The 71,186-nt window shown below is 37.1% G+C and overlaps 8 protein-coding genes and 1 pseudogene across 16 annotated transcripts; 6 read left to right on the top strand and 3 right to left on the bottom strand.

Annotated features, from left to right (window-relative positions):
* The first annotated feature begins 517 nt into the window (after positions 1-517).
* Positions 518-1,307, top strand: LOC116141236 (germin-like protein subfamily 1 member 13). The gene is given in 2 exon segments (XM_031426753.1): positions 518-661; positions 769-1,307. Coding segments are annotated over 2 exon segments (651 nt in total). The 5' UTR covers positions 518-543; the 3' UTR covers positions 1,302-1,307.
* Positions 1,308-6,437: 5,130 nt separating this feature from the next.
* Positions 6,438-17,108, top strand: LOC116141241 (phosphomethylpyrimidine synthase, chloroplastic). Of its 9 annotated transcripts, XM_031426763.1 has the most exons (14): positions 6,438-7,315; positions 7,509-7,574; positions 7,670-7,801; positions 7,919-7,984; positions 8,433-8,618; positions 8,708-8,794; positions 8,882-8,995; positions 9,093-9,217; positions 9,355-9,463; positions 13,783-14,090; positions 14,237-14,364; positions 14,525-15,351; positions 15,603-16,282; positions 16,657-16,867. In XM_031426763.1, the coding sequence occupies exons 1-14, from the start codon at positions 6,458-6,460 to the stop codon at positions 16,664-16,666; spliced, it is 3,696 nt and encodes a 1,231-aa protein (XP_031282623.1). In that variant the 5' UTR covers positions 6,438-6,457; the 3' UTR covers positions 16,667-16,867. The 9 variants fall into 9 exon arrangements, 5 of the variants coding, with proteins under 5 accessions (XP_031282623.1, XP_031282619.1, XP_031282620.1 ...); XM_031426759.1 differs by lacking the exons at positions 13,783-14,090; positions 14,237-14,364; positions 14,525-15,351; positions 15,603-16,282; positions 16,657-16,867 and adding exons at positions 9,827-9,952; positions 10,147-10,470; positions 10,567-10,690; positions 11,034-11,948; XR_004129760.1 differs by lacking the exons at positions 6,438-7,315; positions 7,509-7,574; positions 7,670-7,801; ... (4 more) ...; positions 9,093-9,217; positions 9,355-9,463 and adding exons at positions 12,776-12,895; positions 16,928-17,108 and having other exon boundaries at positions 13,771-14,090; positions 16,657-16,743.
* A 1,892-nt stretch (positions 17,109-19,000) lies between these two features.
* On the bottom strand, positions 19,001-20,681 carry LOC116141240 (50S ribosomal protein L4, chloroplastic). Its single transcript, XM_031426758.1, has 2 exons — positions 19,797-20,681; positions 19,001-19,350 (listed from the first exon to the last, which is right to left on the bottom strand). The coding sequence occupies exon 1, from the start codon at positions 20,617-20,619 to the stop codon at positions 19,846-19,848; it is 774 nt and encodes a 257-aa protein (XP_031282618.1). The 5' UTR covers positions 20,620-20,681; the 3' UTR covers positions 19,001-19,350; positions 19,797-19,845.
* A 13,751-nt stretch (positions 20,682-34,432) lies between these two features.
* LOC116141237 (arp2/3 complex-activating protein rickA-like) lies at positions 34,433-35,608 on the top strand. The gene has a single exon (XM_031426754.1). It carries the CDS (start codon positions 34,571-34,573, stop codon positions 35,441-35,443), a length of 873 nt encoding a protein of 290 aa, XP_031282614.1. The 5' UTR covers positions 34,433-34,570; the 3' UTR covers positions 35,444-35,608.
* Positions 35,609-38,837: 3,229 nt separating this feature from the next.
* LOC116141239 (arp2/3 complex-activating protein rickA) lies at positions 38,838-40,013 on the top strand. The gene has a single exon (XM_031426757.1). The coding sequence runs from the start codon at positions 38,976-38,978 to the stop codon at positions 39,846-39,848; it is 873 nt and encodes a 290-aa protein (XP_031282617.1). The 5' UTR covers positions 38,838-38,975; the 3' UTR covers positions 39,849-40,013.
* Positions 40,014-43,010: 2,997 nt separating this feature from the next.
* Positions 43,011-47,556, top strand: LOC116141213 (josephin-like protein). The gene is made up of 3 exons (XM_031426732.1): positions 43,011-43,246; positions 43,512-43,973; positions 46,758-47,556. Exons 1-3 carry the CDS (start codon positions 43,148-43,150, stop codon positions 47,373-47,375), a joined length of 1,179 nt encoding a protein of 392 aa, XP_031282592.1. The 5' UTR covers positions 43,011-43,147; the 3' UTR covers positions 47,376-47,556.
* Positions 47,557-48,393: 837 nt separating this feature from the next.
* On the bottom strand, positions 48,394-48,999 carry LOC116141254. Its single transcript, XM_031426780.1, has one exon. The coding sequence runs from the start codon at positions 48,811-48,813 to the stop codon at positions 48,553-48,555; it is 261 nt and encodes an 86-aa protein (XP_031282640.1). The 5' UTR covers positions 48,814-48,999; the 3' UTR covers positions 48,394-48,552.
* A 3,000-nt stretch (positions 49,000-51,999) lies between these two features.
* Positions 52,000-53,894, top strand: LOC116141261 (cytochrome P450 86A1-like). The gene has a single exon (XM_031426788.1). It carries the CDS (start codon positions 52,091-52,093, stop codon positions 53,630-53,632), a length of 1,542 nt encoding a protein of 513 aa, XP_031282648.1. The 5' UTR covers positions 52,000-52,090; the 3' UTR covers positions 53,633-53,894.
* A 2,439-nt stretch (positions 53,895-56,333) lies between these two features.
* Positions 56,334-61,317, bottom strand: LOC116141247 (annotated as a pseudogene).
* Positions 61,318-71,186: the final 9,869 nt, after the last annotated feature.

The following is a 71,186-nucleotide window of genomic DNA, read 5'->3' as shown; positions in this document are numbered from 1 at the left end:
TGATATCTTTTCTTGAAAACTCCATTCACAGAGACTTTTGGTTTTGGAAAATAGTTTTTTTTTTTTTTAATTAATTATTTTTGACAATTTCAGTGAGGATTAATTTCTGAAACCAGCATACTGTTATATCTAACAAGAGCTTATTATAAATCCATCTAATTAAGAGACAAAATGAAGCGTCAGTTTTTGATGAAAGAAAATTGGTACCCTGAACAGCAAATGAAAATTTAAGATTGAGATAATAGCTGCCAAAATATGAAAGAGGACCATTTCTATGTAAACAAAGTGTTGATGTAATCAACGAAGAAATTAAAAATTATACTTAACTAACATGTACAAACTAAGAAAAGAGAAAAAGAAAGCGATAGCCAATGAAGACTTGGGAAATGGAACCACTCTTTGTCATCAACTTCAAGCAGGGGAAAACAATCGAGACTGGTTCAACAAATTTCACCTATAAATACAGTAGCTAGCCTTGCAGTATTTCTCATCCCTCGCTAAGCAATATTAGTACTTGAAGAATAGAGCGAGAGCATAATCAAAATGAAAAGTTTCGTTCAGGCTTTTGTCCTCTTGGCCTTGGCTTCCTCATTTGCCTCCGCTTTTGACCCCAGTCCTCTTCAGGACTTCTGTGTAGCCATTGATGAGCCAAAGAACGCTGGTATTTACTCACTTCTCTTTCTGTATATTCATATAATCTAGCTAACTCTTCTGCTATGTGTAGCTACGCATTAGTATTATTCTTACTGATTTGATTGTTTGATGCAGTGTTTGTGAATGGGAAGTTTTGCAAGGACCCCAAGCTCGCCAAAGCAGAGGATTTCTCCTTTTCAGTTATAAAGCCTGGAGACACAAACAATCCAGTTGGTTCAAATGTCACTACTGTGAATGTAGATCAAATTCCAGGACTTAACACTCTTGGCATTTCAGCAGTCCGTATTGACTATGCACCTTATGGCCAAAACCCACCTCATACTCACCCACGCGGCACTGAGATTCTTGTTGTTCTTGAGGGAACTCTTCTTGTTGGTTTCGTCACTTCCAATCCTAACAACACACTTATCAGCAAAGTTCTTCACAAGGGAGATGTATTCGTGTTCCCCATTGGTCTCATTCACTTCCAATTCAATATCGGATAAACAAATGCGGTTGCCTTTGCTGGTTTGAGCAGCCAGAACCCTGGTGTCATTACAATTGCCAACGCAGTATTTGGATCAAATCCTCCCATTAATCCAGATTTTCTAGCCAGGGCATTCCAGTTGGACGTAAATGTGGTGAAAGATCTCCAGAAAAAGTTCTAGATAGATAACAATTNAGAGGGGTAATTGATTTTTACAGGGTACCCTGGAAAGGAACCGGAACCTGCATTTTAGGTTCCGGTTCCTTGAATTGAAGAACCTGCACTATGCGGTTTCGGTTCCGGTTCCTTTTTTTGGGAACCTGCACTGTGCGGTTCCGGTTCCGGTTCCCCCGAAAAATGCAGGGTACCCGGAACCGCTCACCCCTATAAAAAGGGGTGAGCTGAAATACTCAGTGAGTAGGGGATTGGGGAGAGTTTGCAAAACATTCTTCAAACAATAGTCATGGCATGCAATAGTTCTTATGAAATCCTGAAAACAACATGATTCTATGAACGTATTATGGAAGTAACTAAATCATTCATGTATGCATATATAACTCATTTCTAAGTACTGTAATCTCACCATTTAAGTTGAAAACAAATTTTGAATTATAGCTCATCATTGAATGCATAAAATTCTTTTTCTGAAAACTTAAAACATAACTGTAAATGCTTATGCTTCTGGGAACAATGTTTCCTATAAGTCATGTTGCAACCATCTTTGTCATCACTCAAGAATGCATATGATTCTGAAAATAATAACTCAACTAGTCATGCTGCAAACATCCAAACCATCATTCAATGAACACTCATGATTCACAAAACAAAATCTGGTAACTAAATTTATAACTATTGTGATGATATAAAATTGAAAACTGATTTTTCTGAAACTATGCATTGATAACTGATTTTGGAATACTGTAAACTTTATGCTGATAACTAAAATTTAAACTGAATACTGTAGCTTTTACTGATACTAAAAACTATAAGCTGATATTTTATTCCGAAACTGTGGCTAATACTGAAAGCTCTATTAATATTTTGAAAACTCATATTGAGACTATCGCTCATAGCTGATACTAAAAACTGAATGTGATTTTGAACATTCTAAAACTGATTCTGATATTAATAACAGAAAACTCTCACCACAACTAGCACCCTCGGGGAAATCTGTCTTACCTGGTGGGCGTCCCGCATGCAGGTAGAGCAAGGGATGTACCTATCATACCCGGTAAGATCTATCATCGCGTGGGCAGAGCCACTGAAACTGTCATACCTGGCGGACCACTCAACGCCCAGTCAGAGCCAATAAAATCTGTCATACGCATGCACAAAGCCAAAATCTGAAACTGTCATACCCGGCGGAATCTGACATTGCTCAAGCAGAGCCAAAAATCTGTATCTCTGGGAACGGATACTTTGTAGGGTGGTTTGTAAGCCATTACTATGCTTATTCTTAACCCAATACATTATGTTTCTTCAAAACACAGGCCTTTATAAAATTATGAAAACATTATGAAATAATTTATGGTTGTGTATTCTAGGCTAAAATCTAAGTAAAGACAAGTAATGAAATAAACATGAGGGAGCAAAAGAAACTTTATACAATTATTAAATAAATCTACGGGTGTGCTTGGTTTATTATTTTGGATAAGATTTTGGGAATAATATTGGGTAGTTGAATAGGAGAGTATTACGAGGTAAAATTTAGCCCCTAGGTTTACTAATTTAATTAAACACCCCAATATATAAAATGACAAAAATATCCCCATTACCTGCAATGCCAGATTCCGGCCACCACCGCCAGAATTTGGCCGAAAAATCGTGTTACGACACAGACTGATCAGATCTATGTCGTAACGCGTCGTTATGGCCTTTTTCGGCCAGATCCACCCTGCTGTGGCCGCGACGGCCGGAAAAGGCCAAAGATGGCCGTCGTTTTTGGTCAACGACGGCCATTCTTTGTGACGGCCAGATCGATGAATTATCGGCCAATTCCAATTGGTAATTCCGGCCAATTCTGGTCGGTAATTCACCGTTGTGGCAGATTCTGGCTACCATCGACGGTGGTTATTGGAATCTGGTAAGTATGGGTCATGGGGGTGTTTTTGTTAATTTTTAAACTTTTTTTTCAGGGGGTATTTAATGAAATTAATAGCCTTATGGGTTCTAAAAGTAATTAAAAATATAGGGTAATATTTCTGGAATAATGTGTCAAACATTATTTGAAGAATAGGATTGGGAATATGGGCAGAAATAATAAGCCAAACATGCCCTACAATTCACGTGCCAGGCACTTCCACAAAACTCGATGCATCATAGTTTCAAATACACCCTCAATACTCTTAAGCTTAACACTTAAACCCTAACAAAATTGTAACATGTAATTATTAATTAAGGTTTGCACTCCATGTGAGTCTCATAGACATGAAAAACACTAGCTTGCATTTAATGCTTCAGACTCAATGCAACACACAAAAAGAATATCAATTCTCTATAGCCGTAATATTTGACTACTTGAACTCGTAGAAAATTATCAGATTATTCTGTTTTCTATTAATTGAACCCCATATGTTCTTAACTTTCAAAGCATCCCAACTTTACAAATACTTTCAGATCATGATTCGCAGTCCACTCTCACACGTTCATCCTGCTAAGTAATTATTGTAAGGCAATTTCTTGAAAGCAAATGAAATTTAGAACTTTGTCTCATATGAAGAAAATCTAATAAAAACATCATCTCACTATTTTACATTAACATTCAATCAACTTTTACAAAAAGGGAATAATATGTTAATGGAAATATTCAATGCATTCTATTTCAACTATTTGACCAAATGTCAAACAAAACAATTAATAAATTGTTTATAACTGTTGATGCTTAATTTTGGACGTCAATGACTCGCATGTGTAAAGTGCTAAGAGGGTCTTAGAAATTACACATGATGGATTCATGAGATTTGAATATGGAGCTAAGATTATATATGTTATAGAAAACATAAATAATATGCTAACAAGAGAGGTTTTTATAGCGGTTCGGATGCTTAAACAAGCGACTCCTACATCCACGGTTATTTTATTAATCTCTGACTATTTCTATAATATTGCCCATAAGGCATACAAAGACGAAGAAATACAGTGTTTACAGAGAGAAAGAATTGAGCTCAAATCTATGTCTAGCTCTTATATGCCCCACCTCCCTTTTTGGGAAGAAAAGTGTCAATTTATACACCTCTGAACTCAATGTAATGAGTGTTTTGCAAATTGTCTTGACACATAGAAGGCTCTCGTCCATTGATCTCTTGAAATGAGATAGAGGTGGGATGAATATCTTTAAGGAGATATGGGCTTGACAGCTAATACAAAAAGACATTTATTGAGCTGACATAAGCGTGACTTTTTAGGCATAACAATAACCTTTTATCATTAACACCCAATTGAAAGCATTTAACTAATAAGACATTTTGATAAAACCTTTGAATCAACTTGATCAATATCAGGACACTTCCAACAGCAACATGCAGGTTCCATAAATACTTGAAATAAGGTTTTAAGAGTTCATCACATAAGAACTTATATCACAGTAAAGGCATCCAAAAATCTTTTCAAACAATAACAAACATGTACAACTCATCTTTACCGAATGAACAACATTTTCAATTATTCAACCCATTAAAATGATCATCCCAATCAAAACATGCAAGCTGGAATTTTGAAGAAAGTTTTAGTTTTTGCCATTCACAAGTTTAAGCTCAACTCAAATTGGTGTGATCTCCTCAAAGTTACCTTCTTTTCCCCCTATTGAACCAAAATCAAGGAAATTAGCTTAGGAATCTCAAATTTGGAGAAATGTAACGAAAATTAGAGAGAAGACTACATGCATGTTACCCACGGATGAAAATTTAATTGGAACTAATGTTCTTCAACTCTATCAACCGGCACATACCCACTTTCTCCATCTCACTTCTTTTCCTTCTCGCCTTTCTTCTTCTTTCTTTCTCTCTCTTCGACCAAAACCCTTTTTTTTTTTCTCTTCTTCTTCTCTCGCTTCTTTTCTTTCTTCTTTCTTTTCTCACAGTCTCCTTCTTCCTTTATTCGGGCGAAAATCATCCCTTTTTTTTTTTATATATATATATTTTTAATCTTTCTAGAATTATGCTTCTGCCCCTAGATTATAGATAATCCCGCTAAACCCTTACCACATCAGCTTTTCCTTCAAAAACCCAGATTTTGCACCTTGTTACATGCAAACCCAGCAACTTCCTTTTCTTGCAATTTCACTAGCAATAAAACTTTTAAAAACTAACAGAAATCCCCTTCTATAAAAAAAAATCACTAAGAATATTTATATTAGGATTAAAAAAAAAGGGGGTTTCACATGGGTACTCGAGCTCGAGCTTCGAGTTTATTGTGAGAAGGGGGCTATTTGTCATTTTAAAACTTGAAAATAAAAAAAAAAAAGTTATAAAACTTGCAATTTGGCCCTCTGAGTGCGACGAGGCTCGCGAGTCAAGTTTCGCCCTGATCGAACTCAACTCGACCGCTTAAACGAGCCACTCAAGCTAGAGCGAGTTTGAGCTTTTCATAAGCCGAGCTCGAGTAGCTACCGAACTGCTCGACTCGCTTCTCATCCCTAATTGATAAAAGTAATTGTTAATGTTTTGAGTTGAATAGAATAAGATTAAATTGTGAAGAATATTAAAACAAATGCATTTTTGAGTTTTTAGGATAGGATAGTGGGAAAAAAGTGTGCCAAACAACAAATTTTTATTCAAAATATCTTTTCTACCCGTTATACTAAATTAATTAGTCGAACCTTTGTTTGGGGGTGTCATGTTAGTTTCCAAAATTGAAGGGAGAAAATGTTTTTAACCAAATCTTTGGGTGAAAATTAATTAACTCTTATTATTATTATTATTATTATCTGAAAATGCATTAAAAATCTCTAGTCATTATTCACGAAGCGTGTGGTTCGCAGTCAACGCCAAGTATGTGGTCAGGTGTCTCTAACGCACCAGATCATCTTTCTCATTCTAGACAACACGTGTCTATTAGGCCCGCCACAGGACACAAACTTTAGGTGGACATTCATACACCTGATCCCATCTCACGTATTCCCACTACCTAAAATTGGCTGACAATTACACGCTACTCAGACGAAACAGATAACGAAGGTGCATAATACTAAATTGACGGTTACGATTCACCGTCATTTCTTCAATCCAAGGGCCATGATTCAGCTCTGTTTCGCTCCTTGATACTGCTCCTCAACATATAAATACCAATAAATAAAATTCAATATTTTGTTCCCCAATTTCTAGGGTTTTCAAAAAAAAAATGTCATCGACTGAATTTCTCCGTCCATCAATCCACAACGGATTTCACTACACGAATTCAAATTCAAATCTTCTATATTTACATGGCACAATCTTCTGTCCTAATAGATTTCGGGTTTTTCCCCGAGAAACGAACCAGTTTATCTCCAATTCAATCTCCTTCCCTTCGGTTAACCTTTCAAAAGGTTGCCAAACGTTTAATTTGTGGCCTGGTTTTGGTTTGTTTCAAAATAATAAAAATTTAAGGGAATTTAGAGTTCTAGCGAGTTCTCAAGATGGAGAATCGAGTGAAACGAGCGAGAGTGAGAGTCAGAGTCCAACTCAATCTCCGCAAAGCACGGGCTCTTCTACGAACCAAAATAGAGAGAAGCGGAACAAGAGTGACGGGTTTTGGTGGTCAAAGGGGAAGAAGTTTCGGTGGCAACCGATAATTCAGGCGCAAGAAATCGGTGTTTTGCTTTTGCAATTAGGAATAGTTATGTTTGTTATGCGGTTGCTCCGACCTGGAATACCGTTGCCCGGGTCGGAGCCAAGGACGCCGACGACTTTTATTAGCGTTCCGTACAGTGATTTTTTAAGTAAGATTAACGGTAACCAGGTGCAGAAAGTGGAAGTGGACGGTGTGCATATAATGTTTAAGGTGAAAAATGAGGGGGGCATTCAAGAGAGCGAGGTGATGACGAGTCAGAAATTTCAAGACTCCGAGTCATTGTTGAAAAATATGGCACCTAGTAAGAGGATAGTATACACCACTACGAGGCCGACTGATATCAAGACTCCGTACGAGAAGATGGTTGATAATCAGGTGGAGTTTGGCTCACCAGATAAGAGGTCCGGTGGGTTCTTGAACTCGGCTTTGGTGAGTTCTTGGAGTCTTTTTGTGCTGCCAATGGTCAGATGGTATAAAATGAATTAATTCATTGTTAAATGACATTCATTAATATGCTATAGCTTGTGTTATTAAAATTATGCAGTCTGTTTTGTTCGAAATTTTACTTCATTCAAAAAGCTTTCTGAGTTCTATGTCTTTGATATTGCTTTATTTCTGGCAGATAGCTTTGTTTTATGTTGCAGTGCTTGCAGGGCTTCTCCACCGCTTTCCTGTGAGCTTTTCTCAGGTGCGAATCTGTGTGCTACGTTTTTTTATTTGTGTACCTTGAAACTCATGCTTTCTGGTAAGGTGTCTAAGTGGAATTAAGCATGTGTTGAGCAGACCGCTGGTCAGATTGGTAGCCGCAAGTCTCGGGGTCCTGGTGGTGCTAAAGTTTCCGAGCAAGGGGAAATGATCACCTTTGCTGATGTTGCTGGTGTTGATGAGGCGAAGGAAGAGCTGGAAGAAATCGTGGTATGTAAGCCATTCCTCAGATATGCCTCTTACCGTTAAGAGGCCATCAAAATATTGTAGCAAGTGTTTCTCCCTTATTCAGGATATGGTCTTTATTCGCTGATGTTTACTGCCCAGGAATTTTTAAGAAATCCGGATAGATATATACGTCTTGGTGCTCGTCCTCCTCGAGGTGTTCTTCTGGTGAGTTGAAATCAGAGACTAGTGAGTAGTGCTACCTCATGTAGAAAGTGAGATTTTATTTCTTGCAAATGCTTATGCCTGTCTTTATTGGAACTTCCACGATAACCAAGTAGTATTGTTATTGGCAACATTTTGCTTGATGATACCAACAATCATTAGTCTCCACCTCAGGAAGCTATTCTATACGTAGTTGTACCTCTTACTTGAAAACCATTCTAGTTGCCTTCTACGGTTGATGATTGATGTGCAATAGACTGGATGTTTCTGGTCTATGCTAAGGCAGTTATTTTTTCATAGGGGTCTCGAATGCTAAATGTATAAACATTCCCATGCTATTTAGGTGGATACTCTGTTTCTCTGGAAGATAATTTGATAGGCTTTCAAAACTTATTTTATGATATTAGGTTTCCCTTGTGATTAGTAATTACTAGTTTTGTTTATCTTACAGGTGGGTCTTCCTGGGACAGGCAAGACTCTTTTAGCAAAAGCTGTGGCTGGGGAAGCTGAAGTTCCTTTCATAAGTTGTTCTGCAAGTGAGTTTGTGGAGTTGTATGTTGGCATGGGAGCCTCCCGTGTAAGAGATCTCTTTGCACGAGCGAAGAAGGAGGCCCCATCAATCATTTTTATAGATGAGGTCAGTCAATGAGGATTCTTAATTTCTAAGGTTGCTTTGGCTATATATGGACATAGGTGGGTTGGTTGTCATATTTGTGTCTTTTGCAGATAGATGCTGTGGCAAAAAGTCGTGATGGTCGATTTCGCATTGTTAGCAACGATGAGCGAGAACAAACTTTGAATCAGTTGCTGACTGTATGCTTTCCTAGATAATTCTTTCTAGTATTAGATTGTACTATCTATATCTCTCATTCAAGCTGATGTATGTCAAACGCATTGCAGGAGATGGATGGATTTGATAGCAATTCTGCTGTAATTGTTCTTGGAGCAACAAACCGCTCTGATGTCTTGGACCCTGCACTTCGCCGACCTGGGAGATTTGATCGTGTGGTTACGGTTTGTATTCTGATTCCAGTAGATTTTGAAATCATATATTTGTAAATTTCTTGCAGGTAATGATTCTCTCAGAAATATCATGTTACATGGTTTTTAGGTGGAGACACCTGATAGGATCGGAAGAGAATCCATTCTAAATGTACATGTTTTCAAGAAGGAACTCCCGCTTGCAAAGGATGTTCAACTTGGTGATATTGCCTCTATGACTACTGGTTTTACTGGGTATATACATTGTTTCATCTTTAGTCCTGTTTAAGGGCTATTCCTTCCTTTTTCCTTTTTCCTTTTTCTTTACCTTTTATTAAAAATATTATTTATGTGCACATTAGATTGAATTTGCAGACTTATAAATTATGCAGGGCAGACCTTGCAAATTTGGTAAATGAAGCTGCTCTGCTTGCTGGAAGACAAAATAAAGTTGTCGTGGAGAAAGTTGATTTTATTCAAGCAGTAGAGCGAGCAATAGCTGTATCTCTCTCTCTCTCTCTCTCTCATGCATCCATGTGTCTGTGACTTGTTTCATTTTAGGTTTTTTTTTTCGCTTTTATTTAAAATGCAATTGATTGTTTAGGCTGGACTAAGTTACAAACCATAATGTTACTGACAATTGTCTGTATATTTTCCCCCTGAAGTCCTAGTTAGGTTTTGATGTTATCTCTTTTCCTTGCTTTTGAGTTTTAGTAATATATTTCTGATTCTTTTCATTTGTTGATGATGTATGGTCCTTAGTTCTCATGTTTTTGATGAACTAGCTTTGCAAAAAATAAGGAGCAAACATTCAACTATTGGTTAAAAAGACAGCAAACTGAAACAAACTACTCTTTTTTATAGGGCATAGAGAAGAAAACTGCCAAGTTAAAGGGGAGTGAGAAGGCTGTAGTTGCAAGGCATGAAGCTGGTCATGCAGTAGTAGGTACTGCAGTAGCAAGTCTTCTTCCTGGGCAGCCACGTGTCGAGGTAAATGATTGCAAGTTCTCTCAAACATTAAATTTAATGGTGGATAGGAATTTAAAAATGTTGTGCTAAAAATGTTAGAGCTACAGATTTTCCAGCTTTCGGCTATTGTCGCGTAAGGGTACTTCAAGTGTCCATTAGTGAATGTCTGCAGGAAATTGATGATCTGACAGTACTCATTTGCTTTATTTTATCAGAAGTTGAGCATATTGCCAAGGTCAGGAGGTGCATTGGGCTTCACCTATATTCCTCCCATACACGAAGATAGATATTTGCTCTTCATTGATGAGTTATGCGGTCGCTTGGTTACTCTACTTGGTGGACGTGCAGCAGAAGAAGTTGTTTATTCTGGTCGTGTTTCGACTGGTGCACTTGATGATATACGGCGGGCAACTGACTTGGCTTATAAAGCAGTAGCCGAATATGGTCTTAATCAGACAATAGGTCCTGTGTCTGTATCAACACTTTCTGGTGGTGGGATTGACGAGTCTGGGGGATCTGTTCCATGGGGAAGGGATCAGGTTCTGTTTTTCTTTTCTTTTTGTTTTTCTTTTAAGTTTGTTTCTTTCTTTGTAAATATGTCGCTATGAAGACTGATTCAAAACTTAATATGACAGGGGCAACTTGTTGATCTTGTTCAAAGAGAGGTGAAAGCATTGTTGCAATCTGCTCTTGAAGTAGCACTTTGTGTTGTTCGTGCTAACCCTGATGTTTTGGAGGGTCTTGGTGCCCATCTCGAAGGTAAATGTGTTACTTCCATCTGATTTGGCATCTAAGAAATTTTGATTTTACTGGTTATTTTCTGTATATTTTATCTCCATCAATAATAAGTTCATTTTTTTCTCGCTTTTGATGTGCTAGCTGAGCTATTGGTTTATTTTCTAGAACTATTCTAAGTGGAAACTATCCTTTTATTATTCTTGTTATCTTATTCCACTTCCATTGACTTATGGGCTTCCATAATTTAGTCTGGACCCGTGTTTACACTACTTGCATCAACAAGTGAGATAGATGCTCCTTATCGAGAGTTAATGTCTGTACAGGAGTTCTTATTATTTTTTCTTTTTCTATTTTTTTAATTCAGAAAAAGAGAAAGTAGAAGGTGAAGAGTTACAAGAATGGTTGAGAATGGTGGTTGCACCTAAAGAACTATCGACCTTTGTTCTAGGCAAGCAAGAGTCACTTCCCCCTCTGCAGGGATCTCTACTCCCACTTCAAGGAAGCTCTGGGTAACAACTACGGCTTACTGCACTATCCAAAGTTAAAGCAAAACGGAGTTAGCTTACGGCTGTTCATGTCATATCTTGGATACAAATACAAGTTCACGATTGGCGTTAGCTCACCAGTACAACTTATGTGAATTTCCAGCAAGGTAAATTTTGGTTTCATTAACTCTACGAGCCTCCACCAAGTTCTAGCTCGTGATTTTATGGCACAAAACCTGAGAAAGAAGTTGGGAAATCTTAAGATTTGTTTTTGATTGATAGTTTTCCCAAGTGCCTCATCATTTTAACATTATGTGAATGCCTAGGCTGGTCTCATAAATCTTTTGTAAATTGGCATTGGTTTCAGTTGATATATTTTCCAAGTATTGACATTTGTAACAGTTATTCAGTTGTATACGTTATGAATACGTGAAAATATATGATATATATTCCGCATGCGGGTTCAGATAGGCAATGTACATTGAATCAGAGACTAGTATTTTGCATTCTGTACTGTAAATTCTTAATCTATATTTCATCAGGTTTATAAGTTATTGTTCCAATGGATGTTGTTGCTGTCCTCAGATCGGTGGCTACTTTATTGCAGCCGACCTGTTTTTGTTTCATTTTCGAAGCAGAATTCATTGCTTCAAACCAAAAGCATGGTGCAGCCAGTGAATCTGACTTACAAGCCAGTTTTGAGATGTTTGATGGACAAGATAAGGCAGGGCATAGTGGGTGTTGGTTTAGAAGTGAAAATCATTATGGGAAAATAGATGAAAAGTTCTTTTTTTTTTTGGTTCAACATTTAGTTGGTGTATAATTCTTTATCCAGAGGAATGAATGGTTGAAATGATTTCAAGTTGATATTTTGGAAGTAGCGTAAATATCAGTGTTGCTTTCTGAGAATGACTGGACCTTGTGTCCTGTCTCATATGAGAACCAAACTCACTTGGCTTGATGCATGCTCTATATGGACGATATCATATCATCTCCCATGGATGAACTGGCCCTTCTTCATGTACAATGTTTGTCATATCTAAATGGTGGCCCAAGAGAACTTATGTAGATCAGGTTGTAACATAATTACTCCACAGGAAAGTATGAATAGAACCACCTCTGATTGAGTGATTAGATAAGAACTCGTATATTATTTAAGAGGTTTTGAATTTGAATTATCTTAATTGTTAATAGAGGTGACAATTAGAGGATATATCTGATCGTTAATTATAAAACTTTAAAGATTAATTAAGGTGCGTAACTTTAAAGATTAATTAAGGTGCGTATAAAGTAGTTCGGATAAAAAAAAAAAATTATTTATAATTGGTTATTATTTGTCGGATGGTCCTTTGTCGTGCTCCTTATTTGGTAATGAGTAATATTACATGTATAAAGAAATTTTATAAAAATTAATATAAAAAATGATGTGAATAAAAATAAATAAATGGGTGAATATAAAAAGTCACGTCACTTTGTACATAAATCGTTTTTAGATCCGGCAATTGGCATTCGGCAGTGAGAAATGACCACGTCATGAGCAACCCCGTGAGGGTCACGTGCTTCTTTACTCCTACAAATAAATATCTAATAAGGTGGTTCCACCTCCGCATTCGCTTTTTGATACTTTTTCAAGAATCTGCTATAAAACGAAGGCAGAGAGCGTGAAGTGGGAGTGTGTGTAGAGTCTCGACTTCTCTCAGTGGTTGGTTCTGAGTTAAAGATATTGAAGAGATAAGACCAGGTTTTTCTTCTCATCTCCAAAATATCTCGCATTCTTTAAGCTTCGGTTTCATCGCAATTCTTCTCTGTTTTGATCGTAACTGTAAGCCTGTTTGGTTTGCTTCTTCATGCATGTCTTATTATTGAAGTGATTTTAGAAATACGTTCATTGCTTCCTTTATTGTTGCGAATTTTTAGGATCGTATTTTAAAATCTCATGCTTCGATCGGTTTCATCAGAATTCTTCGCACTTGTTTGTTTGTTTACGATTAAGGCGTTATCAACGCTTATTCATAAAGTTTATGGCCTGTTTGGTTTAGTTTGCTTCTTCATTTATATCTGATGATGGAAATTATTGTAAAAATGTGCTAAGATCGTACTTGGAAGTTTCATTTTTGTTTGACTGCCTCAAAAGCCTCGATAAATGGTTTTTGTGTTTTTGTTTGGCAGTTATTTGACTCAACTGAGACGGTAAGCTTGATTGAATAAGGTTCTTGTTTTCATCGAGTTTGAATGGATATAATTATTAGATTGCGACACGTGTTCGTACTCTTCCATATGTGGTCTTCATGCAACACTCCATATTTAAGATTAAAAATTTGATTAAATTTCATTTCCCCCAAAAGCTTTAGGTTAAAGGAGACCTTGATGATTTTAAACGGAGGTTTATGACAAGTATTTAAGGTTCAGTGGGAATTTCTAACAAACTTTAAATTTATCAGGTATTTACGTAGTTGGATTTAGGACATAGATTAAGATCATGAAAATACAAAATTTTGATTAATGTATTGTTTATGTGTTTTTTTTTATTACTTCTTGACAATAAAGTGAATTGTTATAATCAGAGTTCTATTGCTCTTTGACTGAATTCTGTACTTTATACTTCGCTATTTTTAGATTTTTCTAGAGATGGCTTCAGTGCATACGACAATGACGACAATTGTGTGTAAGAATGGCAACCATGGTGCTCCTGCCAAGTTTCCAAGTACTTCCTTCTTACCTGGGTTTGATATGGTTGGGCGTGTTTCAAGTGCATGTAAGAAGGAAATGTGTCCTTCCATGTCCTCGGGCACTAGAGCCACATTAACGTTTGATCCCCCAACAACCGATTCAGAGAGAAGCAAACAAAGAAAGCACACTGTTGATCCTGCTTCTCCTGATTTTCTGCCACTTCCGTCCTTTGAACAATGTTTTCCCAAGAGCTCCAAGGAATATAGGTATGTCTCTTTCGCTAAATTTATTGCTTTATGTGTTTTTAATACATTTCATTCTGCAATATTTATTTTATTGCCTGTAATTAGATTGGGTGTTGCACAATTTAATTAATCTTCGTCTAAAGATTTGACACATGATTTCCTTGCAGGGAAGTTGTTCACGAACAATCTGGTCATGTACTTAAAGTTCCCTTTCGACGGGTTCACTTGAGTGGGGATGAACCAGATTTTGACACCTATGACACCAGTGGTCCTCAAAACATCAGCCCACGTGTTGGTATGGACCTTAAGCTTCTTATAAATAAATATTCTCTTTTGTGAGGCTTCCAACAATTTAAACTAGTTTCTAGTACTTGTTATTTTATTAATTCTATCGTCTATCTCTATGGTCTCTGGTGCTTAACATTTAACTAAATTTTATGTATAATGTTTTATAGGACTTCCTAAACTGCGAAAAGACTGGATTGACAGGCGAGAGAAGTTAGGAGGACCAAGATACACTCAAATGTACTATGCCAAGCAGGGAATTATAACTGAGGAAATGTTGTATTGTGCTACTCGTGAAAAGCTTGACCCAGAATTTGTGAGGTCAGAGGTTGCTCGTGGTCGAGCAATCATCCCTTCGAACAAGAAACATTTGGAACTGGAACCAATGATAGTTGGAAGAAACTTTTTGGTTAAAGTTAATGCAAATATCGGAAACTCAGCTGTTGCAAGCTCTATTGAGGAAGAAGTTTATAAGGTTCAGTGGGCAACCATGTGGGGTGCCGACACTGTCATGGATTTGTCTACAGGCCGCCACATTCATGAGACCCGTGAGTGGATTCTTCGTAACTCTGCTGTGCCAGTAGGAACTGTGCCCATCTATCAAGCACTTGAGAAAGTTAATGGTATTGCTGAAAATCTCAGCTGGGATGTCTTCAGAGACACCCTGATTGAACAAGCTGAGCAAGGGGTAGATTACTTCACAATCCATGCTGGAGTTCTGTTGAGATACATACCTTTAACGGCGAAGCGTATGACTGGAATAGTTTCTCGTGGAGGATCCATTCATGCAAAGTGGTGCTTAGCTTATCACAAGGAGAACTTTGCTTATGAGCATTGGGATGAAATACTTGACATTTGTAATCAATATGATGTGGCTCTATCGATAGGTGATGGACTGAGACCTGGGTCCATATATGACGCCAATGACACTGCACAGTTTGCTGAGCTTTTAACACAAGGGGAACTGACCCGTCGAGCATGGGAAAAAGATGTACAGGTAATATGACAATTGAGACAACATAAAAGACTCATGCATCAATTTTATAACAATTTGGAAATATATACACTTGAAAAATTTTCTGACCTTAAAACTTTATGCTTAGTGGGTGACAAGGATTTTTTTCACTAAAAACTGTCATTTTCTGTTTAACCTGATTCAGTATGTTGATTAATATTATCCCTTTTTATAAGATATGATTGTTACCGATATATCATGCTAACCTGCAATCCGATACTGTGCACTTTCAGGTGATGAATGAGGGACCTGGACATATTCCAATGCACAAGATCCCTGAAAACATGCAAAAACAGCTGGAGTGGTGCAATGAAGCACCTTTCTACACTCTTGGTCCGCTAACAACAGATATAGCTCCTGGTTATGATCACATCACCTCTGCCATTGGTGCTGCCAACATCGGGGCTCTTGGCACTGCTCTTCTCTGTTATGTAACACCAAAAGAACACCTTGGATTGCCAAATAGGGATGATGTGAAGGCCGGGGTTATAGCATATAAGATAGCTGCTCATGCAGCTGATTTAGCCAAATGTCACCCACATGCTCAGGCCTGGGATGATGCTTTAAGCAAGGCAAGATTTGAATTCCGATGGATGGATCAGTTTGCTTTGTCATTGGATCCCATGACTGCGATGTCCTTCCATGATGAAACCCTGCCATCAGAAGGCGCAAAAGTGGCGCATTTTTGCTCCATGTGTGGGCCTAAGTTTTGCTCGATGAAGATAACAGAGGATGTGCGGAAGTATGCAGAGGAGCACGGTTATGGGAATGCTGAGGAAGCTCTGCAGCAAGGTATGGATGCAATGAGCGCTGAGTTCCTGGCTGCCAAGAAAACTGTTAGTGGGGAACAACATGGTGAAATTGGTGGCGAAATCTATTTGCCAGCAAGTTATATGAAGAAGTCATCTGAGAGGTGAAGGTCAGTTTCTGAAGTAAAACTTCTTATTAGTATGGTAGAGTTTAAGTTGTTTGAAATGTTCTTACATGTGAAGAGCTAAAAATTTCAGTCCATTAATTCAACGTGCAATTACTTCACCAAACATGAATCATACGCTATCAAACCTTCATGATTTGGGGAAATTTTGACATACTTTGCCCTCCCAAATCATGATTATATGATTCCCCTCTTTTAGGTAGTTGCTAACAAGTAATGCTGAATATGACTGCTTTCTACCCAAGTAATCGGAGTGTCTTTTGAATGCGCTATAGAAATAAGCTTGTACCAAGATTATTTTCTCAATGGTGTCTTCATTCATATGGGATTGACTTATCGATGCTTTCTTACAGGACCATATAGCCAGAGTCGGTCTGAGATTTACCGGAGCTAGAAGCTTTATTGGCTTGTTAATAACAGTCTTTACTATCAGACTGTAGGTGAGTGCTTAGTTTAGTTTGTCAAGTAACTTTTAAGACACCTATCTTTGTTCTGCTTGTTTTCGTCAGCCTCTGTAATAAAATGCTTCTGCTACATATTCTCTCTTCCGCCTTTGAATCTTTTGTTTTTTTGGCCTTTATATTGACATAAGAAACGCACCAGGGGTGCCTGCATCTGCTTTAGAACTGGCTGATTCGCCAGGATGCAGGCAGATCAGGCTGAGAAAGTCCCTTCGAACCTGAACAGGATAATGCCTGCGTAGGGAGTGTGCTCTTTCTTTTGCATTTTTTGTGTGTTTGAACAGGGAGGGCGGTGCCATTTGTGTTTTGGGCAAGCTGATCCATGTGGGCAGATTCAGCTTTCACGTCCAGGCTTATAACACTCCAATGGCCAGGATGCAACTAAACCACCAAACATATAATTATGATGAATAATGCTATGTGCATTAACCAAAAACCATACAATCCAAGTACTAACTGATGTGACAGACTTTTATCGTCATGTCAATTCCCCCAAAAACTAAAAAAAAAAAATTCAAAATTTTAATTGTAAGTACTTGGGTTAGTATAATTTGATTAGTGCACATTATTCAATTATGATATGAAGTTTTGAAAAGTCAATAAAAAAAGTTACTTGATCAACGAAAGATTGAATTTTCAATCTACCTCTCATCTATAATACAAGAAGTCCTATAATAAATCATGAAATATCTAAATACCTAAAGAATCGTAAAAAGCTAAATGCATCTTTATTTTCATGAAAAAACTAAAAAGTACAAAACTATTTTTGACATTTCATGTTTTCGGAAGAACCTTTTTATAAGAATTAGCAGTTACTCTAGGAAGATGGAGTGAACTACCTATGGTAAATTACACTATGACCTTTTCCTTTATCCTTTCGGATTAATTTTTTTTTCTAATTTGATATCAAAAATAATAGATTTGACGTTATTCAGTTGTTCATTTTTATACTTCTGAACTTGTTCCTGATAACCCACAATCATCTATTAATATACTCTTGGTCCATTCTAAAATTAAGTGAGAGTTGAACCGTCTATTTCTACGATCTATTAATTCACATGTAATTTTATCAAACCTCAGGACTCAAAGGTTGCACATCTTGGGGCCATTTAGGTAGTTAAACTGTTAAAGATGTAAAATTGCAGCCTAAAGTGGTTGAGATTAGCTAGATTTCGACATCATCCGGTACTGCTTCTACCATCTAGCCTCCTTGCTTTGATTTATTCGAAGAAGCGCACATAAGTCTAATCAATAATACTACACTCATAAATCATTCTCACTCACTTTCTCTCGTAATCCCAATGTGTCAGTCCGTAATTAGATAGCTCGAAATAGGTCTCACCTCCCCAACAATGAATCTTGCTTGACCAAATATAAACTGACCAATTGTCAGTTGCTACATCAACGTCTGTAAGAGAAAGTTTGTGAAAAACGTTCGTTAACTTATCTTTATTCTAAGTCCAATACTTTCGTTCAGGTTTTAGTAGACCTATTCATAACAAAACAATTGAAGTGTAATAACCAGCCTTCTCCCCTCTTTTGAGGAATAGGAAGATGATTTAACTCCATAAAAGCAGCCGGTCATGACACACAACCACCATGCCACCAAAGCAAACCGCATGCATACACATACACATACAGATAAACCCAGTAGGTGAGAGCAAGTAAAATTAATTTAAAATTGCCCCAATTTCCTGCATCCAGTGAGGAATTTAGCATTTGAATACAATCCCAATAATTCCTTAAAATAAAAGGTAGCAGATCAAGAGGAAGAATAGAATGGTAACTGAGAGAAAGAGCATAGATATATAGATAGATGTAGCAACGGGTAGGTGGATCATCAGCAGGCTAACATTAAATGATGAAAAGTGAACTTATAGGAAGGAGGATCCAACCATACAGATGGGGCAAAGAGAATACCAAAGACCAGCATCCACCAGACTTACCTACAGAGTGATATGCATAACTGAAATCCGACACGAGTGGATGTCAAGACCAGATTCCACAATATTTTACACCATAACTGCAATTCCTATTTTAATAATCACATGCTGATGCATCACGCACTGCTAAGAATAGACGCATAAGAAAAAACCCAAATCGCGGAAAACAACAGTACCCGAAGCCACAATTCTTAATGTTCTTCCTTTCAATTACTCTGCAATTCCAATGTCTATTGGCATACAAAGTAACCACGGTAAAGCATGACAAAACATTGGTTTGCAAACAGATCATGTAAGTAACAAGATATAGCTGAAAAGTGAAAAAGAAAAGTTGAATAAGAAGTGAAGCAAAACTGAGGAGACATAACGTAGAAGATTAGCTGAACTAACTAGATACATTTTCCATACATTTTAAATAAAGGCGTGTTCAATGGATACAAAAAATGATTCACAAAATATAACATACCAAAACGAGGCAGCTGCCGAATTACACAATTGTTGACTTAGGCTCGCAGAAACCCTCAATCCCTCATTAGGATTAAGTGGGTAAATATAAAATGAATCCTAGGTCAGAAAGATTGCTACAATACTCTACACCATCACCATCACTCTGTCGAATCTGATTCCTCATTTGCCTCACTCCCTGAATTCCAATTTAAAGAACAAAAAGTATTAACTACAAAGAAAAATCCACATTCTTGTTCCATAAATCTCCTCTATCAAACATCCAGAAAAACTGAAACAGCACAATTTGCAGGTCACAAGGAGAAATTATAGCTAACTTAACGTCAATTATAGTTGCACGGAACAATTTAGTCATACTTCTAACCATTATAACACAATCAAGAACAAGTTAATACTTTTTTATTACTCAATGCTAAGATCAGTGATCATACACCCATATCATAATTTCAGTATTCACTAGAGCACAGGGCCTGTAACATTACTGTGTTTTAATTATATGTAACATTGTTTTATTTATACTACAAGATTTTCCTGCTACTAACTATATATATTATATCTACTACAGTAAAATTACTAAACATTAGAATTAAGCATAAATTATCCAACAAACAATACAAAACTAACCTTCATTCTCTTCTCCTTCGTCTTCGTCTTCCCCTTCATACTCGACCCCTTATCTTCCGTTCAAGAAATCAACAGCTGACGGCGTCAACACCAGCGTCTCGGCATCCAAAATATCAAACAAATTCAACGTCCTCGGAGTCAACATCTTCAATGTCCCGATATTCCTGCTCGATTTCTCCACATTTTCACTAACCTCCATCATCAAAAACGTCGACTTTACTTTTGGATCCAACCCCCACCTCTTCATCGCCTCTATAAACTCCTTCGTCTTCGGCCGCTCAAACTTCCCATTAAACTCCTCCACCACAATCGTGTTCTCCGCCGCGCTCGCTAACGCCGTCGATATCGCCAACCGTTTCTCCTTCCTATTAATCTTAATCGACCAGTCCCTCGGCTTCGGCCCAAATATCACGCCTCCACCCGGCCGAAGCGGGGACCGCATAGACCCGCGACGTGCCCGGCCCGTTTTCTTTTGCGGGTAGGGTTTCCTACCTCCACCACGGACTTCAGCGCGCGTGAGAGTAGACGCGGTGCCGCGTCGCTTGTTTTGCATGTCGGTTATTAAACCGCGGTGAACCACGGCACGCGCGGTGTCGGGTGGGGCCGACTTCAGGTCGAGAAATGTCTCGCCGATTTTTTCGCCGGTGAAGGATAACACCGGGAGCGTGGCGAGCTGAGAGGAGATAATTAGAGTTTTGGGAACGGAATTTTTGAGGGAGAGTTTTGGCCGGGTGAGGGAAATTGACGTTTTGGGGGTTCTATTGTGAGATGAAGAGAGGAAGATTGAAGAGGAGAAGAATGAGAGAGAAGTTGAGGAAGCCATTGTTGATTGAATTTGTTTTAGTGAGAGTGAGCTTAAAGCCTTAAAGTGCAAGTTTCGTTATCCGGATTGGGGTTGCTCTGAGGAAGAATATGGACTTGGAAACGTTGTCGTTTTAGTTGCTAACAAAATGTTAGGAATTTATTTTATTTAATAATATTTTACTTTATAGGACTTGAATACAATTTTTTTTAATAATTGATCCAAATAACTAGTTTTGCGGTTCGACTACAAAACTAATGGTTTATGAGACTATCATTTCATACTTGCTAAGCTCCCAAACCAACAATAAATATGACTAAAGCTATTACTTTGGCACCCCAAAACCAAAAAAATAAACCAAATCAAATCAAATAGTTTGATTCAATAATTAAAATACTATAATATCAAACCAAATTGTACACATTAAAAATATTTGATTCCATGTAAACATGGAAAAAATGGAACAAAATTGGACCAAAAACACTATTTTGTACAACACAATGCTGGAAATTGATGAATAGTGTAAAGTCGAAGTAGTAATTCTTTCTAACTAAATAAACAAGTTTGGAATGAAAAATTAAAAAGAAAATTGTAATGATAAAAAAAATAGGAATTTTAAATCTGGTTAAATAATATTATTGAATTGGAATCGATAATCATAATAATGCGTTTGTTTTATTATTTTGAGTAGTATTTTGAAATATTATTATTAAGTTGAGTTGAGTTATTATTACGAGATAAGATTTAAAAATTACCAAAAAACTACTAGATTTGTTAATTTAGTTAAACACCCATAATAATAAAAAAATTATAAATTGACAAAAATACCCCTACCAACCCACAGTTTCCAGATTTCAACCACCACCATCGGAATCTGATTGGAATTTGGTGTCATTGCGCATGACCAGCCAGATCTGGTCGATCGTGCACTGCTAAGCCATTTTTCGGTTAGATCCACCACATATCTGACCAGAAAATGTCAGATCTACGACCGTCAACGACGACCATATATTAGCTATCATTGACGGCTAGATGTGGTCGTCAATGGCCATATTTTTTGCCATGGATTTGGCCTTTTTTTTGCTAGATCCATGATTGATCTAACCGGAAAAAGCCATAGCAGCCCACGACTGGCCAGATCTGACCAGTCGTGTGCAATGACACTAGATTTCAGTGGTGATGGCCGAAATCTAGTAATTGTAGGTGGGTGGGGGGTGTTTTTATTAATTTATAAAACTTTTTTGTTGTGGGTGTTTAGTTAAATTAATAAACTTATGGGGGTTTAAAATCATTTAATATTATTAGATTGGATTTTGATAATAGGAAACAAATATCATTTTTTTAAGGATATGAATAGGATATTTTCAAAATAAGAAAACAAACGGAGCTGGCTAAAAAGACAGTTCTTGGAAACTAACAAACAAGGGAAAAAGGTTTTAATATGGCCTAAAAAGAGACAAATTGCATTGGTCACTGTTATAGTTCACAAAATTTTGAGAGAAAATTTAGCTGTACGGCCATCCCAAGTTTTGATTTAAGAAAGTGGTCTTGAAACTGTTTTTCATTTTTTTTTTTAATTTAGAGAAGATGACGTGGCATAGTTAGGAATAATTAAACACGTAAAATGGGTTAAAATGAAAAGATTAAAACATATGTGGGCCAAATAGAAATAATGAAAGTTTTTAAAATTTGGAATTTCTCAAAACAAGCCCCACTATTCACCTCGCTTAATCGAAATTCATTAGGGCAAAAAGCGATTTCTTGAACCAAAGGGAGAGGCGATTTTTTCGATCGAACCTGCACAAATTTGCACCCTAAAATCAATTTCTTGAACCCTAAACCGAATACAGTTGCGATTTCCGGCGATATAGTCGCGATTTTCGATTGATTTGTTGAACCCTAAAATCGATTTCCTTAACCCTAAACGGAATCTGTGCAATTTCCGGCGATACAGTCCACATTTCTGATCGAAACTGCAAACTTTAACACCAAATTCAAGCCAAAACCATGGTTGACACTCACAATGACGAGAAAAACCCAACGCCACTTCAAATCCTAGATTCCGGTGGCGCAAGCAGTTCAATGGCTGCTCTAGTGGATCATCCGATCAGTGAAGGTGATCCACACGCAGAGGAGACGCTGACGGCACAAGATCAGAGGGAAGAACCAGCAAACGGTTCTGAAGACGAGGAGTTAGGCGAGAATTTAGGCCAGGAGGAGTCGTTCGAGGATTCAGGAGACGAGGAGGAGGCCGGCGAAGAAAGGGTACGTTGTTTGGGAATATTACTTGTACTGTCGCTTAAGCAATCATTTGTATCACTTAAGCGATTAATCTGTTTTACTCATGATCGCACTTATGATTGCTTAAGCGATTGATTCAGTTTACTCTTGGTCGCTTAAGCGATTTCAGATCACTTAAGCGATCTTGTCGAGACAGAATCATAGATAAAATAAGCGATCTTTTGTATCGCTTAAGAGATTCTCAGTTTACTCTTGGTCGCTTAAGCGATTTCAGATCGCTTAAGCGATCTTGCACGAGGCAGAGTCAAGATCTCTTAAGCGATCCGAAATCACTTAAGCGACTACAGTGGTAATTTTTTGTTGCTGATATTTTGTTTATTAGTTGTTTTGGTTTATTTTTGTTGCTGACATTTTGTTTATATCGATTGTGCAGATTGTGCGGACTGTAAACTATAGAGACTACGAGTTGAAGCCTATAAGTGAGAAGGTACCCTACTTCCCTGCAAGGGTGACGTTGAGGTCGAGTTGGGATGTTTTTGACAGAATAAAGGCCATTTTAGCTGGAATGAGGGGTGGTGAAAGAGATTTTAGTCGCACTTGTTTCGGTCAGTTTTTAAGAATTGGAACAAATTGGAAAAAAGGCATTTTGGGGGGCAGGGAGTGCATTACATGTTGATGCACTCAGTAAAATGTAACAAAAAAAATGAAATGTAGTTCGGGGTGAACGGAAAGTCACTACGGTTTGGGATGATGGAGTATGCCTTGGTGAAGGGCTTAGGATGCGGGGAAGTGCCAAATAAGGCGGAGGCAAACACAATAAGGAGGAGTTCGGGAGCCAAAAGATTTCGTACGAAGGTTTTGTAGGGGGCAAAGTCTATTATAGGACAGGTTTTAGAGGAAAGGCTAGAAACAGTTCGGTTTAATGATGGAGAGAAGATAAAAATGTGCTTGCTATTATTTTTACATTCTATCTTATTGGCTAGTGACTCAACAAAAGCTGTTGAGAAAGATTGGTTGTTGTTTGCAAGCGACTTGTTTTTCTTTAATTCTTATCCGTGGGGATGGATATCATTTGAGCGAACCATCAAGAGCCTGAAAAAACCAGACATGGCATTAAAGCATACCGAATGGGGCGGGAAGGCTAAACCAAGCACGTATAATTTGTTTGGCTTCCCATGGGCAATGCAGGTAAATATTAATAGCTCTCTGTTATATTTTTTATAATATATGTGTTTGAATTATGATATGAACTGTTTTTCTACAATGTAGGCTTGGATGTACGAGGTCATCCATGTCTTCGCTAAGGCGGGGGGGAGGAGCAACAGTTTGGATGTGCAACAGCAATTTCCTAGAATGTTGCGGTGGCATGTCCAGAAGTGTAACCATTCGGATTACGACCAAATAGAGATTGAGATTCAAGCAGCTGGGGTAAGATTAAAGGATTAAGCTTTTGAATATGCAGTTGCTTTTTGATTTTGCTTCAATCTGATTGATTTTTTTTCTTATTGCAGGGAGTCGTCCGTCCCTTTCTCACCGCTATTAGGGATGAAGCAGAAGAGGACTATGTCACATCTTTCAAAGCAATGGAAGATGAAAGGGATGAACGGATAGACTGCCTGATACAGGACCTAAAAGGGATCGCGCACATGATGGCAGTTGCAGGGCCATTGCTTGACAACGTCGTTGATGCCGAGGATTATGAAGCTCCAATGGGCGGGAGGCCTGAGGATGAGGAGGAGAAGAGGGAGGAAGAGGTTTGTATGCCTCAGCAAATCAGTACAATAAGTACCGCTTTGCCGAGACATCGACGTTGGGAGAATGAGGTTGTTGACCTCATAAACGACATGTTTGAGAGTTTTACAACAGCCGTTTATGCAAGGTTTGACAAGATGGAAGAGTGCATGAAAATGGTGGAGGAGAAAATAGATAAGTTGGGAAAGAAAGTTGGTACAGTGGAGGAGGAAGTTGGTGGAGAATTAAAGGTAGTTAAAGTGTAAACTGGCTTGAAAAGAGAGAGTTGAAAGAGCAAGTTTGTGAAATCGCCATACATGGTAGTGACATAGGTAAAGAAGAAGAAAATTAAGAAACAAATGGAGGAAGAACCAGAAATGGAGGAGGTTGAGGAGGTTGGTGGAGGAAGTGGGGCGGTGATAATGGAGGAGGGCGAGGTGGAAGGCGAAGGAAGAGGGGATGTAAAAATGGAGGAAGGGGGAGGAAGTGGGCAAGGGAAATTGGACTCAAATGTCAATTTGTATAGGCCAATAGAGAAAAAGAAAAAACTCTTTTATGCCTATTACAATGGATCAGGAAGTAATGGCCATATAAAGTGTAAAACAGGGGATTATCCCCGGGAATGGTTTGAGAAGTTGTTGATGATGGACACGTGGCTTGAGGACTCGGTGAGTTATTTTCGCTTAATTTTCCTTATTTTTGCCTATATTTTCCATACTTATCTTGTTTTTATTTGATGCAGCATATCGATGAGATATTGGCACTGATAAGGCTACGACAGACTACTGATGGTGATCTGCTATATCCCGACTACGCCATCACCGATGTGGCTTTGGCCAAACACTTGTTTCGATATATTGCACTTTAATTAAAAATGTCGTTGCTAGTGGTGCAGCAAATGACCGAAGCGAAAAAGATTGGCCCCAGTACAATTGGACTGCATCCCTGATGATTTTCATTTTGATGACAGAATTATGTAGTATATACTGGCGGATCGGCCCAAATATGGCCACGGTTGGGCCTTTGTTAAAAGAGTGTACTACATCATCCTCGTCAAAGAGATGCACTGGATAGCAGTCGTTGCGCATCTAGAGGAGGGATTGCTGAAGATCCTTGACTGCAACCCCACTATTTGTCGAGACAAGCAGTTGGAGGTCAAGTTGGAGCCACTGTCCAGGTTGTTCTTGCTGCTGTTGCGTGACAGCGGGATGTTTAGGCACTTGGGTGATCAAGTACTAACCGGAAAGTGGCCAATTAAGCGCTCTACCGGCCCAATAAATGAGTCAAGGTAAATTTTGTATAAAACTAACTTACATAATACAATTGTTCTATAAGTTTATTCTAGTGCTAATGTTTTCTTCCTATTGTAGTGCTGAATGTGGGGCATATGCCCTAAAATTTATTGAGTTCGACATGACCAACACCCCGATGGATGGGTTGAATGACAAAACAATGAGAGACTATCGGAAGGGATGGGCTGTCGACTGCTTCCATGGGCAGATGGATCCGTTTTGAGTGAGCAGAACCCAATAAAAAGGTATGAAAGTTGGACTTTGAATTTTGTAGTTTATGCGATGTTGATGTTGATACTTCGGTTGTGGTGCTGATGCTGCAGGTGTCATGCTTATATAGAGCTTTACCGAAAGACACGGACTAAGTGAACTTCTCACCTATCCACTCTGTAACTTTTTTACGTGTTTTTTTTATTTACAAAAGTTGACGTGTCTGTAGGTGTGTGCCGGATAATTTTGCACGTTCCTGGTAAACAATGAGAGGAAACTTCTCAAAGGCTGGTTGGCAAGAGGAGGCATCTGCAATAAAGGCTGCTGGGAAGGCATGGTACTAAACAATGATCTCAGAGAGGTTGCTGGCAAACAGAATTCGAAACTTCTCAAAGGCCTGGTTGGCAGGAGGAGGCTCTGCAATAAAGATTTTCCAGAAGTGTTAGTGCCATTAAACTCTTTGGCATCAAAAAATAATTAAGGCAGTGTAAGAAATTTTTGTGCTGTGGCTCTTCTGTGGTAGCGAAAACCTTGTGCCTACAGAATCATTGTAGGAATTGGATCGCATTTGGGAGATTTTTTTTTTTTTTTTTTTTCCATATAATATCTCATTAACGTTTAAATTTACTATGTATGGTGTGATCATTTGCTTCACCCAAATTAGATAATGGTTTTTTAGCGTTTTGTTTCATTTTGTGTATCACTACAATGTGTGATGTACTGGTGTGATTATTTGATTCACCACAGTCTGGTGTGATTATTTGATCATCAGTTGGGTCTAATGGTTAGCTTGTCCATATATTTGATATTTGCCGCATCCCTGCCTATTTTTTATTTTGTGTTTCGATAAACAGGTTACATTGATGTCTCTTATATTTTGATTTGTAATGAATTAGATTGATATAAATTAGTGAGTACAAATGCTTCCCAATCACAGTCATTTCGAAATTAATTAACTTAAAGAATGACATGATACCAAACATTATTATTCTCTTAAACGACCAGACCTTTCCAGATATGATCGCTTAAGCTATCTCAATCGCTTAAGCGACCAAGAGTCTATTACGAAGCATCGCTATCGATACATAAGATCGCTTAAGCGATTACCCATCTGGGCATATGTTCATTCTGCCTTGGCCAATCGCTTAAGCGACAGAGACTCGTTTAGGAAGAATCGCTTAAGCGATACATAAGATCGCTTAAGCAATCATAGATCTAGACAGAATTCATTCTACCTCAGACCAGATCGCTTAAGCGACCAAGAGTATTTTAAAAAATTGCTGAAGCGATACAAATGGATCGCTTAAACGATCATAGATTTGGGTAGATTCATTCTGCCTTGGCCAAGATCGCTTAAGCGTCAGAGTCTTTTACGAAAATCGCTTAAGCGATACATTTTGTATCGCTTAAGCGATTTTCGATCTGGCATCTCGCCGCGGCTAGATCGCTTAAGCGACCAGGAGTAAAAGCAAGAATTGCTTAAGCGATACAGACAAATTGCTTAATCGACCAGAGTAAAAGCAAAGAATCGCTTAAGCGATACGACGGATCTCTTACCTTACTATGTAAATACAGAGGATCGCTTAAGTGATCTTATATATCAGATATTATTTATTGTATTTTAGAGCCGGTAACTTACCCATGGTAACGCTATGCTAAACATATAGGGTTTACGATTCGTTCAGTGGACTATGACCGTTATTATATTTATATTAAACATATAGTTCTTTTACGTCAGTATGAAACATATAAGGTGTAGAATGTTTACGTCTATGCTAAACATATGGGGTTTACGATTCGTTCAGTGGACCATGACCGTTATTATATTTCAAAGGTAACCATGGAATCTTAGTGAACATATGTTCTTCTTCTTTGTTCAGAACATAAAGGGTGCTTTTGGTTAAATATTCCTATAAATATTACAAATCCTATTCCGAAAATATTTCTTTGTTTAATTATTTAGGAAATATTAGTATTTTTTTAATAAATTTTAGACCCATTAACTGAATTAATTTCATTAATACCGCCTGAAAAAGTTTAAAAAGTAACAAAAACACCCCCACCCACCCAACTTCCCAGATTTCGGCACCACCGACGGCTACAAACGACCAGAAATGGTCTGTAATTCATAGATGTGACATTTTCGGCCAGATCCACTGTGGATTTGGCTAGAAAAGGCTAGATCTGGCCGTCATCGACTTTCAAAGAAATGGCCGACGTTGACGGTCAACGACGACCAAATCTTGGGCATCGTTGACCAAAAACGATGGCCATATATTTGGCCATCGCAGCCGGCCAGATGTCGACTTTTTTGGATGTCGACTTTTTCATCTGTCGACGGTCAGATCTGGCTTTTTTCAGCCACATCCGTGGTCGATTTGGCCGAAAAAGGCCATATCGACGCCCTATCAACCTGATCCAATCGCTATGCGTCTTAACGCCCTTCCCGGTTGGATTCTAGAGGTGGTGGCCAGAATCTGGGAAGTTAGGTAGGTGTATTTGTTAAATTTTAAAATTTTTCATTGCTCGATTAAGCGATCGTACTAAAAGGAACTACATTTACACAAGGTCGTTTAAGCAATCGTAGATATCGCTTAAGCGATTCTTTTCTTTTTCACTTGGTCGATTAAGCGATCGTGGATCGCTTAAGCGATCATGTGATTGGCATAATCAAATCTGCCCAGGTGCGTGATCGTTTAAGCGATCCAAGATATCGTTTAAGCGATTGTTGTCTTTTTGTCTTGGTCGATTAAGCGATCGTGGATCTGCCCTACTGCACGATCGCTTAAGCGATCCGTGATATCGCTTAAGCGATCCTGTTTGAAAAACCCTTTGTCGCTTAAGTGATAGACATAGTCGCTTAAGCGATCATGGGCAATATATACTTTTCCAACTTTTCTCCTGAATTTTGACAAACTAAAATTACCAACATGTATTAATTCCATACTTTCTCCTCAATTTGACAACCTAATTCCAAACTAAAATCACCAACAAATATTTAAACCATGTAACAAGAAATATAAAGAATGATTTATTAAAGGTAACAATAAAATTTATAACATCAATAATTGAAAACAATAACTCATCAACGGTTGGCCTTCGCAACTCCCTGAATTTCATTTTTCTTTGAACCTAATTTTCTGGATCTACATGTGATTACTTCTGGCAACTGCTTCTCTTGTGGCTAGATTGCTTGCAAATTGAGCACTTATTCATCTTCCAGGGAACCTCAGAGGCTGATGGAATACGCTTAACTCTTTTTCTCCCCTTTACTGTCTTCTTGAATGGCGAATGGATGATAATGTCAGCCAACTCTGGTGGCACTACCTATTGCTTTTCTGGAGGCACTGGATATATTGTTTCTGAATAAGCTAGCATGTAGTGATCTGCCATATAGAAAGGGGAGCAAAGTTCCATGTAAATTCTTGAACCAAAATCGGGCTTCCGTTGGTGTTTCAGTGTTGGTAGTGCATGAGGACAAGGTAAACGTTGAATGTCAAACACTTTACAGGTACAAGTTTTTCTAACAAGGTTAACTAGAGCATCCAGACCATAGTCGCGCACAGTGAACTCTTGAGCATTAAGAGGATAGGCAAACAGTGCATTTGACAGTTCCATACCTTCTCGCATTAATTTTTCAGCTGACAGAACAAGGGTTGTAGTAAAATTATCTGACTCCGTATGACACTCATGGAACCACCGTATGACACTCATGGAACCACCGTGACAATGTCCTCTGGATTGCATCAAAAAGTGCAACTATTGGAAACTCTCTTTCTATTAACAACTTCGAATTTATGGACTCCGCTATATTCGTGGTCATGACATCAAACCTTCTTCCAGGAAAGTAAGTTCTACTCCATCGCTTGAAACCAACATCATGCTCAAGATACTTAGCAACTCTATCATCCTTGATTCGGATTTGCTGAAAGTGTTCCTTGAACTCATCAACCCGATAAGCTTTTGCTGCCATGTAGTATGTCTGAAGGAGGCCAGCATACTTAAACTTTTTTTTTATGTTCTCACCAAGGTGCCTCATACAGAATCCGTGATGTGCTTGACGGTAAATAGTGGCAATCCCCTTCTTTATAGAGTTGTGCCTATCGGATATTATGCACAACTCGTCATTGTCAGGTACTATCGTATGTAATTGCCGAAAAAACCAAATCCACGACTCGTCATTCTTAGAGTCAACCACATACCATGCAACAGGATATGTGTGATTCTCGCTGTCCTGTGCAGTGGCCACCAACAATGTACCTCCATACTTTCCCGTCAGAAAGCAATCATCAACAGCCAATACCTTTCTTATGTTTACGAAACCTCTTATAGCAGAATCGTAAGCAACAAAAAAATATTTAAACATCATATTCTTGTCCCACTTCAAAGCCGTCTTGCTATCTTGGTTTGTTAACTCAAGCATATAACGGTACGCTTCTAATACTGCGTACCCGTGCTCCGGCGTGCCCCTTACAAAATCTTGTGCATGTTGTCTCCCTTTCCAGCATTTCCAGTAACTAAACGCACATCCCAACTCTGTGTGCACAAGTCTCTGAATGTCTTTAGAAGATGGACCTTTCCCTTCAACGAACCGACTTTTGACAAATTATCCAATAACATCAGCGGACGCTTGTCGATGCTCACCTGAAATATTTCCCAAACCACAACTGTGCTCACGGGTATATGTGCTAAGAATAAATTTTTATGACTCCGCCAACCTTCTACAATAAACCTGCCAATTGCACTTTCGGTCACGACATGCAACCGTCATAGCCAATGAATTTGACTTTTTGGTGATGAACTTAAAATTACCTCTCACGGCAACAAGTTTTAGCTTCCTCACCACTTCCTCTTTGTTGTCAAATAAATACCCTATGCGCAACTCCAATCCATCCGTAAAAACATGAGTTGATTCACTACTATCTCCAATTGCCCCCTCTGAACCTGCATAAACGACCATAGTGTTCTCTTCCTCACAATCTATGTCTTCTGCGTAATCTGTATTTAAAGGAATCTCTACATCTGTGGGAACATCTACGGGGTCCTCTTCCTCAATATTTTTATTCTGCCCCCCATCACCAACCTCTTCTACAATGTCCTCCTCACCACCCAATTCACCGTCTACTCTTGATTTTTCAACTAACAAATTAATGGCCTCATAGTTCAAATTAAAACCAGGAAAATCTCCGCCTACTTCCTCGTTATCCCCTTCCTTTAAACCAACTTCCAACGATTTTTCTACAAAACAAACCCTTAAAATCAGCCTCGAACCATTATCGACCACATCAATCATATATAACTTCACACTTTCATCCGACTTTAATATAGCAGGAGGTACCTTATAATGTTCAGGAACTCTGCTTAAAACATACTTCACAACTATATCACTACGCGAGCAACTCAAATTACCTCTTCTAATTATTTCATCAATCAACTCATCAAAACTAACCTCTGTGCTCATAGTAATTGGTATAACTTATTTGCTCTTCCCAATCCACTTCCAGCTACTTTCTTCCTCCACCCACTCACCAAAATATTCAACACCCAAAACAACTTGTCCCATGTATAATAATAGCCAACTACCTGTAATGCAAGAAAAAAAATATTTTTAAATGTTGTACTAAGGGTTCAAATATTTTAAAAAGAATCTGCACATTCGCTTATATGGTCTGCTGTATCGCTTAAGCGATACACTTGATCGCTTAAGCGATCTTATGCCATTTACTGATCGCTTAAGCGATCTGCTCCTATACACCAGACTTTTACTAGATCGCTTAAGTGATCTATCTGCTGCATACCTGATCGCTTATGCGATCTATCTGCTGCATTACCAGACCTACCAGATCGCTTAAGCGATACACCAGATCGCTTAAGCGATCCATCATACCTAGAATATATTTTCAGTCATCTCCACCTACAATCGATCCATTATACCCAGAACAAATTTTCAACAAATTTCACTACTTTTAATTTGCATTACATCAAACACAACCCAACAGCCTAATCAACTAAATCAAAATCATAACCCAAACCCCATCCATTATTAAATCTTTGTAAATCTAAATATAAAATGTAAAAAGGAGATACACATACTTAGACGAACTATCAGGAGGAGGAGGAGCGGGATCTTTGGCGGAGACGATGTTAATTGTGGAGGAAGAAGAAAGTGTTAATGGCGGAGGAACAAGAAGATATAGAGGAATGAGGAAGAAGAAGATGTAGAGGAAGGAGGAAGAAGAAGAAGATGTAGACGAAGAAGAAGATGCAGAGGAAGAAGAAGATGTAGACGAAGCTAAGAAGAAACAACAACCAAGGTAGAGATGCGTTAATGGCGGGAGGAAGAAGAAGGTGTTTGAGTTTGTTTGCAAGAATTTCGGGTTTTTGGGAATATAGTATAATTTTTAAAAGATTACATAATACTTCATTAATCCTAATTAAGCACTAATCAAGTTTAATTACCCTTAATCAATAATATGACTATTTAGTTAACACTTTAAAACTTGATAGCATTTTAATTAAATTCAAACTTCAGATGTCCTTTTAATAAACTACCCAAATTTTGATGGAGTAGTTTGAAAAGTCTAAAATACCCTTAATGAATTAATGACCAGTATGAACATACGATTTAGCCACTAAATTTATATTTAAAAACCATTAGTAACCATTACTAAATTTATTTCTTTGATTCTTTCTACCAATGCTAAAAAAATATGTCCTTAACACAATTATTTATCCATAACAAGAGAGAATCAAAATCTTTCTATACAAAGAAATTGAAAACTATTAGCACATTAAATTAAGAATAGATTTATAAATAACAATAGATAACCCAAAGGGTGTGTTTGGTTGGAGGTAATGTTGGATTATTGAGATAATGTCATTTTATATTAGTTGATTATCACGTTTAGTTATTAAATAATATAAGATTCCGATAATCTTCCAATACCAATAGTAATTATTGTTGGTAGTATATGAGGTAATCTGATTACCTCTATTTTCTTAGGTATTTTAAGATTACTTGATAATCTTATTTTTGTTACAATTTTACCCTTTATTAATAAAATTTTAGGATAATGCCCTTGTTTTAAAAATAATTTACAAAAATATCAATGGACTATTTTATCCTTATATACAAAGTTTTTAAGACATAAATACCCCTAAAAATTAAAAAAATTACCAAAGGATCCAGCCACCACCATCGGCGAAGGAATGGCTCACGGTTGACCGTGCGTCGCTAAGGCTATTTCCGACCATGGATTTGTGATCTATGGTCTTTTCACAACCAAATATGTGATTGTGAAATGCCAGATATTTGACCGTGAAACTGCCACATATCTAGCTGTGAAAAGCTAGATATTTGGCCATGAAATGGCCATCGTTTCATAGCCAAATCTCCACTGTCGCCATTGCCGTCAATGGCTTGGGATCAGTGGGGGTGTTTTTGTTAAGTTTCAAACTTTTTTGTTTGGGGTGTTTTAACTAAATCTGAAATATGAGGGGTTAAAAAAATTATTCAAAAAATATAATAAAAATAATATTATATTAATATTTTAAAAAGATGGCAATTTAATAATTTATATAACATACCCACAAATTTATTCTTTTCAACCAAACATTTAATATAACATACCCACTAATTTATTCCAACTAACCAAATATATTTTTCTAAATAATCTTCAAAATAATTTATTTTTTTATTAATATAAACCGAGTACACCTTGAGACATTACGCAACAATTCCAAAACAATTTTTCAAATCATTGACACGTTATGTAACAGTATTAACCTTTCACATTCTTCAACTTCTTTTCATCTGTCACGTTGAAATAAGGTGAATTTTGACTGGTTTTGGATTGATTTTAGGCTTTAGATTGAAGTTTCTATCGTTCTGTGTTAAAGGAATTTAACTGAAAGTGACTATTTTTTTTTTACTTCCGGCAATTACTCAAGTCCAAGAATTGATTTTTAATTTCACACATGGAATGGTTTGATTGGGTTTAGGTTTTTTAATATTTTACTTGACTTTCCTCCTTATTTATTTATTTATTTATTTTTTTGGTTCACTTTACTTTATTTTCAACTAGCCGTTAACTCTAACAGCAATGAAAGGCAATTTGTCTCTTTTTAGGATATTTTGAAACTTATGTCTCTTTTTAAAAAATTCAAAAATATTGTCCTCATATGATAATATCCAAAAAAAAATAATGAATTATTCATAATTTCAATTCAAATGAGTAGAGAAATCACTTACTCTTCAAATGAAATTGGGCTAGTATTTTAACATTGCACCCAGAACCAAACGCTGCCGTTTAGTCAAGGAATTGTCCCTGCATAAATTGTAAATCCTTCACACGCCTCTTCGCGTGGGCGCGTCGCGTCGTCTGGTAATATCAACAATCAACATTATCCATTACGAACAAAATCTCTAACCTATATAAAACTCTTCCCACACGGCGCACATTAGCAGTGACCACCGCCTTAAGCTAAGCTCAACTCTCATGGCCTCCCCAAACCCTCTGGATCTCGAGATCACAATAATCTCTGCTAAACACCTCAAGAACGTCAATTGGCGAAACGGCGATCTCAAACCCTACGTCGTTTTCTACATCGACTCGGACTACCGACTCGCCACCCACTCGGATGACTCGGGCTCAACTCGCCCCGTCTGGAACCAGCGCTTCACTCTCCCCTTAACTCGACCCGTCCGCGAGTCCATCCTCTCCCTCGAGATCTTCCACTCCAAAGTCTCCGAAGCCCCCAAACCACTCGTCGGCTCGCTGAAGTTCCCTCTCGCTCACCTGCTCGATTCGAACGAGTCGGCTGAGTCCTTTGTACGCAACCTCGAGCTTCTCCGCCCATCTGGTCGTTCTCAGGGGAAAATCCGTGTGAAACTCGCTATCAAAGAACGGCCTCTACCGCCTCCGAGTCAGGAGTATCAAAATACCCCTGATTATAGCCCTTATTACTATTCTGCCCCTCCTCCGTTCCCGTCTCCTGCTCGGGATTACAGTTACTACTCGGGATATTACTCTCCGCAGCCACCGCCACCGCCACCTCCGCGGCCAATGTTCGGCATAGCGTCGAGTTTCAGTTTCCCTAGCGGTAGTGTCCCGTCGGCTCCTGTTGATTATTCGACATCGAACGATCAGAGGCAGCCGCCGTTACCTCCTCGGTCGATGTACGGGGTGCCAATTGGCAGTGGGCCCTCGGCTCCCGTGGATTACGCGCCTTACAATCAGAAGCTACCAAAGCAGTTTGGAGGTTTGAGTTTAGAAGAAGAGGTTAACAAAAAGGAGAAGGAGAAAAGGGCTGAGAGTGAAATGGCGCCAAGGGAAGGTTATAGTTACAGTGATTACCGCCATGATTATTGAAGTATGTTTAGTCGTTAAGGGTTAAAATATATTCTGAAAAGTAAGATTAATAAATTTAAGGTTGAGTGTTTAAGGTTGGTTTTGTGGCTTTGATGAATGATGAATATACTTGTATATATGATTGACTTTCTTTTATGAGTTATTTCATTTCCTCTTAATCATTAACTGGGTTACTTGTAATGTCAAGTTTTGGTGTTTTGTTTGGTGGGATTTGGTCTTCTATGGATGGTTTCTTAGTGTGACTTGTGCTTATTTGTTGCACTTTGAGGAGATAGCTATTCATATCTTAGATTTGGTGCTTTAGTTTGAGATAGCTTTTAATATGTTATATTTGGTGCTTTAGTTTGGTTAGTAAGTGTTTAAGTTTTAGGTTTGCCTCCATAAGTTCTAGCCTTCGATTTCTAAAGGCTAAATACCTGAAAAATAAAAATAAAAAAATAAAGCCAAAAGTTTCGTGCATTTCAAAGTTTGCCAGATTTTACCGGCCCTCGATTTAAAAATTGAATTTGCTAAGTGGGTTTGAGGGTTTTATGGGTTGACCGAAGATAAATTAATAAATAAATTAATACGAACTTAACACCATGCATGAGTGGTAGGATTTGTTATTGTAACATGACATTTGAAATTGTTTGCGGTGGAGACTAGGGTAGTGAACATATATGGTGTTGACTGTTGACTAGTTGAAAAACTCCTTTCTGATGTTGTGAAAGAATAGAACTCACTTCATCTTGTTGCTCGTAGTACAATCAGCATTCTCCCTTGCCATATATTGGATATGTTGCTTACACTTTGGTGCGAGTAGATTGGGGTTGCTCTGAGGAAGAATATGGACTTGGAAACGTTGTCGTTTTAGTTGCTAAAAAAATGGAATTTATTTTATTTAATAATATTTTATTTGTAAATAAATAAAAAATATTGTATTGTCTATGAGACTATCCTTTTTGGGGGTTGTCAGGTCAGTTTACATAAATGTTAATGGCTATTACTTGGTAGGACCAATGTTCTGAAAACCGAACTGGACCGCCCGGTTGGACCGGCAACCGACGACAAATCCGGTTCAGTATATATAAAAAACCGTCATTTTGATTTAAACCGGATTGGACCGTGGTTGGACTGTCGGAATAATGCCGAATCGTGGTCCAATCGCAGCTAAACCCCGCCGGATTCTGGCATCTTTCGACGGAGAAAACACCCCCATTCGACGGACGGCATCTCCACGACTAAAACCATCCATTTTCAGTCGCCGTCGTCCAGCCTACGTCGATCGCCGTCCACCTAAAGTTCACATGTGACGCAATGTCGGATTTCTTTCGTTGATTCCGACGACAATGGAACTCCCTAGCACCACCATCAGAGTCGTCGGCACCTACACATCAAAAGCCCCAAGATTCCAGCTTCGATTGGCCATCGATCGTCACTGTCGCCACCACTCACCAGAATCTTCTCGCGACAGGGGTGTTTTAGATAGATTTCAAACCTTAAGGGAGTATTATAAGAGTGTTTTGATGAATTTCAAACCTTTAGGGACTAAATTTTTTTTACAAATTACGGTCCAACCGATCGATCTAACCGATCAAACCGGAAACCGGACCCTTGAATGGGTTATTGTCTGATCCGATTCTTAGAAAATTGGGTAGGACTCGAATATAAAAGTTTTGAATAATTAATCCAAATAACTAGTCTTGCCATTCGACTACAAGAGTAATGGATTATGAGACTATCATTTCGTACTTGCTAAACTCCCAAACCAACAATAAATATGACTAAAGCTATTACTTTGGCACCCAAAAAACAACAAAAATAAACCAAATCAAATCAAATAGTTTGATTCAATAATTAAAATACTATAATATCAAACCAAATCGTACGCATTAAAAATATTTGATTCGATGTAAATGTGGAAAAAATAGAACGAAATTGGACCAAACACACTATTTTGTACAACACAAAGATGGAAATTGATGAATAGTGTAAAGTCGAAGTAGTAATTCTTTCTAACTAAATAAACAAGTTTGGAATGAAAAATTAAAAAGAAAATTGTAATGATTAAAAAAAAAAAAATGGGAATTTTAAATGTGGTTAAATAATATTATTGAATTGGAATCGATAATCATAAATCATAATCATAATAGTGTGTTTGCTTTATTATTTTGAATAGTAGTTTTGAAATATTATTGTTAAATTGAGTTGAGTTATTATTACGAGGTCAGATTTAAAAATTAATAAAAAAATTCATAGGTTTGTTAATTTAGTTAAATACCCATAATAATAAAAAGTTTATAAATTGACAAAAACACCCTCATCTACCCACAGTTGCTAGATTCAGACCATCACTGCCGGAATCTGGTTGGAATTTGATGTCATTGCGCACGACCGGTCAGATCTGACCGGTCGTGCGTTGCTATGATCTTTTTTAGTTAGATCCATCACAGATCTGGCTAGATACACTGTCGGATTTGGCCATCAATGACGGCCATATATTAGCCGTCGTTGACGGCCAGATGTGGTTGTCAACGGCTAGATTTTTTGCCGTGGATTTGGCCTTTTCGACTAAATCCATGGTAGATCTAGTCGAAAAATGCTATAGCAGCCCACGACCGGCCAGATCTGGTCGGTTGTGCGCAATGACACTAGATTTCGGTGGTGATGGCCAGAATCTAGCAACTGTAGGTAGGTGGGGGTATTTTTGTTAATTTATAAAAAAAATTGTTGAGAGTGTTTAGTTAAATTAATAAACTTATGGGGGTTTAAAATAATTAAATATTATTAGATAGGATTTTAATAATAGGAAAACAAATATGCAATTTTTGTAAGGATATGAATAGGAAATTTTCAAAATAAGAAAACAAAGTAGCTGACTAAAAAGACCGTTTTTGACTGGTTTTGGATTGATTTTAGGCTTTAGATTGAAGTTTCTATCGTTCTGTGTTAAAAGGAATTTAACTGAAAGTGACTATTTTTTTAACTTCCGGCAATTACTCAAGTCCAAGAATTGATTTTTAATTTCACACATGGAATGGTTTGATTGGGTTTAGGTTTTTTAATATTTTACTTTACTTTCCTCCTTATTTATTTATTTATTTATTTTTTTGGTTCACTTTACTTTATTTTCAACTAGCCGTTAACTCTAACAGCAATGAAAGGCAATTTGTCTCTTTTTAGGATATTTTGAAACTTATGTCTCTTTTTAAAAAATTCAAAAATATTGTCCTCATATGATAATATCCAAAAAAAAATAATGAATTATTCATAATTTCAATTCAAATGAGTAGAGAAATCACTTACTCTTCAAATGAAATTGGGCTAGTATTTTAACATTGCACCCAGAACCAAACGCTGCCGTTTAGTCAAGGAATTGTCCCTGCATAAATTGTAAATCCTTCACACGCCTCTTCGCGTGGGCGCGTCGCGTCGTCTGGTAATATCAACAATCAACATTATCCATTACGAACAAAATCTCTAACCTATATAAAACTCTTCCCACACGGCGCACATTAGCAGTGACCACCGCCTTAAGCTAAGCTCAACTCTCATGGCCTCCCCAAACCCTCTGGATCTCGAGATCACAATAATCTCTGCTAAACACCTCAAGAACGTCAATTGGCGAAACGGCGATCTCAAACCCTACGTCGTTTTCTACATCGACTCGGACTACCGACTCGCCACCCACTCGGATGACTCGGGCTCAACTCGCCCCGTCTGGAACCAGCGCTTCACTCTCCCCTTAACTCGACCCGTCCGCGAGTCCATCCTCTCCCTCGAGATCTTCCACTCCAAAGTCTCCGAAGCCCCCAAACCACTCGTCGGCTCGCTGAAGTTCCCTCTCGCTCACCTGCTCGATTCGAACGAGTCGGCTGAGTCCTTTGTACGCAACCTCGAGCTTCTCCGCCCATCTGGTCGTTCTCAGGGGAAAATCCGTGTGAAACTCGCTATCAAAGAACGGCCTCTACCGCCTCCGAGTCAGGAGTATCAAAATACCCCTGATTATAGCCCTTATTACTATTCTGCCCCTCCTCCGTTCCCGTCTCCTGCTCGGGATTACAGTTACTACTCGGGATATTACTCTCCGCAGCCACCGCCACCGCCACCTCCGCGGCCAATGTTCGGCATAGCGTCGAGTTTCAGTTTCCCTAGCGGTAGTGTCCCGTCGGCTCCTGTTGATTATTCGACATCGAACGATCAGAGGCAGCCGCCGTTACCTCCTCGGTCGATGTACGGGGTGCCAATTGGCAGTGGGCCCTCGGCTCCCGTGGATTACGCGCCTTACAATCAGAAGCTACCAAAGCAGTTTGGAGGTTTGAGTTTAGAAGAAGAGGTTAACAAAAAGGAGAAGGAGAAAAGGGCTGAGAGTGAAATGGCGCCAAGGGAAGGTTATAGTTACAGTGATTACCGCCATGATTATTGAAGTATGTTTAGTCGTTAAGGGTTAAAATATATTCTGAAAAGTAAGATTAATAAATTTAAGGTTGAGTGTTTAAGGTTGGTTTTGTGGCTTTGATGAATGATGAATATACTTGTATATATGATTGACTTTCTTTTATGAGTTATTTCATTTCCTCTTAATCATTAACTGGGTTACTTGTAATGTCAAGTTTTGGTGTTTTGTTTGGTGGGATTTGGTCTTCTATGGATGGTTTCTTAGTGTGACTTGTGCTTATTTGTTGCACTTTGAGGAGATAGCTATTCATATGTTAGATTTGGTGCTTTAGTTTGAGATAGCTTTTAATATGTTATATTTGGTGCTTTAGTTTGGTTAGTAAGTGTTTAAGTTTTAGGTTTGCCTCCATAAGTTCTAGCCTTCGATTTCTAAAGGCTAAATACCTGAAAAATAAAAATAAAAAAATAAAGCCAAAAGTTTCGTGCATTTCAAAGTTTGCCAGATTTTACCGGCCCTCGATTTAAAAATTGAATTTGCTAAGTGGGTTTGAGGGTTTTATGGGTTGACCGAAGATAAATTAATAAATAAATTAATACGAACTTAACACCATGCATGAGTAGTAGGATTTGTTATTGTAACATGACATTTGAAATTGTTTGAGGTCGAGACTAGGGTAGTGAACATATATGGTGTTGACTAGTTGAAAAACTCCTTTCTGATGTTGTGAAAGAATAGAACTCACTTCATCTTGTTGCTCGTAGTACAATCAGCATTCTCCCTTGCCATATATTGGATATGTTGCTTACACTTTGGTGCGAGTAAAAGGGATTAGGATGCTTGTTGCTGTTCCTTAATAATTGTAATGGCAGTTTGCTTGTTATGATAGGCTTTGTTTAAGTTATATTTTGATGATCTTAAACAGAGACTTGCCATCTTCTGTGTGTTGCAGACATATGATTTGTTTAATTTTTGGGTGATTGTAAATAATGAGTTGTTAAGGTTGTTCATTAAGAGCTACTTGAAGTATCAGTTTTTTGTGACCTCCATCCAGTCAGCCACTGGTGGAGAGGTTTGTATTATGTAGCTTTTGCTACTGGGTTGACATGAGCGAAATGGTATTGCATTTGGGTGTGATATTGATTAGTTTTTATCTATCAAATTGAAAGATCACATGTGTTTAGGTAAAAAATGCTTGGTTGGAAAAAGAGAGAGGCTGTAGAGATGAATCGACCCTCCTTTCTCTTCAAAAGGCCTGTCAATTTTCATCGTTTTGTTTCTTAAAATTGTCATCATTTTGTGGTACGCATTGCTTTGCAGTCTCAATTCTGTGCTTTTTTCATAGATGACATTTATGAGAATTTGCATACAACAAAAGTGAGGTTGGTCAGTCGGTGCTGCAGAACTGCTCTGGTTCAACTACTGCAAAGACATTGTTTAAGCTTTCTCAGCTTCATCAACTATGGAGTTTCTTTTACATAGGATCAGTTCTTGTCTAATTGTGCTAAATTCTTTGATAAACTGAGGATGAAACTTAGATATTAGGATTCTCAAAAAATTGATCTCATGTGAATTCATTTCATCTATAATAAACTGACATCCTTATCACTGATGCATTTAGTCAATATATAAGACAGACTGGTAAAATGCCTGATGATTTATCTCATCACTGTCTTCGGATACCAGGATAAAAGCCAATCTCAGCGGATTGGCGAAAAATGAATCACTAGAGTGGTGATCAATTTTCTTGTTCTCCTATATGTTAATTATGATATGAATTACTGGGTTTAACAATCAATTGCTGTTGATTCTGTCCAGTTACAGTATTCTACTTGTGGGAGTTATGCTGCCATTAGTAAAGAGTAAGAATTGTTTAAATTGCATTGTTGCCATTTTACAGTCCCTCAGAGAATTTTTTCTTCCGCAAAGCCCAACCTTTTAAAACAAGGTGTGCCTAATTCCCAGTAGAGACTTCGAAGTTCCAATAAAAGGATTACTTTTTGGCCAAAATGTTGAAACTTAAAGAAGTCCTTACTTCATTGGTGTCATAAACTCTATTGGGTTTTCATTTCATTTATTAAGATCATTTTTTGATTAACAAATAAGAATACACCAATGGGTATATCTTTAATATGTAGTATGCAAATATTCTATACAAAATGTAATAAAGCAATAATACGTTGGTAATGGATCAAACAACGTTTCTGATACCCATCCATGGTTTCACAAGGCCGAATCAAGGAGATTGTATATGGTTTCAATCTATAGTTTTAGATTGGATTCTCCATTGGGCACTAGGAGATTGTGTATGGTTTCAATCTATAGTTTTAGGTTGAAAAAAAAAAATGACGGGTCCATTTGTTTTATTATTTTTGATAGGATTTTGAAAATATTGGGTAGTTGAATATTAGAGTATTACGAGGTAAAATTTAAAAATTTATAAAAAAACCCCTAGGTTTGCTAATTTAACTAAACATCCCAATATATAAAAATTTTATAAAATGATAAAAACACCCTCACCTACCCATAGTGCCAGATTCTGGCCACCACTACTGGAATCGGGTCGAAAAATGGCGTTACGACGTAGACCGGTTAGATCTGGCCGGTAAGGCTTTGATATGACCTTTTTCGTCCAGATCCACCACGAATATGACTGGAAAATGTCAGATCTATGGCCAGATTTGGCCGTAAACGACCGAAAAAGTCCAGATCTAACCGTCGACGGTCGGAAAAGTCCAGATTTGACGGCCAAAGATATGGCCGTCGTTGTCGGTCAATGATGGCCATTTCTATCGGTGAATTAGCCGTCAGTTCTGATCGTTTGTAGGCTATTGTGACAGATTTCGGATACCACCGATGGTGGTTGCTGGAATCTGACAAGTATGAGTAGATGATAGCGTTTTTGTTAATTTTTAAACTTTTTTTGTTGGGGTAATTAATTAAATTAATAAACTTAAGAGGTCTAAAAGTAATTAAAAAATATACTAATATTTTTTAATTAATAAAACAAACAATATTTAGAAAATAGAATTAGAGATATGGATGGAAATAATGTGACAAATGCGGTCGACGTTTCCTAGAATTGGTGGTGAAATCAAGATACCAAAAAAAAAAAAAAAAAAATGGTGAAATCAAGATGAAGTGGCAACTACAAATTTGCGATAGAGAAATAACTACGAACTTTCGCCATATTAGAAAGCTGCCTTCCACACGTTTCTCCTGTGTTTCACCTCCCCCGCGACGAAAATAAATAATAATAATAAAATCCTAGAGCCCACGTTATGTGATTCTTTCTTTGGTCCAATCTCTCTTCAACAATTGAAACAGAAATGAACTCTGAAAACATGGGAAGCGAGAACCCAAAAATCTATCACGAGAAGCAAAAGTTGCAGTTCTGCCTTCTACACTCCCTCAATAATCTCTTTCAGGTAATAAATATACCATACCCATCTCTCTTGTTCTGCTGCTTTTCAAGTACTTGATAAATGAATGTCTAATTGAAAGTTTTCATAGTTTAATTATATTGAATGTCGAGAAAAAGGGAATTAATTTGGGGATTTGTTAATTGTTGAATTGATTAATCAACCCAATTGTATTATATGTTATCTTTTCAGTTATTATTGTATTTCATGTTAGTTTGATATGAACTGGTAATGGGTTTTTAATTAATAAAGTAATTACATGGTATTTCAGCAAGAAAATGCATTTACGCGAGCAAGTTTGAATGAAATTGCTGAGAAACTCGTTCTTGATGACCCTGACAAGCAAACATGGACGCCATTATCAGTTTTTTTTAAGCCTCACCATAATGCATTAACCGGAAATTATGATATAAATGTTCTTATTGCGGCCCTGGAAGGGAGAGGGAAGAGTGTAGTATGGCATGATCGTCGAAATGAGGCATCATCCATTGATCTTGATGACTCTGGAAATAATTTGATGGGTATTGTGATTAATATTCCTGTTACACGTTATGGTGGGCTTTGGAAGAGTAGGCATTGGGTTACACTGAGAAAGATTGATGGGGTTTGGTATAACTTAGATAGTGATTTTAAAGCTCCTTATTGTTTTAAAGATAGTGAAGAAGTTAGGGAATTCTTGGGTTACATTATTGGTGTTGGTGGAGAAGTTTTGCTTGTCAAAAATGATGAAGAATGAGATTTGTTTTCTTCTCATTGTCAGCTGTGAAAGAGATTCTGTTGTTTGTGTACATACTAGCTGTTAACAATCATCGAAGTCGGTAAGCGTGCAGTCCAAGTTGATTAGAAGGACATCGTTGAATGGAGATTTGAAAGAATCTGTTTGTACTCCCCTTGGACCATGATGGTCTGTATAAAGCTTCCTCTAGCTGATGTAGTTTATGCTAAGATGTAGTGTGAAATGGAGAATGTTAACCTGTTCGTTGTCTTACAGTTTTGACAGTTTTAGTTGTGCAAGTTTCAATGAATTGATGATTTTCTTCATTGTTCCTAATGTAATAGCCATAAGTAGGAATGAAATGAACCTCATACTGAGGTGTTATACTTGGAGGAATGAGTTAAAAAACCATCTGTTTTCTGCAGCCTCTTGCATTTGAGCAACTGAGTGTTAATGCCAAATCTTCTTGCTAAGGTATCTTCTGATTATGACTGCTTGTGAAAAGAGTCACTTAAAAGAAGCAAGATGTATGAAAATGTTGTTATCTCAATGCATTTAACAGAGTAAAATATTACTAGCATGCTGTAAAAAGTTTTTATTAACCGGTAAACTGGTTTTCCACATAACCGGTTCAGTTCCGGTTCAAGAAAATTCCTGAATTGGAAATCCGGTTTGGTTCAAAAATAGGGTAAACTGGACCGGTTGACCGGTTATGAACACCCCTAGCGAATATCGTTGGATTGAAAAATACTGAGTCATAAATAATCAAAACTTTGTTGTTTTCCTTATGGTGTGTATATAATCAGTGTTACCATAATGCAACTTTGGTCTGGTCAAATCAAGTTTTTTTAACTTTCCTTCTTAGGTAGGCTACACAGGTTTAGTCTAAGGGATCTTGTCTTAGGGTTCTGGGTAGGAAATTTAAGCCTCTTCATGTCTTCAACTTGCTGGTTTTTGCAACTATTCAATATTCTCCCCACCCACCTTTTGACATCTATTTTGTTTTTGGTCTAATTTACTGTTGTGCGAGAGTTTTTCACAAGCTCGGAATTAATGATAGCTCAGGGAAAATGAAGATTGGTGCAGTGAGCTAAGCTCATAGGAGCGAGCTGAATGGACAGTTGTCTCACGGATTACTAATAAGCCTTATCTCCTAATACCAAGGAAAGGATTTCGAAACCTTATCGCCTAATCCCAGATTTGATATGATCATGTCAATCATGGGATTAACTTTCTATGTTTGAACTGTGATCCCTATAATCACTCACTCACTGATATCAAATTCTTATATAAATAACCCCAAAAAACTCAAAAACGGGGTAGCAATTCTATAGAGAGAGAGAGATTATTGATAGTTCGCTGAACCACTTTAAAAACTGTTTGTGTATTTTTCTTTAATCATCCTTGCTAATTTTAACTAATTACGCACACATCAAATTCGATGCCACGAAGATCAATTGGGTTTCGTTAGTTGTTGCGTATTTTCGTAAGTTTACATAAATGGATTTCAAACTCAAAGAGATGAAAAAAAAAAAAAAAAAAAAAAAAAAGAAGAGATGTTTTCTAGATTAGTGTGTAAATATTCAAAAGTAATTAAAAAGCTTTCCAACAGTCAAAAAGTTTTTTTTTTGAGATATTATAAATTTATACAGAGGTTGGTAACCACCAAAACTGATTTTACCGAAAGGTTGCTTCCTCTAGAATCTCCTTTTATATGAAAAGGATCAAACTTAAGTTACTTGGCAAAGGAAAGATATTGATTCCATACAATAAAATATTCACCTCAAATGAAGTCTGGACTGGACAAGCATTAAAGAAATTTTATAGACTATCATCAGAAAAAAAGCAAGAGTTTAATAGGAGACCCGTACGCTTGGTTTCTTTTATAATCCCTTTGCTGCTACATATATAATCTTTTATGTACAATCCTGCGTAGACATTTACTTTGTTCACACATAAGAACTCGATTGTCCCACCACAAAATGCATCTAATCATACCAGTTAATCATTCATTTGTAGCATTGCAGAGGAGAATCTTGATATTTTTAGTCACAAAGCAAGCTAAGGTTAGCATTTTCAAAAGAAAGAAAAGGAGTTCTGTTCTGTCCATTATATATATATATATATATATATATATATATAATTTAAGCAAAGAAATATGAAAGATTTTATTGCAGTCATGAGGTGTGTCTGACCCATTTGGGGGGAGTGAATTATGAAAGAGTTATGTGCACTGTGAACTCTTACCAACTTATATTATTCTGGTCACATCACTGTTTCCTTATTGCAGTGTTCCCTGTGGGAAATCTAGAAGTCACTGCTAGTAATGCAGTAAAATTTACTGAAGTTCTTTTTTTTTTTTTTTTTTTAATCTAAGGTGTTCAGGTGAGTTCATACGGACTTCAACTAATTTTTCGAAACCTGAAGTTAACAGTCAAGTAAACCGACAATGGCTACCCTTTATTAATAGTTATGGGGATTCGAACTTTTTGAGTAACATACCCAAACGTTTTAAGCGAATTGTCAAACTACTCAAAGGAGTTAACAAAGTTACTAAATGTTAAAATCTCTAATTATTTTGGTTTGATTACAGAAAGCTTTTCAAAGTGAAGTGCTAGATCATAGATAATCATAACCCTCTTGACTGCCTCTTCACATTATAAGCTTCCTGCTTTACCCTTCCCTTTTTCTATATATGTGTCAAGCTCTTCACATTTTGGCCCATCTTCCACCAACTGCTCTCTCTCTCTCTCTCTTTGCCTCTTCTTCAAATCTCTCTCAGTTACCAGCTGTTATATATAGAAAATGTCGACTAGAGGGAGTAACAAAGTTAGTAGCAGACCAGCTGTTAACAAGGATATTATAACCCAGAAACAAAAATCTACCAGTAGAGTTGTTGAGAACAAGAGGCAGTCTACCGGCTGTTGTGCAACAAGAGGGAGTAACCGAGAAAGCTGTTATTGCATACCAGGTATTAGCATGGAAACTTTAATTTGGAAACGAAACTATGTTAGTAAAGTTGCTGGCTGTTGTGCAACAAGAGGGAGTAACCGAGAAAGCTGTTATTGCATACCAGGTATTAGCAAGGAAACTTTAATTTGCAAACGAAACTATGTTAGTAAAGTTGCTGGGAACAAGAGGTGTGCTTCTGGGAGCTGTGGAATCAAGCTACCGAAAAGATCAGACCTTTCCCCGGTTCGATTTCTCGAGCATCTTAGCAGTAAGATAGCCAAAGGTCTATGCTTTTCATCTTTGAGGAAGAAACATTCACCTACTGCAGTTTCTTCATCAGGAAGATCAAAGCAGTCTGTGATTCCTGTTGATTCTCATAGAACTGAAGCCATTGAGGATTGCATCGAGTTCATCAACTCCTCTTCTTCTTTGCCACGATCAATCTCTGTTTCTGCAAACACTTCTTAAATTTTTATTGTAGCATCGCAATATTTACCTGAAAAATCTTCTTCTGAGGCGCAACTTAACCTTGCTGTATATTTTTGCTTTAGTGATCACTATTTCTTAGAATTGTTTGTTTCTTCCTTAAACTTATCAGAATGTGAAAGCTATAAACCAGAATAAAAATGGAACAACATCGTTTCTTCGCTGCTTGCAATCTCAAACTCTTCAACCTTGATAACTTCCATGCAAATGATAAATTTTCCAAGTTGCATAGCTTATTTAGATGATCATTTTGTTTGTGGAACATAAAGGTCTTAGCTTTTTATAATTTTCCTTTTCAATTTTGTGCTGAGTTGAGCATGAGTTGCCTAATGCCTCGCCACCTTCTAGGCAAGGCCAACACTCTTGTCCTGAGTTAATTAGTCATTTGTCACCCTCATATCACCCTTGTCTGGAATTGGACATGACTGTGCAATTTGGACCCGTGAATCTGTTTGGACTAATTTGGACATTAAATTTAAATCCTTTTTCTCTCTTTATTTCTTGTTAAGTGAACTAGCGTGCCTTTTATATAGGAATATTATGAGCAATATTCTAAAAAGAAGTCCATAGACAATAGTCTATTGATAATGATTCTGTACTCTAAGTGGTGGCTGCTGTTACATTCTCTATTCGGTCAATAGCTTTTTACTGTTATTCTTCAATAAATTGGGTAATCAGGTAACTAAACTACAATGGGTTTGGTCTAATCAACTTTTCAGTAAATCACTTTAACCTATTGGATTTGGCTCCTTTTAATCACATATTGAGAGAAATAGACTTTTTTTTTTTATGCAGTAGACAGTTTTTATAATACTGTCATCTTGAATCTTGGATTGATTGATAGATAAATCTTTCTGTTTATAGGGAAGAGAAAAGTTTTACTCCTTTTGATGACAACATGAACTGTCCATTTGTTCTCAGGGATAAGTTAACAATGTTTACATTTTGCAGTCACAAGCTTAAGGCTTCTGTGGTTAAAATTAAAGAACCAAATGATATGTACCGTAAACTGTAGATGATTTGAAATGAATTCATGATATGTTGACATATATGAATGAGATCAGGAAATATGCATCTTAAAGTTCAAGAATTACTCAAGGGAAATTAACATACAGGACATGATCAATGGTAGAAACAGATTGAGAGCGATAATTAAGGTTCATTTCTTAGCAAAGAGACCTCCAAATCCAGTTTTCTTCTTCTGTGGAACAGCAACTGAGTTCTTGGAGCGCCCACCATTCTTGTCTTCAACTTTTGCCAGAATTGGATCAGTCTCATAAAACTGTTCTTCCTTCTGCAGGTTCCCAAGAATCCAATCAAGAAGACCCTTCTCTTCTTTCCCACCACCACCTTCTTTAGCGGCTGTTGCTGCATGAACTCTCACAGTAGCTGGAGCAAAGCTAAAGGGAAGAGAAGCCATTTCTTTCTTTTATCTACAAAAACACAATAAAGTGGGATATGGTATGGTTGTGGTAATATATTTTGTTGGGGGTGGTATGATGGTGAATAACAGGAAGTGGAAGTGTTTGCAGCACAAGCTCTCCACAAGTGTCTTATCTTCTACATTCTTGGCTTTTATTTTTGGTTGTGTTTTGATTTTTAGAGAAAAAGAAAATGAGGGGTTAAAGATCATCCTCAGTGGATATGGATATGGGGTTGCCACGTGACCTGAAGATCATCCATGCACTTTAATGGCAACTTGGTTGCTCTTGTAGCTTACATTTCTCTCTTGTAAAACTGTGCTTTTTACTCTTCTGGTTAAGTCTCCAACTGTTGAACTAATTTAACTAATGGCTAGATTAAAGAATCATAAGAAAGAACTTTATGAGAAACCCTTATCACATAGAACCTTCCTGGGAATAAATTGCTTTTGTATTATGGTTTCAGTATAACATCCTCTATCCACCTTCTCTGGTAACTTTCGGATTTGTTTCTAATTCATCTTAAATTGTGAGACTCAGAGCATGTCCCCTATTAGAGGTAGACAACAAGAACATGTGATGATCTTTAACTTTCCAAGTACGAGTAAACGACTTTATCCCACCCAGAGAGTTTTAAAGTTCCACTTTATTATCCAAATTTATATTTTATTTATGATTTTGGCATCGTTTCTGTTCCTCAATCATCACTCACTAAAACCTTTCAAACTCTACTCCCACCGACCCTGTCAATCCCTAGCAATTGAATGATTAGGGTTTGTGTAATCACCCCTCCCAAGTCAAATTCCGATCAATTCTCATCATCAAAAGACTCATCGGCCTCCCCTCTTCAAAAGCTCTAATAATATAGACCAAGTTTGCTCTCTGTTTACAATTAGAATATAAATTTTAATAGTAAAGTGATATTTTAAATATAGATAAGAAAATATCATTAAACCATTATTCGGATTGAAATAAAACTCTTCCCAGCACTCTAAAGATAGTGGGCAAGGGATGTTATATAAGTGTCATAGATCATGATCAACCCGTGACCAATATCGGAGGGTACTCGGGAGGGGGATTTTGATGGGTATTGTTGGGCTATGTTAAAGTCCACTTATGAAGAATCAAATGAGTTGGGCCTCAGCCCTTGAATCCCAGCAGTGACAAACACAGGAAGCCTGTTTTTGATTTGGGTGTTCATGTTAGTGTCTTGAAGAAGTAACTCAATTTTTGAGTCTCATGCGAGGTTAGAATAAATGCTATGGTAGTAATATATATATATATATATATATATATATATATAAAGCTGAATACCCATACATGGTTGTTCTACATTAGTTAAAAGACAGATAGTAGATGAAATCCAATATAGACTTGGGAAACCATGGACAAAATGGTTCATCTTATGGTCAACAATAACCAGAATGAATGACCAGATGCAGGCTATTATTTCTTGGACATTGATTTTAGGCTCTCTGTAAAGTTCAAGTCTTAACTAAAATTTTTATGATCAGTCTCAGTCTCTATAATGATAGGATTAAACAGAATTGGACTTTTACCACACGGATAATAGTAAAGAAATCAATAGCCATCTTCTAAAATCTGATGGTATTTGACTGAGATTTGAATTACGTAAAATACAGCAAATGGCCAAAACTGGCCATGAACAACAAGATTGGACATTGACAGCTATAGAAATTAATCAGAGTTTGGTGAGAGTTCCCCTACGAAAAGGGGGAAAGAGTAAGGTTTCTATATTTTCTTTCTCCTGAAGTTTCCTCATGTGAGAAACTACTACTCACTCAACAGAGTCAAGTTTGCTTATTATTTGTTTTTCCTTGTTCAGATTGTTTGTGTTTTTTTCAAGGTTTTGGAACAAACCCTTTTTTCCCATTGTGGTTAAACTGTCTCTAACTACTCTCTTTCACCCAAGAAAAAGAGTAGGTAAAAGCTTTACACTATCTCCCCTTCGAAGAACTTAAGCTGAAGCAATCGCATTTTGGTATTTCTTTTAGCCATTAAAGCACTTGTGCTCCACTACTAATTATTGGTAGGAATTTTCTTATATCAAATACATAATATCAAACACACAAGATTCTACCGGCAAAATTATTATAATACATAAAGCGAAATTAACTCATCACCATGGCTTCCCATATGCATAAGCAAGGCATAGTGTATATACTATAGTTTTTTAATCTCACTTTAAGTTCTTCAGTTAGTAATAATAAGAGTAAATCACTATTCCCCACCCAAATAATGGCTTAATGTCACTTTCCCATCCACGGACTTTTAAAATATCATTTTACTACTCAAATTTATATTGTGTTTTCGATTCATACATCATTGTGATCTCATATCATCACCATTCTCTTCCTCAATCATCTCTTATCAAAACGCCTCAATCCCTATTCCTGTCGACCCCATCAATCACTGGTAATCGAGCGATTAGGGTTTGCGCAACCGTCCCTCTAGAGTCAAATTTTGATCAATCCCAACCACTAAAATCCAATCTTTCACTACCAAAAGACTCATTAGTCTTCCCTCTTCAAAAACCCTAATAGTTTGGATGGAGTTTGTTATATGTTCACTACTGAAATATAAATTTGGATAGTAGAGCGGTTTTTTAAAATTCTATGAGTAAAAAAGTGTTATTAAACCATTATTTGGGTGGGAAAAAGTCGTTTAACTCTTAATTATAATGACAAGAGGACCAGACAGAGGGGAGACCTTCTAGAATCTCTGTCGAGTTTTCTATAGGCATGCATGGCTACTATTGTCCAGGATATTAAAATGTCCTCCATTAAAATATTTCAAGTTTCTCTGAAACCATATGCATTTGAAATTAATTAAATTAACCACCCTTGAATTATTGAATCCTGCCTCAAATATGGCTCATTGTAACAGGACAACGTATAGATCTATTAAGATTAGGTTAATTAATATTAATCAAAGGAAGATATGATAATTAAAGTGACACGTCTCATCTTCTAATGACGTCTAAAATGAATAGATATTTTACAACTACTCATTGGGGATTTACATTACTCAAAAAATGTTGCAGGGTTTTCGTGTATATTATTTCCTATCAAAATCAACCCAATAGCAACCCACTTCACAAAATTCCCAACAACTATCTCCTACAAACTTTCTCGTAATGTCCACTATATATATATCGCCATTCTTGTCATCTCTCTCATTCAATACTCAGTTCGAGCTTTGGTTGATTATCAGCTCAAACAAAATTAATATTTCTCTCCCGTTTCACCAACTCTCATGGAAACCCTACATCTCCTTTTGAGCTTAGCGGCTCTGGTTTCAGCTTACGCTTGCTGGTTCTATCTCCTATCTCGTAAACTTTCAGGCCCGAAATTATATCCTCTTGTGGGTAGCCTTCCGGTCCTGTTCAAGAACCGGCGGCGAATACATGATTGGATTGCTGGTAATCTTCGAGCTACAGGTGGTTCAGCTACTTACCAAACTTGTACTATTGCTCTTCCTTACTTTGCTAGTAAACAAGGGTTTTATACAGTCACGTGTCACCCTAAAAACATTGAACATATTCTTCGGACAAGGTTCGATAACTACCCCAAAGGTCCCACGTGGCAGAAAGCTTTTCATGATTTGTTAGGGCAAGGGATTTTCAACAGTGATGGTGAAACATGGCTTATTCAACGCAAAACTGCTGCTCTTGAGTTCACAACAAGAACGTTAAGGCAAGCCATGGCTCGGTGGGTGAATCGGACGATTAAGAATCGTTTGTGGAAGATTTTAGATCAAGCGGCGGAGAATAATCTCTCGGTGGACTTGCAAGATTTGTTGCTTCGTTTAACGTTTGATAATATTTGTGGTCTCACGTTTGGTAAAGACCCCGAGACTCTCTCGCCGGAGTTACCTGAAAATCCATTTTCTATAGCTTTTGATACAGCCACTGAAGCCACTCTTCAACGGCTTTTGTACCCTGGATTTCTATGGAGATTGGAGAAAATGTTTGGTTTCGGAGCTGAAAAAAGATTGAAAAAGAGCCTTCAAGTTGTTGAAGATTACATGAACGGTGCTATAGAAGCCCGTAAAGAGAGTCCATCCGATGATTTATTGTCAAGATTCATGAAGAAAAGAGACGTTGATGGTAACCTCTTCCCAAGCTCGGTTCTTCAACGCATAGCTCTAAACTTCGTTCTCGCCGGCCGTGACACGTCATCAGTTGCACTCAGCTGGTTCTTCTGGCTCGTCATGAACCACCCCCACGTTGAACAGAAGATCATCGACGAAATATCAAAGGTTCTTAAGGAAACACGTGGCAATGACATCAAGAAATGGCTGGACGAGCCTCTAGTCTTTGATGAAGCTGATAAATTAATGTATCTCAAAGCAGCATTAGCCGAAACGCTGCGTTTATACCCATCAGTTCCGGAGGATTTCAAGTACGTAGTCTCTGACGACGTCTTGCCAGATGGCACGCGCGTCCCAGCCGGTTCAACGGTGACGTATTCGATATACTCAATGGGGAGAATGAAGACGATATGGGGAGACGATTGCACGGAGTTTAGACCGGAACGGTGGCTATCGGCTGAAGGGGACCGGTTCGAACCGCCAAAAGACGGGTACAAATTTGTGGCGTTTAATGCGGGACCGAGAACTTGTTTGGGGAAGGACTTGGCTTACTTGCAAATGAAATCAGCAGCTTCGGCGGTGCTGTTGCGCTACCGGCTGTCCCTGGCTCCCGGCCACCGTGTGGAGCAAAAGATGTCTCTCACTTTGTTCATGAAGAATGGACTTCGTGTACACTTGCATCCTCGTGCACTTGTTGCTGAATAGAAGGTGGCCGCCGGGGAAAGGGGAAGTGTTTTCACTTGTTTGCCGAAAAGGAACAGGGACAGTATGGTCATTCAAATTGTTTTAATTTTGTATTGTATTTTGAATATGTAATATTTGTTTGTTATTGTGTCGTTGAATTTGAGTACAATATACAGTTGGTTTGCTGGTCTAAATTGGAGGGGTATATTTGGAAAGAGTCTGATAGTGTGTCTTTGTAATGTTGATAAACACTTTCATATCAGTTGATATGGGTTTTCAATTATATGCTTCTTCTTTAAATCATATACTTTTATGAATAAAACACAATTAAGTTATACTCTTATTTACTTAAATTTTGTGTGTATTCCTAAATTTTTCTCCATCCACGGTTTTACTTAGTTTCACCTCAACTAATCCTCTGAAACCCTAAAGTTAACGACCTTGTTTTCACCTCAACTAATCTTCTAAAGCCCTGAAGTTAACAACCAGGTAAACCTTCAGTGATCATCCCTATTAGGGGGTTAAGGTGGATCGAACTCAACTAATCCCACATGGCCTTGAAGTTAACGATTGGATAAACCTCTAGTAATCACCCCTATTAGCAGAAGAGGCGGATCGAACTCAAGAATTCTAGTTGACTGCTCGGCCATTCAGTGGTAATTTCCATAAACATATAAGAGAGAATCAAATTAATCTAACTATGGTTGGTTGGAGTGTGATTTCTTATCTAATGTGTTCAAATTTCTTATCTAATATTCTACACATTTTTTCAACGCCTATGTTGAATTTGAAGAGTTCACGTGATTTGAAGCTCAAGGTGTATATAACTCATTTCTACCATATGCACAATAGCATTATAAGATTGTAGATTGATTGGCTAATGTAAACTCCTTTTTTCAATGGTGAGTTTACTTACTTTTTCAATGGTGGGGAGATGAACGAACACCTTTTGGATTTATATATTGCATAGTCGTGCTCGTACACTTCTTCATAATCATTGGACTGCTTTGAGAATAGTCGTCTTCTCGCGGTTGTTTTTCATTTTTAATATATTTCTTTCTGTTCGTCAGAAACTAATCTTTTGAGCCAATTAACCAAAAACTTGTTAGTAGTTGAATTTGTTTCACGTTACCATCTTGGTGAACTATTATGGTGGTGGTGTATTTATATGGTTGCCCCCCTCTTCCCTTAAACTAGATTTTGGGCCTAAATTTCACGCAAGCCTGGTTATTAGACCCATTTGAAAAAAAAATAAAAAAGGAGCAGATTCTGAGAAGTTTTTTAGAATAGCATTTTTGTAAAATAAAATAGGATTTTGAGAAGGGTTTTGTACAATTTTTAGTAACATTTTCTAAACATATTTAGATTATTTTAACCCTTAGATTTATTAATTTAACTAAACACTCTAATAATAAAAGTTTATAAACAAAAACACATTCACTTACCCACATATTACCGACAGTCAACCACCATTGCTAGAAGGTGATCGAAATTTGTTAAAATGACACACGACTGATTAGATATGACCAATCATGCCTCTATCTGGTAGAAAAATGCTAGATCTATGATCACAGATTTGACCGTTGACGGCCAAGATATCTAGCCATCAACAATGATCCTAATATGGTTGTCATTAGACTGGTAAAAAGGTACTTGTACCTATAAGTCAATGGGTACCCACATCAAACGGGTGAGTACTAGTACCCCTAAAATTTGCCCGAACCCAGCCCACCCGTGAAAAATGCGGGTGGGCCAGATGATGCCCACAGGTACGCGCATTTTATTTAAAAAAATCATTAAAACCCTAAAATCATTTTCCCAATCTCTCTCATACAGAAACTGACACCACATTTCTGTCGATCTCTTCTCTCAACCACACAAAGAAGAATTGGAAGGGTGAAGACTGAAGAAGAAGAAGAAGAAATATGAAAAAAGTGGAAAGGGAGAAAAAGACGAAGAAGAATTGGAGAGAGGGAGAAGAAGACGACGAACCGAAGAAGAAAAAAATATATGAAAAAATGGAGAGGGAGAAACAGATGAAGAAGAATTGGAGAGAGGGAGAAGAAGACGACGAACCGAAAAGAAGAAAAAATATGAAAAAGTGGAGAGGGAGAAAAAGATGAAGAAGAATTGGAGAGAGGGAGAAGAAGACGACGAACCGAAAAGAAGAAAAAATATGAAAAAAGTGGAGAGGGAGAAAAAGACAAGAAGGATCGGAGAGAGAGGGAAGAGAGGACGAAGATGAAAGAGAAATAAATGGGAGAAAAAACTTAAAATAAAAAATTGGATAGGAAAAAATTTTAAAATAAATAAAAACGGGGGACTCGCGTCCCGTACCTATACGAGCAGGTACAGATGTACATTTTCTTACTCGTGAAATTTTTTACCCGTCCCTTTTGTTTGCTAGGTCTAGTTGTCATCAATGGTCGGATGTGATCGAAAACGGACAGATCAACACTATTACTAGTCATATCCAATCGCTCATGATCATTATGGTGTCGGTGATGACTTGATGGTGGTAGCGATGACAATGGTTGTTAATGAGTGATAATGGCTAAGGTGAAATAAAAGTGTTTTGTTAATTTTAAAATTTTATTGAAAAAAAATTAATATTTTGAATTGGAATAGAATTAGATTGGATTTTGAAAAATATTAAAACAAATTTATTTTTGAATTTTGGGATAGGAAGAAAATGAGAAAGTAATGGTCAAAGGAACCCATGATACTCAAGCCCGTTATCATAATCCACTTGGAAAAATCATAAAAAGAAAAAAATTATGGACATATTTGCTACACAATACAAAAAATTGAGGCGTTGAGATTGAAAACATTTACAGCTGTGTCGAGGTACTTTACAAATCTGGCATGTACATCATTCAAATGGCAGGCAACTTGATAGTACATTTATTCGCCATTTTCCCTTCTCTATTTGCGAGCTCTATGGTTGGCCTGTAAAAAATTTTGCCATCTTGAAGATCAAGATTGTTCATAGAAAATTCTTGCATTTTTTTCAACTGAATTGACTTTGTTTAATCTTTCGTTACGTATAGAATCGATTGATCTTTGCTATAAGAACTCAACCTTGTGAACCGTTTAAGCTGCCACTTGCTGAAGACAAAAATTCTCGAAGGGTTAATCCAATATTTTCTCGCCCGTTGAGAAAAGATTCCTACAACAGTTCCAACCAGGTAGAGTCCAACTGAAACCTTAAAAACATATCCCAAGACTGAAAAGTCATAGTGAAAATTATGGAAGGAAATTTGCAGGAATTAGAGAGGAAACAAACTTGATAAAAGCATAGAGCATACACAAGACCATTGGGGACAAAACTAAGGCTGATGATATTCAATATGAACGAGAGAACCACAGATCATCATCTGACATTTTTCAGGTGATCTTATTAGAATGTGAATAGAATCAATCACATTCTATTGGTTTTCTCTGGTCTTTAAGCATGTTGACATACAAATTACTGGAAGCTTAAGTGCGAGGAGAGTACTCACGTGTTGCAGATGTAGCCGGTGGCTGCAGTTCCAAAAACCCAGCTAGAACTCTGCTGTATTAGATAGACAAGCAGTACCCCTGAAGAGATAAAGCCAAAGAGAAAGTAGAATTTATAGTTTTCTCTGGAGAACCGAGTTAGCAGTACAATAGACAGCACATGGCGGCATCTAAAATTCAAAAATCATAAGATAAGGACCCTCAATAGTAAGGAGCTAGTAGATAGAAACTAGAAATTTGTGGCACTCAATCAATACCAGAAATGAGCAATTCCATAATACAAAGTTTATGGCTTTTAAAATGATAATGTAAAAATACTCACAGAATAACGAGGGGCAATATCCTGATGGTTTGAATATAGACCAGATTGTGAGAATGCATCAGTCCCTATTCAAGAAGAAAATGAAATTAGTTAAATGAATCATATTATGATAAAAAACAATACAAAATAGAAAGTTCACAACCATATTTCCAGTTAATTTTGGATTACTCAACTCTAAATAGTTGACAAATTGCACAAATGGAAAAAATTTAAACATCAAGAAGAAGCATAATGAAAGATAAATTAGGGTAAAAACTTAATGTAAGTATGATGCGTTTCCATTCATAAACATACATGTTTGAAACTTCAATTAGGAAAATATTGTTCTCCTTCAGTAAGATTTGGTTATAGGAATGGTTGTAACCATAAAGGAAAACAACTCTAGAGACTGACAGAAGATACAGGTAGTCTTTCCAAGAGGAAGAGAGAAATAAAATTGAAATACATAGAACAGTCATAGACTAATAACAATGTCAAGCGCAGGAAAATTATACAATTAATAGCAAAACATTTCCTGCAAAAAACAGTAATTTCTACAAAACCGTTTAGGTCAATTTGTTGTGTTCCTCATAAGAGCAAATAGTTTTTCCAAAATTAAATCTTGATCAGCTTAATCAAGCTACAAATACATATAGTACTCAGTTCAGTGAGTAGATGAAGCAAACCTGACTGCATGCCATGCACAAAACAGCCATTGCAGGAGAATCAACATGGCTCAACTGAGTTAAGAAGAAAGCAGGGCCAAGAAATCCAATGGTTTGCATTATCTACAAAAGAGATATAAAGATAATATATTAGCGACTGCAGACAGAGGATAATTGAACAGTGTGACAGGCCCACAAAGGATAGAGACTGTGGTGTGAGTAAGATTAGAACATCAATGAATTAGTAGTCTTGGAGAGTCTGTTGGTGAAGTTTTTGATTCAAGTACCATTAAATAACTTCAGCAACAATGGCTAACCCATAACAGTTGAAAAAATTAACATAATAACAGGTAAAAATGGTCAGGTAGATTAAGAAGATTGACGAAAAATAAACTAGTAAATTTCTGAATTGAGTATGATAGGAACCCATCCAAGAACTCAACAATTTGGGTTGGGTCATGGGCCTTTTCATAGGCTTTGGGTAGAACTCTCTTGAAAAAACCGGCTGCCAAGGGAGGGTGCCACCAAGCTTTATAACACCACATGCCCACTTTTTCCTTTCAATGTGGGATCCTAAACATTCCATCACGTTCCGCAACGACGTCCACATCGGCCTCTTAACCCCGTCGCTCTTTACCCTTGGGTGTGAATACGCGGATCCCCTTTCCTGGGCCTCTATGCCCTTTCTCGTGGGTAGCAGCACGGGCCCAAGGTCAGCCTGTCACGGGTCCACTGCCACGCGTGCACTGCACATAAGCGTAGGATCAGCTCCGATACCAATTGATAGGACCCACTCCAATAATAACAATTAGGGTGGGTCATGGGTCTTTCATGGCTTGGGTTAAAAACTCTCCTTAAAAAACAGACAAGCCAAGGGAGGGTGCTCAAGCCTTTATAACTCACATGCCCACCTTTTTCCTTTCAATGTGGGATCCAAAATTATACAAATAAGAAAACTCGGGTACCTTGCGAACCGTGGTCACGGAGAAACCTTGCCTTCGAGACAAGTGTATCTGCGATCCACCCTCCAAGATTTGCAGAAAATGCATTGTAAGCCAGGGCAAAAACACAAAATAAGCCCAGATTCTGTGAGATTGAACTTCAAGACCTATTGTGGCATAACAAGAAAAAGTTGGCTTCCGTTAGTATTATAAAGACAAGCAGCAACATTCTTCCAAAAGATATAAGGAGATTACATACTAAAATTGTAGCTCAATGAAGCAGATTTTCAATGTTATGCACAATCTAGGTGCCAAACTCCTTTCTACAACTTAATTTACCTGGAATATGAAAATCCAATATTGGGGTGTCCTAGGTCTCATAGACTGTTCCATGTAAACAACTTAAAGATTATACACATCCAGCAACTGATTATAACTATGCATGGTTTCAAAATAATAGAACAGCCAAAAGAAAAACTTAGGTTATAGTATGTCGGCATCCATGTCAGTAGAAAATGTTCCCCAGTTGTGACAGAAGTGAGACACTAAGGGCCCATAAGGTGGTTTGACAAGTAATACCCAAGGTATGTCTTAACAGGTTACTTGGAAACACTGTTATTCATAATTAGCTTTTTTTTTCTGGACGCAGCGTGAGGATCTTCAAGAGGTGAACTGTATGCCTACATCAACCAAAGGAAATAAGAAGTAAAATACAGCCAAATAATTTAGAATAGTGAATAAATAATATCAAGAAGTACTACTAGACAGGCAATTGAATTTTTTTAATGGGAAAAAATCAAACTTACAGTCAGTCATATTCAATAAATTTCAAGTTTCATATTAAAGATATCAAAGTCAAGGAAACTCCAAGATTTTTGTGGCAAAACACAAAACAAAAAGAAAACTGTGACAAAAGTCAGAATAGTTCAATGATTGAATGAAAGTTAACTACTTAGCCACACAGTAAACCAAACGTACCCCAAAGAACCAAAGGAGTAAAAAGACCGATGGCCATCCAAATGATGTATTAGAAAGGTGAAAAGGCCAAGCAGTAACCGATCCAAGGTACATCCACTCGTACACCAGGCTAATGATCTACTTCTCTTGTACAGGAAACCCATGGACAGAAGATTATTCAGGCAGGCATAGCAACCCCTGGAATTAAGAACCAAATAACTAAGCACACATCCAAAGAGAAAAAAAAAACACCGGTCTAAACTAATTTTCAACCATTCAAGACATATCTCATCCAAATAATATCGCATGTCCACAATATGAAGTCTAACAAAGACATAGTTATCTCCCTTTCTAACCATTTTTAAAAGAATTGTCATACATATTAAAGTTGGGGTAATGAAGAACCAACTCACCGATCCCCATGAAAGCACGAACAACAGTAGGAATGGCAGGCCTAATTTAGCAGCGAGGAGTAAGAGCTGTAGAATGGACCACCAAACTACACCAAATCCAAGAACCAGCTTCCCACCTACAGTCTCGACCTATGCCACCAGCAACCTGCCACTGACAATAATAAGCGCAGACTAAACGCAGAAACGCTTTAAAACATTAGTAACAGAGAGTCTATCCAAAACATGTAACATACGCATGAAAAGAGGAATCACCTGCGTAAGGAGGTAACCCCAGAAGAACGAAGACTGTATCAAACCAACTGTTGCCGGGTTCCAATTGTACTCAGCTGACATCGGAAGTATAGCAATACTCATATTTACCTGCCAAATAATTAACATTCATTGTTGAAATAACTAGCAACTTAACTATTAATTAAACCAAACGATTGAAGTAATAAAAATTAAACGGCACCGTTTCGTCAAAGATGTTAAGCTTACTCTATCCATATTGCAAAGCAAGAAAGCCGAAAAACACAAAACCACGATAACCCAACGTTTCGGGAACTGTTCCCACCACGGAACGGAACTCTCCAAATCCTCGCTTCTTACTACGACATTGTCTAATGCCTCATCAAACTTCACCGACTCCGGCAACGAATCCGATATATTAAACGACTCGGATTCCACATCCCGAACCGAAACCCGAAACGAACAACTCCTTCCTCCGGAGAGAAGCCGGACACGAAGTTGAAGCTGAAGCGGGCCTCCCGACTTAACTCCAGGCCGGAACACTCTACTTCGGGCCGATATATCGGGCGGAGCGCGGAAATTCGGGGAGTAGAACAGAGTCTTGGCGCTCATGGCGTGAGAGAGTGAAACTGCTCACCACCTGTCGAATAAAGATCTATAAGGGATTTTGAAGAGATTTTTCAGAGAGAAATGGAGGGATATTTATGTGCATTGGTTGTGGTTTCGACACGTGGCACGTAAATGGAGATGATTAAATAGGGAAAGAATTAACAGAAAACGAATTCAATTTGGCGGGTTCTTGTTATTACTTTATGATTTATCCGGTTTTCATAGGCATTAAGGGCTGGCCTTGTTGAGCTTTCCTGGGATGGGCTTAAATTAGGCCCATTGAACAGTTATGATTGTCAGCCTGTAGCCCAATTCAATCATATTTGGGGTAGCCGTTAGTAATTCATGGGCTTATTGTTCTAAGTTTGCAGTAGACTTGGATGAACGACAATGAAGTGTGGGCTATAATTTAGTTATTTTTAATTTAAAAATCTATGGGTACGTTTGGTTCATTATTTTGGATAGAATTTTAAGGATAGTATTAGATAGTTAGATAGGGTTATGATTACGAGAATAAGATTTGCAGAATATGTGTTTGGTAGAGTATTTTGACCTTGATTTTTGTGTTGAATATTTGATTAATATATTTTTTTATAAATGATTTATTAATATAATATTTTGTTTAGTTTTGTTAAAATAATGTATTATTATATATATAACTTATCAAGTTACATTTTGAGGTGGGTTCACGGCTATGAAGATGCAGTAGCTGAGGTGGGTTCACGGCTGTGAAGATGCAGTGAAGAAAATGGTGAAGCGGCTGTGAAGATGCAGTGAAGAAAATGGTGAAGCAGTGAAGAAAAGTGAAGAAAAATGAAAACTGTAACGGTCAAAAATGGATACTGAGAAAGCTGACAAAGCTGTGAAGATGCAGTGAAGAATTCAAAATTGTGTCAGGATTGTATTTTGGGGATAGAATTATGTAAAAAATGAACCAAACACTATCCTAATAATCCGGTCCAGAATATGGAAAATAATAATGAACCAAACACAGTGTATGTATTTTTATTCAAAATTGAATCACCCGAAAGTAAATTTGAGTTTTCAAGATGATTTATATACCAATTTTTGTATATGTGGAAAAAAAAAAAAAAAAAAAAAACATTGTGCAACGAAGACACGTATATCCAACCAACGTGTGTGTTACAGTGAGAAACTCACCTGTGAGTAGCTCAAATAGTTAAAGCAAATTAGGGATAATGTGGATAGGTGTATGGTCCCAAGTTCGATTCCCCATCTTAGCATTCGCGATTTAAGTAGAGGGTTATGATGATAGTTTGCTGCACGTAAACTGGTTCAAACACCCTATTTAAAAAAAAAAAAAAGAGGGTATAATAAGAAATAACGATTGTAATTAAGATGATCAAAATTGATTAACAAGATTCATGGATAAAATGTGAAATTAGTCTCTTAAACATGATTTTGTACTTTGCTGTATGCTTAAGAAACCAAAGCACATGAGTCTCCAAGACAATTCAAACAAAAAAAATGAGAGAGATAATTCTGATAAAGGAGAAAGTTCAGTCAACTACAAGAGCAAAATACACTCATCTCATGACACCAAAAATGAGAATGCTCAAAGCTTTACCCGATCCCACCACAATCAAATACACTCTCGACAAAACTTTACAGGATCTTTTTTTCATGTCTCTCCATCAAAAGAAGCCATTATAACCCTTCAAACGAATAGATCCAGAAGCACATCAATGTGGGTCAGCCAAGCCATTAATATTAAACTAACACAGCACAAGCCATAGCTCGTGGTGTGTGTGTGTATTAGACACTCTTCTGTTGTCAAGTTTCTTTATTGATAGAATTTGAGGTGGGTTTAACTCCTCACCCAATAAGGTCTTGTTGAATGAGAGGATTACCTCCTCTTATAAACCAATATGTTTGAGCGTGTCTAATCGGTGTGGGACTCCAACACTCTCCCTCATGGTCAAGCCCATATGTCGGGTCATGCCTGTTAATGGAGATAGTTGTTGGCTCAAACTCCTCGCTCGTTGGTCAAACATTCAACTTAACTAAACCTGGGCTCTGATACCATGATAAAATTTGAGGTGAGTCTGACTCCTCACCCAATAAGGTCTTGTTGAATGGGAGGATTACCCTTGTTTATAAACCAGTAGGCTTGAGGGTGCCTAATCGGTTTGAGACTCCAACATTTACCAAGTACAGCAACAATTACAGAGATGAAAGAAGCCATGAATAAATGTTAGTTGGTCCATAGATTTATAATTTTCCAGGTACATAATTATGGATGGAAGACTTTAGAGTGGGGCTGGGCATGTACCCTTAAAGTTAGCTTTGCATAATTCAAATTAATCAAAGCTCATATACTAGTCTTCACTGGTGATCAAACTTATTCATTAAGGCAGCTAGTAATTGCAGCTGGGCCAAAGGGGTAGGTTGCATATGCCATGGCTATGCTATAAGAAATTAATGTTATTATGCTTGTAAAACCATCCGATACTCGATGGTTTAGTTAGAGAAAGATGGATGAATGGAATATATTGTGTTACGATTTACGAGTGATTCAACATACCACAGGAAATAATTAAAAGAGAAGGGTCTCGCCCAGGTGGCTCCCGGAAGATAACCAAGAGATTCATATGGAAGATGACGTTATACTCCATATGAATCATACTACTAGACCTTGATCGGAGAGTTCATAGAAAGAGCAAACCTTAAGATAAAAGTGTTACAATCAAGCAGTTGGCATGAGTTTTAATTGTATAGTAAAGCTGAGATTTGATGTGATTTGATAGATAGAATGTGTGATAGGATAAGATATGATGGTTGAATTGAAGATTCTTGTCTCTCGACGATTAGAAGAGCTAGCGTGCAATAGTAAAATGACAAAATCTTGAGGCTGTTGTCATTCATGCCGGTGTCACTATGGGACTAGGTTGTTTCATCGGTAAATCTTAAGTATGTACTGTCACTCTACTTTATAGAGGATTACTTTATATATAAATCTAATAATGTAACAGTATATAAATTGACCTCTCACCTTAATGTGAGAGTTTTTTTTACCCTTTTTCTACTATACAAAACCATCTCATTTATGTTAAAGAATTTAGCTCATTTGTACGTAAAAAAACACATAAGAAAAACAATAAATAACAATGGACATAAGATTTGTGTCTTGTATTTAGACTATTTAAAAAAAAAAATTATTATTTATATTTGCTTGTTATTTTCATATTAATCCAACATTAAAACACCGGTTTACTATTAAACCGGTCATAGATTTCATTAAGAAATTTATATACTTATCGTTGGTGTAAAAACTGCATCACCACTTTGTATTTTTTTTTTTTTTTTATGGAATTTAGGTATATTAGAAAGTTGTGAAAATGAAGTCAAATCCAAAGTGATCTTTGTAAAATGTATAATGGAATGCATTCAATCGACCAAATCTCGAATTCAAATATAGTTTCAGATGAATTTGAATCAATCTTCTAAGTTATAGATATACTTGAATTCCTTAGAATCATTAAAATAAATCAATTTGGAACGAAGAGAAAATTACACTGAATCACTCTCATCCCACTATAGTATTACAAAGCTAAAGTACTCGAACAATATTATCCAAACAAAATATATCGCCAAGAAAGATGCATGCTTAGGGCCCCAAGTTAGAGAAATAAATAGAAATATGCCCACATGATAACCCAGAGAATTATTATTAGCATACAAAAAATAAGCCACGTAGCATTCTGTATGGCCATTATAGTGGCCACCGTACTCATCTCCAGCTGCTGATGTTTTTATTAAAATAGGGCAATGGCCACCCACCAACCCTGGAAAGTTGGCTGCGTAATCTTCATTGAAATAGTGGTAAACTGAATGGTGTCGGCAGCTTTTTTTAAACCGTGTTGGTAGGGGAAAAGCATAAAGAGATAACAGAGTAAAGCTCTAAAAGACGTTTGAAAGAGAAGCTTTCTTTAGCTTTAGCTTATTCTTTTTTACTTATTCGAAACAAAGATTTGGTCAAAGTCAAATACACTAATTAATTTTTTGATTAATCTGATGTTTAATGTTTTATGAAAGGAAAGTAAGGAATGATTAAGTATAGGTTTAATGGTTTCTCGATCTTTTCTTAGTTCTCACTTCATGGAAAAACTAGCCAGACCAATTGTATGAAAGATTAATGCTCTTAGTTTATTCTTGTGATGATCACGAGATAATTAATTGGATTAAGATTATGGCTTTTTCTTTCTAAGAATCTAAAGGCTACATTTAATCATCATTCAACAGTAATGTTTTTCTTTTAATTAACAACTAGTCTGTTCAAATTAAGTGTACTCATCGGAGTCACTTGACCCCACTGAAATTATGAAATTATTATAAATAGATACAATATATTTTATAGTAATTAACAATATTGATCCCACTAAAATTACTTATATTTGATTCACTCTACTAAGATATTTTCTATATTTTATTGAATTAGAGATTCGAAAATACCCGTGTATTTTTTTCACTTTTTCTCTCTTCCTTGGTTTCTCTCTTCTTCTCTCATATTTTCTTCTTCATTTGATTGGATTAACCAAGATAGAAAATTACCCATATTTGGTTGCGACGTTTTCAAAATATGAAAAATTATCGAAAAGAATTATTGTAAAGTTATCAACTTAAACGTTTTGACCGCACTGACTAGAAATCTTGACTACGCCGTCGATTGAACATATAACTTTTTCCTAATTGACTATATAGGTTTTGTAGATGTTGGATTGGGTCGTAAAATCCTATAATATGAACACGAATTAGGTTGGAAATCTCATCCTATTAATTTGACGAAAAGGGTTTAATTCACCTAACCAGACTGACCTACTTCAATTAGTTAATGCTTTCCCAAACACAAGCGCTTCTACTTCTTTACCTCATATTTCAAGACAAAATTAAACTAGTATTGATCATCAAGTTCGATCGTACAGATTAATCAACGGGAAACACGGAGGGATCATCAGAATTTGTATCGGCCAAAGAGAAGATCATGCTGCCGGCCCTACTGAAAAAGCAATCACAGTTCTCTTCCAATACCATGTGGCCCACATTTAAATTTACTGAAAGCAGCTTGTTGGCATCCAAGAGGGTGACAGTTGATCATATACAGTATTTTGATAATTGGCTTTATCTGGTGAATGGTTAGGGTTTCTAAATCTTCACCTTGAAAAGGACTCACTATCTACCTCTGATTTTACTTGTTTGTGATCGTGATCAACTTGCCTCGTATTATCTTTTTATAAATAAGGTTACTAATTGTTGATGCAAAGATTTGTAACAATTAGACAATGTTTTAAAACCCAACTCAGGGTGAAACCGGGCAAAGTTGCCGGGTCCTGGGTTTAAAATTCAGTAAATACACCCCTAAAAAATTACAGTTACATCCTTATATGTTTGAAATTTAGCAAACACACTCCAAATACAAATCGGTCAGCAACTGGTTGGCCGCGGCGACACCCCAGATGCAACCCTAATCATCCCTTGAGCTCATTCCCCTTAAAATATACCCAAGATTTGGCCAAAATAAGTTTGATTTCAGTCAAATCTCACCAAAGCTGGCGTTGGCATTCCAGGCCAGATCTCATCGACGCCGGCGTCAGCGTCGACAACCTCCCCATCACCCAGAAATTACTCTCCTCTTCCTCTCGACCAAAACCCACCTCACCCCACCCCCATTAGCCTCGCCAATCGCCGGCAAAAGCCGGTTGTTTCCACTGCCAGTTTTGTTAGATTTTCAGTCTATTTACTCATCGAAAATCAACGCCGTCACCACCATTGCATTCACCGGCAAGTTCTCTTCAAAAGCCTCAACATCTCGGCTGGCAATTGTTCGCTGATTATCCTCCCAAATCTTAGGGTTTTGGGTGATAGGAAAAACATAAACTCGACTCATTGAAGCTTCCGAGTCCCGGTTCAACCAGTTAAACCGACTGGGCTAGGCTGAGTTTTAAAACAATGCAATTAGAGGTACATGATTAACAGCGTTAGAACCATGTAAGATGAGTGTGTGATCCCGGTGGATCAACAATGAAATAATATGATGATGAATATGCGAGGATTAACCTAGAAAATAAAGAACAATAAAAGACTTTTTAGAGTGATTCAGTTGCGCGTAATGCAAGATCTACGTCCACTTATATGTTACTGAATATATCGAAACAATAGTTCGATTTACAAAGAGTTAGTAGTTTGCTCTTTGCAGCTTGTCTTTGCGTGATCATCGATCTTGATTATGTGATCTATATCGCGAGATATTTGCATGCCAACTAGAGATTTATCCACTCTGAATTTCCTGCATAACACTAATTATCTAGGTTAATTTCTAATAAATTTCCAGAGGTTTCTAGATTGATTATCATTATGATTCTTATTCCAAAAATCATTTTAAAAATTTAACTAAAATTGAATAATCTATTAAGATTTTCCAGCATGATTCAACGTGATAAACTCCAGAATTTATTATGCCATTCACATTTATATTAACTTAACTGCTTTGTTTGTTTCAAATTAAAGCCCTTTTTCAAGTAACAATGCTGATTAGATTAGTTCCTTTAAAAGTCGTAAAAACAGCCAACGAACAACCACTTACAGTATAAATATATATTCCAGAAACTAATTAACGTTTTACTTATTCAAAAAGAATCAGTCAGTGTTAAGTAAACAAACATATTAAAGGCAACGTGGAAGTGCACTGATAGATGGGCAGAATTCGCCAACGCCAAGAACATTACTGTACATAAAAAAGTTAAAAGTTTAGAAAGTTTGTCGTCAAAGTGGGCATTAGAAGCCATGTTAGTGAGCACCAGAACTGAGTTTAATGCTCGAATTTTTAGCAAATTTCACAGCCTTACAAGACGGAGGAGATTTGTGCTCTCTGATGATGAGTTGACATGTAAAAACGAATGAAAACCGACAATAACGTGGATGTGCGCATAAAGAAGATAGACAAAGTCATGTGTTATATGATCTGAAATTGTGGTCGTCTGTGTTAATTCAATGAAACAAAACAAAGGGTTTTTTTTTCTGAAATGGGCACAAGTTTCAGGCATTGGATTCCCCTTGAGAGATGGAGAGAAATGGCCATACGTGGTGTGCGTTAGAATATTCAATAAATTTATAAACCACGTTCGTTCATGTCAGAAATGAAGTACTGGCCAACTGGGTATGAATTTCAGAAGATTGAACATGTGACATTCATATTTCAATTCCTTCACAGAATCATCAAACATTTAATTACTTCCATCAATTTATTAGTTTTCTCTGTTGCCTGACTGTCAATGTTGACAAATTGAAAGATATCTTTGATTGTTTTTAATTAGTTCAAGTTATCATGCTTTTGCTGTATTATTCTCAGCTAAACGATGACTAACTTGATTATCATTTCTCATTTTTTCTCTCCTTTAATTGCGGTTAAGTATGGTGACTGTAGTTAATGCTGCTGATAATTAATTTCAATTGTTGTAATTAGCTAGTTGCTACATTAAGTACACTATTATAGCAAGTGGCCATGTTGTGAAGACAAATATTTACAACCAAATATTAATACTATCTCAATTATACCAATAATTGAATTAAGTCTATCTAAAAAGGAGTTTAATTAACAGGCAATAAGTGCAATAACCAAGGGTGTTTGGGCCAACTTGGCGTACCTCGACTAATCTCTGGGACCTTGAAGTTAACAATCGGGTAAACCCTCTGATGGCTACTCCTATTAACAACTAAAGAAAATCGAATTTATGATCTCTTCAGTAATACATTCAAAAGTTTTTATCTCTCACCTGATCACCCAAAGATGGTTATAAGCTTAGGCTTTCTATTTCCTGAATCTACCCTCTTCTTTTGGTTATGAAGTAGACCCGTAATTGAATATGGATTGCCTCAAAAGGCAATAAACCATCGCTGATTGCACTGAAAGCCTGAAAGGATAAGGGTTACTTACTGTGAAGAAAAGGATGGTAAATGACTAATGAGGGTGATAAACGACATGTCGTCGTTTAGTGCAGAACATGAAAATATTTATAGTTACTTTCGGTTAAAGTCTTAAAGGCTACACAAACTGACACCCTAGTAAAAACAACGATGGCTAGATATGTTNCTTATCCAATTTGATAAATCATTTGGACAACCACAAACCCACATGCTCACTCTTGCCCTTATTTCTGATAAAAATAATTAACCATAATTGAGGAAGTACTAATCATGTACTTGTTTATATCGATTGGCCTGAACCTGAACCTTATAATATAAACAAAAATAAATAAAATCTGACAAAGGATTATTGTGTGTGTTTAATTTACATTTATAATATTTTTAAACAAAGTGAAAACGTTGACCCAATTGGTCGGCCATGACTATGAGCAATACAAATGTAAAATGTGAATCATAAGAAACTAGTCACATGCAGACCCCCTTATAAATAAGTTATGAAGCAAAAGTGTTTTCATTCAGAGTTTGATTCGTTACTTTTCCAAGTATTCAACGCGTTTGCGTTTCAATTATATATATATATATATATAAGTCCAATTTGACTGAGATCTGTGCATAACTGATGTCTGTGCCAGTTGAACCGGAGTATGATTTGTATAGATAGTCATATTTCATAAACCCCGAAGGGCACGCCAAATTATATTTATTTGGAGTGGGTCGCAACCGGCCTGACCCAATATTGTTCAGAGCCCGGATCTTATATATATCCAGTTAGATAATTTTTTTGGAGTGGATCTATTGGCACAAAGAAATCTCACTTTTCGATAATTTTTATAATGAAAAATTCATTCTGATATTTAAATTATTAAAGTTAACTCTAAATTTCTATTTTTTACAAATACTTTTGACATCCCACTATTATGTAATAAATTTTAATTTTTTTATTTTTAAAACAAGAAAATAGTTTAATGGTGGAAGAAGATTTGCAAGGGAAAATGTCAGGTTACAAACAATATAAAATTGTAAGTTTTTAATTGTTTTATATATAAATTTATTGTTATTTTTTTCTTCAAAATATTAGTAGTTATTTTAATTTATAGGCCCGTTTGATTCATTATTCTGTTACTTTTTAGAATAATATTTTGAAAAAAGTTAAACTGGACGGATATTACAATATATGATTTGAAAATGAACAAAAGTACCTCTTATATTTATTTATTTACTAAACACCCCTATAATAAATATTAAAAGTTAATAAAAACACCTCCAATCCACCCATTAAATATGGACAGCCGGCCACCATCGCTGGAGGGTGGTCGAAGTTGCCGTATCGGTGCATGACCGACTGGATCTTGCCGATCATGCGCCAATATGACTTTTTTCGGTCAGATCTACGGTAGATTTGGCAAGAAAATGCCAGATCTACGGCTAAATCTGGTCATTGACAATGGTGTTAGCTGTGTTATGTTTCTAAGATTATTTTTTATGTTGTTTAACTGTGTTATAGCCGTAGATCTACGGCTATATATTTTTTATGTTATTTAACTGTATTATGTTTATGAGATTATTTGTAAGGATTTTTTTAGTTTTAATTTTTTTTTTTTCAGAAATTTCAATTTAATTATCTAAAATTCTATTTAAGGAATAACAATGGTGAGGATATATAGCATAAATAAACTTAAGTTATCACAAAAACATACACCCACTAGAGTCAATGTGAAGTTGAGTTATGATAAACGTGGAAAATGAAAGAGAGATAATATTATAGAAGTAAAATTATGCCTGGAATTTAATTAATCCAATGAATAAGAATTAAATATAACTCTAATGAAACTCAGTTAGAGAGCAACTGAAAGACTTCTCACGGTTTCCAACTAAACCCTTGGTACATGGGACAGGTGGACATTTTCTATTACAACTCTTGCGTTTACACCCACTTTATTTATTTTTATTTTTTATCTTAACAACTTGAGTATCAGTATGCATGCAATGAGTTTCAGGAGCAAAGAAAAATCTCCCACT

The sequence above is a fragment of the Pistacia vera genome, unplaced genomic scaffold (assembly GCF_008641045.1).
Source record: "Pistacia vera cultivar Batoury unplaced genomic scaffold, PisVer_v2 Contig396, whole genome shotgun sequence".
In the NCBI taxonomy this organism is placed as follows: domain Eukaryota; kingdom Viridiplantae; phylum Streptophyta; class Magnoliopsida; order Sapindales; family Anacardiaceae; genus Pistacia; species Pistacia vera.
This window is presented reverse-complemented; position numbering and strand designations above follow the sequence as displayed.

Coding starts and splice junctions, on each gene's coding strand:
- LOC116141241 (XM_031426763.1), top strand. CDS start 6,458: ATGTCATCGACTGAATTTCTCCGTCCATCAATCCACAACGGATTTCAC. Junction 9,218..9,354: donor ATGACTACTGGTTTTACTGG/GTATATACATTG, acceptor TAAATTATGCAG/GGCAGACCTTGCAAATTTGG. Junction 14,091..14,236: donor AAGAGCTCCAAGGAATATAG/GTATGTCTCTTT, acceptor ATTTCCTTGCAG/GGAAGTTGTTCACGAACAAT.
- LOC116141240 (XM_031426758.1), bottom strand. CDS start 20,619: ATGGCTTCCTCAACTTCTCTCTCATTCTTCTCCTCTTCAATCTTCCTC.
- LOC116141237 (XM_031426754.1), top strand. CDS start 34,571: ATGGCCTCCCCAAACCCTCTGGATCTCGAGATCACAATAATCTCTGCT.
- LOC116141239 (XM_031426757.1), top strand. CDS start 38,976: ATGGCCTCCCCAAACCCTCTGGATCTCGAGATCACAATAATCTCTGCT.
- LOC116141213 (XM_031426732.1), top strand. CDS start 43,148: ATGAACTCTGAAAACATGGGAAGCGAGAACCCAAAAATCTATCACGAG. Junction 43,247..43,511: donor CCCTCAATAATCTCTTTCAG/GTAATAAATATA, acceptor ATGGTATTTCAG/CAAGAAAATGCATTTACGCG. Junction 43,974..46,757: donor TTGTCAAAAATGATGAAGAA/TGAGATTTGTTT, acceptor TGTTATATATAG/AAAATGTCGACTAGAGGGAG.
- LOC116141254 (XM_031426780.1), bottom strand. CDS start 48,813: ATGGCTTCTCTTCCCTTTAGCTTTGCTCCAGCTACTGTGAGAGTTCAT.
- LOC116141261 (XM_031426788.1), top strand. CDS start 52,091: ATGGAAACCCTACATCTCCTTTTGAGCTTAGCGGCTCTGGTTTCAGCT.